Genomic DNA, 72089 nt, shown 5'->3' with positions numbered 1-72089 from the left:
GTGGTGATTTGTTTAGGTGACTGGCCAGATGTTCCACAGAGTAGGGATGCTTGAGGTATCACTTCTAAGGATTTCAGTTTATTGTACATTGTGTTCCTTTATGCTACTGCATCTGTTTCAGTGGCCCCTTGACACTTGCTTGTCTATGTGTATGTGCTCACACTTCAAACGTATTGGCGTTTGGAATGATGAGAAGGGATGTGGTCTCACTCTGATTCACTGGACTACACGCCTCAGATGTGGACTATGTCACCTGAACGAAGTGTAGCTGCAGTACCAATTTGGTTGGTTGTTATTGTGCAGCTGAGTGTGATCTAAGGGGAAGGCATGGACGAGGTGACTGTCCTGGATTTACCAGCCCTGCTTCCAAGTGATCATGTTGGAGGTGGATATCTGAAAGGTGTAGTTCACGGAAGTTACCGACCAGAGGTATTGAGGAAGGTATGTTCTCCACAGTGAACTGAGCCATCAGTGTTTAAGGTGCATCACTGGCAATTGTTGCTCTTATAACAATTGTAAGTCTAACACACCATTGTACAGAACAAGGCCCATATGTCTGTTTGTCACCTTGTAGGTATAGTGAATGGGTGTCAGTATCCACTACTGTTGGGTCTGGGACTCAGACCCTTTTCCCAGCAGGTCATGAGTGTGTGCCAGTATACTGTTTTGTCTGTTCAGCAGGCAGCACTATTTGTACATCTGTGGGAGTCTGAGTGTAGTGTCCCTACATGCAAGAGATATGAGGGGGACATCAGTGAGCTGTTGTCATGCAGGTCTTGTAGCCAAATGACATGGGAGTGTATATGGTCTAGTTAGGTCTGAGGCTTCATCATGGACCTCTGCAAGCAAGATGGTTCAATGGATAGTCAGACACTTTTCATTTCATCCAACTCCTGGTGTCAGTACTGTGCACAGAAAGAGTAATAGTGGGTGCTTGGGTGATGTGCATTTGGGGTGCGTTATTGTGATGTGGAACCTTGTTGGGGCATTACTGTGTGGATGAGGAGTTGGCATAGAGTGATGCAGATTTGAGGGACGCAGATTAGTGGGGGTAGAGGGACAAGGGTGGACTTGTGGGTACTGGCTTAATGTAGGGTTTGCAGATTAGTGGGGGTACTAGGACAAGAACCTGTCGGTCGAAGGAGAGGTGTGGAAGTAATGGTGATTACTTGTAAGTAATCTTTGATTACTTATTTCCCATGGGCTTGGAACAAAAGTTGTTCAACAGTGCTGTGTTCTCTTTTCAATGGAGGTATGTTGTGGGTGTGCCAGGTGCTACTAAGTTAATGGGCACTTTTGATTCCATCAATTGGCTCCCAGTACAGTATATTTGTTCCACACAATGCTCTTGATCGCGCTAACTACTTAGCGTGGACTTTTTTGTAAATGAGGTCAAGTTAGCGTGGTGCAAAGTGTACTGTTTCAGTGTAACGCCACTTTGTTCCGCACAAACCTTTTTGTAAATTAGGCCCATTTAGTTTGCTGCAAAGTGTAGTTTTGCAGTACAAAGCCCCTTTGCTCCACGCTAAACATTTTGTAATTTACGCCCTTATACCCTTAGAAGATAATTATCCAAGCTTATTAAGCCTAGAGTATGTTCGTAGATCTTGCTGTAAACAGTGCCTGACTGAAAATCCTACTTGTTCTGGTTAACAAATATGTACCATCACTCCCTGTTGACTAATTTTAGGAGGAATAATTTTCATTTCAATAGTAGCAAACTGGCATGGTGTTAACCGAGAGAAGGGGCTTTGCTCGTGACGTTGAGATCAGGATGATGACTTGCTGCATTTTATGGTCTTTTTTATTTAGGCTGTGCTTGGATCGCAAGTGTTAATTCCTCTTCTAAAGCATACTTATTTTAGTCAGTGTCGTTCTGCTCCGTTAAGTCTTCAGCTTTTTTCCGATCAGTTTGTACATAACGAAGGTTACATCATACTGGCAGTGGTATTTCTTAACTGGAAAGCCTCTGTGGATGATATAACCTTTTCTTCCAAGAGGTGTATGTGAAAAGCAGATTAATCCACAAATAATTTAAAGATAGGCCTTCTGGGATTTCCAGCATCCGGGAAGTGGAGGTAGGCAGAGTTGTATACTCTTAATATAAGTATTTGAAATGAAAATGCTGAATTAATACTCCCTCAAAATCTAGATCTATCCTTCTTACAGATTGGTGCCATCTCGCCTTTGAGAGCCTTCCTGAATCTGAAGTCATGTGTGAAGTACATTGGGAAAGAGGTTTTGTCTCTTGGAATTGCTCCTGAAGTCCCATCCAATAAGAGCGCCTTCAAGACTGGTGTGCCAAGGGGTCAAGTCCTGTTTGTGTCCTGAGGAGAGGCGTAAACCCTTATGAACAGCCTGTGCACTGTCCTTTTAGCATTTCTTTACACTACTGACTGGGGTGTTGCGGCATCATCATAAATTTCAACAAAGTCCCTGAATTAGCAAATGTATGTGTATGGCTAATCCATTGACTGTTGTTGTGCACCTCTTAAACTTCAGAATATGAGGACTCCATCTTGGTCCAAGAACAAGCTGAATTGGTGTTAAAATGGACTGCCTTGAATATCCTTAGTTTCCAAATTTACTAGACACTTTTTTGAGGATTCCAACTTCTTAGATTGTTCATGGTGATCAATTTAAAACCACTATTATTTGTTTGAGGTGATTGGAAGAATAAGATACTCTTGTATTTTTTGTAAACCAATTTTAATATATTTTAAGACTATACAAGTAGTGAAATTTTTACGCCTTTTCATTATCCTTGTTTTTGCTAAGGTCAGGTGTGTGATACATTTCAGTGAATAAAAGAATGAGAGAGAGATAATAATCTGCTGAGGCCCTATTTATTTATTTACATTGCATCTATCCACTATGCTGTAATCAGAGACTGCCCATCCACCTTCTACGGTATCAGGTAATAATGTCACCATACAGAATGTCCGAATACATAACATCGCCGGGAAAAGCCTTTGGGGACATCATATATGGTGACATTATGTATGGGGATGGGTCCCCCACATGTTTAATGCAATAATGTCTCTGCAAAAAACAGCGACTTTTTTTGTCGGAGACATTTTTTGCAGGGACATTATTACATGGAACCCCTTCTACACAGTACAGCATGCATGTGATGCCTCTCAACCAAATGGGGAACCAGGTGTCTTGAAAGCCAGTTAACATTAGAATAAGTGTTGGACATGGAGGAATTTTGGGAAGATTAAGGTGGACAACCTATGGGCATTCCCAAATCTCTCAGGGTCTTACAGACTGACATCCAGTCTAAAACATACATGACATTTCAGTTAAAGTCTATATTTAAATGCATTTAAACTGCATCAGATGGCATTGAGTAGGCTGCTGGTCACATGATCAGGCCCTGCCACTCAGTTGCTCTGACCACCTCCAGTATTGCGCCTTCCAAACCTCTACTTAAGGACTGCAGGCCAGCTCCAAACAGCATTTTGTAAGCTGCTGCTCACGTGACCAGGCCCTGCCACTCCGTTGCTCCACCCACCATCTGTTTAATCAGTTCTCCTTAGGCATCCTCATCACCGGCATCCTCAGGAAAGGATGTGCAATGACAAGGATCTCACCTGTTTGTGACTTTTCAGGCCTGATACGACCATGGGCCTGACCTGCTATCCTGCATTTCATCTGGAAACTAATTGTTACTACTGCGCCTTACCAAAAGACATCACCATGTGTCTTATCCCTCCACAGCCCATCCCCACTCTCACTAGGGTTTAAATTACCAATGCCCTGGGCCGCTCTGAAAATCTACCCCAGCAAACCTCATCAATATTGCCGTTGCCCCATCCGACACCCACAGACCACATGCACATGCCCTCTCATGTTGATCAATGCTCGCTCAGCAGTTGCTCATGGTACAGGGATCGCTGACCTCATCTCGTACAACCTTGATGCCCCGTTCATCACTGAAACATGGTTTACCCATCCTCCCCACATGTTTTCGATGTCCTCCTACCCCAAGGCTACTGCATCCAACATGCTGACTGGCCAGGAAGGGCAGAAGGTGGAGTGGCAATCATCCACAGGAGTGACTGGCTATGCTCCACCATCCCATCTCCCAAAACAAGCTCATTTGAATCACTCAAATGCTGGTTCCCTCTATCGCACAAGGAATCCATTACCTTCCACGTCATCAACATACCACCTCACAGGAATGACTCTTTCATTAGAGACATCTCCAAATAGCTCTCCTCTGCAAATTAGCACAATTGAAATAATGTATTTCTTGGTGATTTTAACACTATTGAGCCACAGGCTGACAACCACACTCAAAGCACGTTTTTCGATGGAATGCTTAGATGGAACCTCAAGTAAATTGTGCTCTCCCATATGCACAACAAAGGCATCACCCCAGACGTAGTCTTCATCCCCCTGCATCACCTGTACAGAACCTGTCACACTTGACTGGTCCAACCACACCGCCATCCCATTATAAGTCACCCAATTGACTACGGCTCACAAAGGCCAGGCTAAAGGCCCCGTCACTCAACGCTGCCCATTCAAATCCTTCACGGTCAATGAGCTGAAAGCAAGCTTTGCAGACTTCCCCAACAAAGAGAATGCCTCAGGCCTCCTGGAATTATTCAGCAACTCTGCTACGAAACTGGTGGACACTCATGCCCCCTAAAATCCCGCTGGGCTAAGACCAAACCACGTGCCTATGGTATACCCCCGATCTAGCCTTAATGCAGGATCATCAACCTCAAATCTCTGTGTGCAAATTGTAGGAACCTGATTACCAAATCCAAAGCTGCTTACTACTCCACCACCATTGTGGCAGCCTCAAACAGGAACAAGGCCCTCTTTGAATTAGTAAAACATTTTACCAAACCCTCACCCAACTCAGAGATACCAGCAACTCAGGAAATATGCAACAGAATCCACTCATTTTTTATTGAAAAAATAGAGAAAATCCGGTAGACCTTCGAATCAACCTCTCACAGCATTAGCATTCCCTGCACCACAGCAAGCACACTGCCCCCTAGACCAAATTCTCTCCTCTCTTTCCCCCAGACCACCAATGATTGCCTCCCTCAAATCTACTTCCTACTCTGACGATATAATTCCAGACTCCATCATTAAACAATTGATGGGCCCGGTGCTCAATGCGCTCAATGCGCTCCTCAGCATCATTAATGCCTCCCTCGCAGAATGATCATTTCTGGACACCCATCAAGTCTGGTCTCATACGACCTCTTTTGAAAAATACAACCCTAGATACAGACAACCTGGCCAACTACAGGCCCATTACGAACCTTCCATTTATTGGCAAAATCTTGGAAAAAGTGGTTGCTACACAACTACTCACCAGAATCGAACAACTCCACCTCCTGAATGATTCTCAGTCAGGGTTTTGTCCAAAGTGTAGCATCGAGACCGCCCCGATCCAGGTGATGGAGGATACCCTCTAAATCATGGGTAAGGATGACTCATGACTCCTCATTCTCCTTGACCTCTCACATTGGACACTGTCGACCATCACATACTTCTCTCCCTCCTTGCTGACAAGATGGGATTCTCTGGCACTGTCCTGAATTGGTTTACCTCCTACGTCTCAGGCAGACACCAAGCTGTCCAGATGAACTTGTTGCATTATAACTGTCCCCAGGTCTCCTGCGGAGTCCCCCAAGGCTATATCCTCTCACCAATCATTTTTAACAATTACATGAAGCCTCTGTGCATGCTATTCAAAGATCCCAAAATTGCTATCCACCAATATGCAGACCATACTAAGTTGTACATGAGAGTAAATGGCATGCAGGGCATCATTTGTTTCTGCATTTACATAGCCATCATCTAGTCCGGGATGTTGACTGCCTACATCAAACTAAACCCGTCCAAGACTGAATTCGTCCTCATCCATCTGCCCGTTACTTGTCCAACAATAGCTCAAAGATAGGCACCTAGAAGGATTTGATCCACAACTCTCATACTCAGCAAGATCTTTAGGCTTCAACATTGACAGCAATCTGTTCTTCCAGAAACACATAGCCAAGAAGGCCCAAATAGCCTAGCTCAGAATCTCTACCCTTCAAAAAATTAAACCTGTCATCCCGCTGCAGCACTTCCGGACCGTAGTGCAGGCCTTGGTGGTTTTGCACATCAATGGGGGAAATGCTCTCCTGACAGGGCTCCCAGCTGCTCACTTGGCTCCCCTAAAAGTAGTCCACCATGTTGCAGCACATCTTACTACGGGAGCATGTAAATTTGACTAAATCACCCCTATCCTACACAAACTACATTGGCTTTGACTCCAAGCCAGGATACTGTTCAAGACTGCATGTGCCATATACAAATCAGTCATGAGTAGCACACCAGCGTACCTGGTGTCTAACGCCACATATCTGGTGGCACATGCTTGTGCAGGAAATCCACCAACTAGCTTGAGTCACAACTCGTCCGCAAACAGAGGACCAGCAAACAATCTTTTTCTTGTCATGAACCCACCCTCTGGAACTAAATCCTGGTGTCGACTCAGAATGCCCCCACAATTCTCCAATTTCACATATCCCTAAAAACATGACTCTTTCAACAACACCTAAGGACTAATTCCAATGAAGGCACATACGGATGCACAGACCTCACAGTACTGAGCTACTGTTAAAAGATGCCAGTGCAAATTACGGCTACCCACACTCTGTACAGCGCCCGATGCTCTTGAGCTAGGTCTGTGCTATAAACAATAAAATAAAATAAACTGTGCTGTACCGTGAATATTTGTGAGAGTTTTCAAAATGAACACAGTATTTTGCCCCAGTATTTGCATTTGGAAGGTGTCATTTCAATTATCTCCTGGACTTGCAAAGACAGTCGGCCTTATTCTACGTTGGCTGCTCCATTAAAAAAGTGTCGGTGTTCGTGTATACCGGCACTTTACCAGACCGGCCGACTATGGGTTTGCCGGTGGGGCACCTGCCTTACCTCCATCTAAGGCAGGTGCCCTACTGGCAAAAAAGCATTTATTGACGGCATTGGATTTGCTGGTGCCGGTAATGATGCCAAATCCCCTCATGGAGTCCTATCAGACTCCATGAATGGGGATTTACACCGTCACTCTGGCACTCAGAAACCGGCATCTATGCCGCCGGACTGAGTCCCGGTAACCGTATCTACATTTGCCGGTATCCTGGCGGCTCTATCTCCAGGATACCGGCAAAGCCAGAATGAGGCCCATTGTCCAGTCCCATATGCAAAAGGCGACAAATCCAGTGAATTCCTGTGTAGTCTGAGAATTAATGTGTCCTTGAGCTGAATTTTCTTGGCTCTATAACCAATGGTCGATTTATGGTCTCTTTACATGCCAATTTTTGGCTTGTGGAATTTTGGAATAATGCGATGAGCCATGAACTCAATGCAGAATGTAAGAAGAAGTCACTAGCACTGCTCTATTAAAATCAGGTGATGTAATCCAATGTTCTGTGATTGGTGAATCAACCGCATCCTTGGCTTCAAGGTGTTGTCTTGTACATTAATGAGCAGAGCTTTCACTCGATCTATATGGGCTATTTCTTTGGCTTTTGGCCCTATGGATGAACTCTTGATGTTTTTCTAGCGTCATTTTGGGGACTCTCTGCTTTTGTTTGTAAATATTTATAAATTTTTGGGCTCCTGAATAAATACCATATTCTGGTAATCCCCCCTCCTCCATGTTGACTCGGTGCTCTTTGCTTGGTCCTAATCTTTTTTATGTCTATCTCATTTGGTGCCTTGTAGTCTTATTCTTAAGTATCCGATTTGCACACCCTTAATTTTTTCTTCCCTAAATCTTATCAGCTGCACCTTTCGAAAAGAATGGTCTGATTATGTTCTTGACTGCTCAGCTTGCAGTCCCTTATACCTGCCATTTTTTCATCTCCTGCTGTTACTTCTACTGCCTCTCACCATAATCTTGACATTCACTCAGAAGCCTCTTTCGAACAAACATTTCCTAAGTGGGATTTATGGAATTCGCAACAAAAGACCTCATTCCAAGTTTGGCAATAATTTGGTGGTAATTCAGTCGAAATGCCCGCCAAAAATGGTTAGTGTTACCGCTAATTGGTCCCGTGAGTTTACCATGGGATTAGAAGCAGCGGTAAGGCGGACTCCATGGGGATTTTAGAAGCAAATTAGCAAAAGAGGTGTTTTACCTCTAAAAAAAAAACACGGAGCTAACCGAATTACCACCACTTTTTTACAACGCCACTAAACTCGGAATAGGGCCTTAGTCTTTTCTCTCTTTCTCCTCCAATCGTTTAACTCAGCCCTTGATTTTACCATGCAATGATTATTGTTCCTCCCTTGTTTACGCCTAACCTCTTTAATCAATTTCGAGCCTGCTAGTGTTTCTGGTCCAGCTTTCCTTTGCCCGATTTATTAGGTTGCCCATCCTCCAGGCACCGACAGCATTTCGCCTGCACTTAAATCACTTTTTCTCACCGGAGACCTCTTTGGCCAGGAAATCTGCTCCCATCTAAGAATGGCTGGTTTTGGTTTTAGCTGAAGAAATCCCCCCTGGCCTTAGCCTGAGTGATTGTTTCTCCGTGATTATCCTAAATTCAATTGTTGAATTTTCGGTCTTTCTTCCTTGATTATGTTGCTGCCGTTTTTTGCAAACTATTCAGAGGTGCATTATCCGATAGTTCGATCGAGCTTTCATAAACTGATCAATAAGTGAACAAACACTCCAAGGAAAGCACGGATGTGATCACAGCAAGGCAGGCTCTTCACATCCTGGGGACATGCAAAGATTCATCCCGAACAGGCACACCCAGATGCCACTCTCGGGTATAATTTATTGACCAAAAATATAAACATTGTGAAGACGCTTCTTGCGTCTTGCCTTCTGCTCTCGGCATCCCAAGGCTGAATAGCAATCATAGAAATTACGCTGCTCTGAACTCGTGTAGGCAAAATAAGCACAGAACGTTTTCACATGGCTCAATGACAACAACATAACGAGTAAACACGCGATGTAATCCGGTGGTTTAGTTTAGTCACATTAGCAGCTCCTTCTCCCATCTCCTAACAACTGTATCTGTTGTGACACTCCCAGTTGTCGGAAAAACAGAGCGAGTGCGGCCAGCGAACGGTGTCATATACTGGTGCCCGCTAGATGGCAATAGCACCCCCTAAAACACCAATATAAAATCATATTATGTTTATACAATGGTGATACATTAGTTTACGTGTCACATAGAACTGAAAGCAGCGAGAAGGCCGCACGCCCAAACAAGCAGGGCATTTTCTAGGAAATGTGATGCCTAGGTCAAAGACGTACAGTGCAACACCCGAATCCCCCAACATGTTCGCAGCTCGCTCCCATTCTGCAAACTCGTCCCCTCCTGCAAGCCCTCTCCAGTGTCATGCCAGTCCCCACTTAGCTCAGCAATTTATTTTGTATTTTTTATTTTTTTATTGATTTGTGTTTGGTGCACAAGCACCTTTACAAATATGAAAGACTTCAATTATGTATATATCTGAACAAAGAAATACATACAAATTAAATCATAACCACTAAAAAAGTAGGAGAAATATATCAAGAACCACAATTTTAGGAAAAACAAACATTTATCTTGATTAAGATTCTTTAACATTTCCAAGTTCAGACTGTTAAGTGTTAACATTGTGTACAACATTACCTATGTCAACATATGGGAAGAAAAAATGTAAGGAAAAGGTTATGAAGCTGTTAATTAATCAAACACAATGGGGAACTACAACAAAAAGTTAAGATTGAAAACAACAAGTGACGGAAAGGACATTAAATGAATTGAAATTTACCATTAAAAATAATGATCACGTGTTGACTATGTTGAAAAACAAAGCAACAGAAAAGAAAAATCTCATCAGAAAAAAAACATGTTTGCAACAACATCAAGTAACCTTCAAAACCAATACATTCATGGAAAAGTAGAAGGAGGATGAGATGTAGATCAGTCCTCATCCTCTTTCAGTGGCGCAACAATGTGATATAATAGGCGTACTGTAGAAAAAATGATGGCATTGCTTCTACCCCACATACATCTCATCCAAGTGAGATGACGAGACAGAATCAAAGTGTCAGGCAAAACATCACTCATTGATTGCAGAAAAGAAAAAGATGTGTGAGTGTTTCCTGAACATCACTAATCCCACAGAAGCAACAGCACCCGTCTGACACATCAGGATACTGAGATCTAGTATGTAACAAATCCGTTCTGAATCTCATGTACAGGCTTCTGGCCTTATTGTATGGAAAGCAGATTATGTATGGCAGGCCTGGTAACTAACTGCCTGTGTCTGAATTTAGCGTATTCCTCAAAAGAAGAGTAGTCCTCAATATGATCAGAAGTTACAGACCAGTCGTTTTGGAAGTGCCTTTTTTTGACTAACGCAGGTCAAAGAAATAAGTCTTCAGACTTCATGTTTATTGCGGCTAAAAAGGAATTCATACGTTCATTGAATTGGGCGATCAAAACAGGATCGGATTTTTAAAGCATATCAGAGAGGTCCTCATGAAGTGACTTGGGAGGGGGGTTTGACATTTTGTTAAAATTGGATAACATCCTCCATGCAAATTTGGAGGCTAGGGAGTGAATACCAAGTTCATGTATGAGAATGACATTAGGCAACAACTTGGGAAGCCCAAGAACTGTTTTCAAAAAATGTCCATGAATTCTATTCATGATTGGACCAATCTCCAATAGACAGAGATCCAAATCGTAAAGAATGATGGCTTCTACTTTCATTAGATAGAAATCTATCAGTGGTAGAAGGGAAAATGTGCAATGCATGTATGAGATAAGTTTGATTTGGGCCGTGAGGTGGGCAACCTTAGTGGACAGAGAAATCTGCCACTTTTCCAGTGAATTGGTTTTGGATAGGGTATAACCCAAGTAGATTATTCCCTGAGGAAGGTTAATCGGATTTTGATTAATGGACCATTTAAATGTGCAGAGGTTTTTTTTTTGGTGGAAAAAATGAGAATGTTCTATTTGGAAGAATTTATGGTTAGGTTGTTCTCTTTGAAATTTGAGAGAAATAAGTAAGCTTGTTTTGTAAGCCATGCGGTCAAATAGGATGACGTCATCTGCCAACGTGAGCCAGTTTAGTCGCAAACCTCCCAATTTCACTGAAAAGATGTCAGTAGCATTCCAAATTGTATCAACGTCAGCAAGGTATAGATTGAAAAGAGCTGATGCAAGGTTGCAACCTTGCTTGACACCGACTTCAATAGGCATGGTGTCTGTGAGAAGCCCAGAGTGGTTGATGCAGACTTTGTAGTTGGCTTTATGGTGTAAACGTGCAATGATGGCACCAATATGCACAAGTCTGCCATAAGTCAGCATTTTATTCCACAATAGACCTCTTATGACACTGTCAAATGCAGATAACAGGTCAAGAGACGCCATATAAATGGGACCATTGGATTTTGATGCAAAGATACTAGGAGATGAGTTAGTATCGTGGCATTAATTTGCGTCCCCATTGGTTTTCTAAAGCCAACCTGGGCTCTTGACAGAGTACGATTGGAGTTCTTTGTCATTCATTAAGAACAAGTATAGCGAAAACCTTTACTGCAACTTCGATTAAAGCAATGGACCGAAAGTTGGCAGGATCGTTAATTGCGCCTTTTTTGTGTAAAGGAAATATAATCAATGTTAACCATGAAGTTGGAATGTTTTTTGTCTGAAAAATAATCTGAAATCTTAGCAACAGTATTTTGGCCCAGAAGAAAGGGTCATCTTTTGTGACACAACGCGGCAATCTGTCAGGGCCTGCCGATTTTGAGAATTTTCGCTTGTGAATGGCCCATAAATCATCTTCCAGTGATCAAGGGCATTTCGAAGGAATGCTTTTGACTAGAGTATATACATCAAAAGTGGTATAGGGTGGGAGTAGAGTATATTTAGTCTTAAAAAACTGGTGCCAAGTTACACCATCTATTGCTGAATCAAGGTGAGATGAAGTGTCAGCTCTTGGATTTCTCAAGATTGCCCATGTATATTTTATATCACGTTTTCACAGATGATGTATCATTTTTTTATTATCTTCAAGATGGCGTTCAAAGCAAATAGTCTTAATCTTCATTTTGTATCTGGATAGAATTTGCTTAATGGCCAAGGAATAGGAAAGAAAGTCTACTGAAGAAGATTTTACCCTTCTAAGCTCACGATTTTTCAAACTTTTGAGTAGAGTTATAGCATTGTGAAATTTATTTGGATGAAGGGATGTTGATGAGTTGAATTCTTGAAGAGATAACGTTTGAAGATGAAAGTTTATCATTTTTAGGTTCCAATCTGCCACCCTCTCCAAGAAGGCAGCCAGAGCTAAATAGTCAGTCATAACCCATACGTCCCGATTGACTATTGAAATGAGTTTCCTGCAAAGCCCAGGATTCCAGTGAATGGAAACCGCATATCTAGTCGATTGAAGCAAGGATAGAGAGGGCGATGTGTCAAAGCCTTTAGGTGGCAAATGAAGATTAGAAATCAGGATCTTGTGATCGCCCAGATGAGGATTGATGGTGACTATAGGGTCAATATAGCCTGACAGCAGCCGAGAGACTGCGATATAATATATGGCGGAGCTGGCTGTGCCTCTTTGCCAGGTTACATAAGATTGATGGGACAAAGGGGAACAATGTGAATGTCCCATTCCTCCAAGAAACATTGGCAAGTTTGCCCCCTGGCAAGAGATTGAACAAGATAAGTTGACTAATATGGCCTACCGTGGATGTAATCATCCATAAATAGGGTAGAATTGAAATCCCTACTGATGAATATTTCATAATGCTGATTGCAAGAAATAGCATCGGAAAGTACTGTGTTGAATTTTGCCATAATTGTGTGTAGGCATAAGACCAGAGGATTCCAATATAAGGAGCCAAGTAAGAGACTCATAGTTATGGAACCCTCAAGATTCAATTCAATGATCAAGAATGTATCTGACGAATTAAGACATTTAGCTATTAATCTAAGGTTATTGTGAATTAGAATGGCTAAACCACCAGATCTTCGTCCCGTAGGGCCACGTTAGGCAGGATGGGGGTAGGAGGTGAAGCCATCTAAATGAAAATCTGACATGCACATGGTTTCCTGTATTAGGATAAGTGAAGGAGCTTTCGAATTAGATAACAAATTGTACCATGAAAGGACATTTTTAAACCCACAGCAATTCTGGGAAAGAATGCAAAGAGGTGCAGGTTACGAGTTGGATACAACATCACCACCATGGGAGGCCAATTTAATAAAAGGTTCCAACCAAGCTAAGCCTTTTAAGTCATTGGCAAAAGTTGAGTTGCTCTAGCATCCCGATGTTAGATACTTTGGGTATTGAACCAACTGACCCTGGAGGAACCAGATCTTGTTTGGGAATGGGAAGAAAGTCAAGAAATAACCATGCGTCTTCCATTGCATGAAAGACCTGAAGCTCCAAGCCAAGAAGTGTTAGATCCAAACTATGATCCCATAACAACTAGGCAATGATTTGAGTTTGCAGCCTACAGAGCATGCGATTATTGTTGTGGGAAAAAAGCTTGACCCAATCAACGTCAGTGGAGACGACATTGCATAACGAAGGGATTTTGTATAGTGCATTCATGAGAAAAGAACGATTGATACGTGCTGACTCATTTAGAGAAACATCACTGGACCAACCCAGAATGAACTTCATTTCACAGTGAACTTCCATAAATGCCAAAGGTACTGCCCTCGGGCAGGAAAGTGGCATTTCAGAAGATCGAGGAAGTGGATCAACATTGATCTTATTTCGTTCTGTAGCCCTGGCTGTGTCTATAGGTATAGTGTGGTTAGCCTCAGATGATGGCCTTGTATGGATTCCATCATCAATAGATGTTATCTGAACAGAGTTGACAGAATGCGAGGCAGTTGTTGTCTGAGGAGTAGCCTCAGGAGCAGTAGAAATAGACGAGACTGATGGAATTTTGTTGATGAGAGGCACCTCAAACTGGACTGCAATCTAAGCTTTTTTATTATGCGTTGGAAGAAAATAGTTAGACAGTTGGGATTGAATAAGAGGTATATAAGGATCTAAGCTTCTTCAGGATAATGTGGCAGATGGAACTTTTTGTGTCAAAGTGCTTTGAGTGAGAGGTATTTGAGGATTAACAAGTTGTGAGATAGTATTAGAAACCAGTGGCATTTGGTTATGCTCCTCTACAATTTTTAGTTGTAGCACTAACTTGTTCTCATCGTTAAGTTGGTTGAGATCTACTGCTTGTTCATCAAGAGAAAGACTGCATAATTTTCTGATGCTTGAAATGTGGCCCTTGATTTTGGGAAGAGATTGATTTTTGGGTGTAGGTTGGCACGTACTCTTATTAGTGTTATTGTTTTTGGAATAGTTATCTTGAGTAGTGGGAATCTCTAAAAGAGAATTGTTTTCTTGAATAGTGTTCAGGTGTTGCACTAGTAAATCGGTGATAGCCATGAGGGCTATCTGGGGATTCTACTGAGGAAGAGGTCAAAACACATGAAGAAGCTGTATCTGGTGGACACCGAGTGACTAAATTGGCCCTGAACAAAGTATGTTCAATTTGCAACAGTTTGTCATGCTGCAATTTGGCAAATTCTACTTGATCAATCTGTTGGATCTCTTTTGAGCCATTTGGAGTATCATTGGAACCCTGATTTTAAATGTACATTTACCAATGAGATGTCATCGTTGGTTTGAGTGTACTGAGAGGATGTCATATAGCCTCTATCCTGATTTTGAAGAACAAGAGAGTCCTTTCTGGACAAGTGGCGTGAAAGGTGTGACAGGATTCTTGGGCTAGCATAAAGCCTTCCATTTCATTTAGTTTGGATAATGTGACTGAAAGTGATTCTTTAAGCTCTCTAAGGGCATAATGTGTAAACTCATGGCCACTGTTCAACAAGTTAAGGATCCGTGTCATGACAGGAAAGTTCGGTAGGTTTTGTGCATTTAAATCTATGAGCGAGTCATCAAGAGATGAAAAGGGCAAAGAGGGAGACGATTGTTCAACAATTGTCCTCGACCAGCTGTCTACTTACTGGACGACAGGAACAAAACTCTCAATGTACTCCTTGAATCAGTCTTTTACCAGATAAAATGTGATGCCTCTCTGACAAGAAGTAAACAACTAAAACCAGTATACTCTAGACGTCTCCGGAAAGTCTCATTTGGCATGTTCTCAGTCTACTTCAATAAGTCTAAATAAGCTCAACAACATGCACCAATTCTCAGTCGATGCCTCAAATCTGTCTTAAACCAGATGACATGATGAATTTCTTTCAGAATGAAACAATTTTTTTTTCTGATCAGCAACCTCTCAATCTGTCGGTTCTCAAGGTTCACTCTGAGAAACATTCACTTGAAATGTGATATCTCACAAAATTTCGTATAGTGCTGCATTGTTTCTCGTTTGATTTAGAAATGATCGTACATCTGTGTATCTATTCACAATCTGTGGGCATTCTTCAATCAGAAATAGAACACTAAACTGACCAGTCTGTGTGCATTATCAGTTGCATTTGCACTTTCCCCACTATACTCTGGTAGCTGCAAAACCTGCTAAATGATTGCTGTGAGCAATCTTCTTACAATCCGACCATTCTTAGGATTTTGCAGAAAAACTGGTAGTTCTCCCAACGATTGCCGGATAAGGGCGCAATAAAAACAAAAAAACTTCAAATATGATGCTTGAAACGTCATTGGGTAACACCATATGTGCTTCCAAACAAGAATTCAGTGAGAAATGAATCAGGGTATTGTACCCTCTTACAATTGTCAAAAATGAACTCAGGATCTGGCATATTTCTCTTCTTATCAAGGCTTAAGCATGCCTCAGTCCAAATTCAACAAACTCCTCTGGCTTTACGAACAAAGATCTTCCCTTAACCCTGAAATGACTGCACAGAGTGTTAAATGACTGAAAAGAGTGTCCCGAACCAAGCCACAGTCCAATGAACACTTTATCTTTACTCGACAGCTTCTGCGTCCTTCTTCCTCATCATAGACCTAGTCTGCACATGCTGAGGTTCTTCCCCAATGCTTGCTTTCGATGGGTGTGGCAGTAGAGGGGTTTCACCAACATAAATCTTTGTCTCCTAAAAAAGTCCAAGTAAGTCTGCCTTGCACCTTGACTGCAGATGGCTTGACATTCTCTATAATGAAAGGACCGTTGAAGCGAGGTTCGTCCCACTTCTTCCATGTATGATTGCGGATTAGGACCATATCTCCGGGGAATAGTTCGGAACACAAAGTTTTTTCAAATTCACTTGTTGAAGCATCTCCTTCTGTGTTCTGTACTGACCCACACCCTTTTCGACGTAGCTGACCTGAAATGACAAAGATACTTGAAGTCATACAAGTAAGATATTTACGTATCTCCATTCCTAACAGTTCTTCGGTTGGCTGGGCATCACTTCTAACTCTGGATGGAGGTGTTATGGGTGTTCCTATTCGCCTCCCTGTCACTATTTCATGGGGGTAAAATGGTGGTCCGAACCTGGTTGGTTCCTCAATGCATATAATGCCAGTGGTAGACAATGCAACCACCCTTTCTTCAAAGTAAGCTTCAACTTGGCTACTTTTCCTTTAAGCAAGCTGTTGAGCCTCTCAAAGATCCCATTCCCATGTGGATGATAATCCATAGAAGACTTGTGATTTATACCAAGCAACACGCTAATCTGTTCAAATGTTTGGTTTACAAAATGAAGACCATTATCAGATCTTAATATTTCACATATTCCCCATCTAGGAAACACTTCTCGTACTAGGAATTTTGCTGCACAAGTGTCTAGGTGTGTACACGGACCAGCCTCAATCCATCGTGAAAAGGGACAAACTACTACAATCATGTATATATCGCCAATACATACTTGCACCATATCGACATAGACAATATGCAAATGCTGAAAAGAGCCATTAGGTCTTGGGATAACTCCTCTAACTGTGCGCAGTGTGTGTCCAGCTGTGAATTTTTGACAAATGATGCAATTCTCTACATAGAACGCAACGTGTTCTAACAAATTTAGTATGAACCAATCCTCTGCAATAGTTGCAGCGTGGTTCTCTATAGTTGTGTGTGCAGACTAGTGTAGCAGTTCCAACGCCACCTTAATCAAGGCTAGAGGCATCTCCGGTTTACCAGTGCTGTCTTGTTGCCACAGCGCTTGTATATGAACTGTAGTAAAAAACCCATGATCTAACATAGTTTAAAGAACACCCTCTTCCCGTCCACAAATCTTTCTCATCTTGAGGTGCTTCCCCCTAGACCTCTATTAATGGTGTCTTCGAAAGATTGCTATAAGCCTCAGTCACACTAATCATCACTACCATTTTTTCATGTACATTAGGCGTGTCAAACGACATAAAATTTACTGAAGATGCACTGAGTTTGGCTTCATCATCTGCTGCTTGATTTCCATTTGAGATAAAATATGCCTTTTTGGTATGAGCTGCGAATTTAATGACTGCAATGGCTACTGGAAGTTGTAGTGCCGTAATAAGTATGTCCAATAGAGCTGCATGCTGTACTGGAGTGCCATCGCTTGGAGGTAGCCCCTCCTTTTATAACGTGATAGCCCTGCATGTTCTGTCAACATCACATAGGCAAAATCACTGTACACTGTTACTTCCTGGTCTGCATGAATCTCAAGCGTGACTATCAGTGCCAATAACTCTGCAGCCTGTGCTGAATAGTGAGACAGTAATCGTGCACTCACCAATTTTTGAAACTCTCCATTGGCCGTGTGCTTTATCACAGCGACACCTGTATATCTCTGTCCATCATTTTGATCGATTTGTGAAGAACCGTCAATAAAAAACAATCTCTCCACCTACCAAAGCATTTTCCTTTATCCTAATGATTTCATCATAGAACTCTTCATAGTTTGAACAGTCATGCACATGCTCATCCTCAGTCAGTGGTTCAGCTACAAACATGGCAGGATTTACTATCCTGCATCGGACTGTTTTAATCACTGGATTCGATATGACCACTTCATAGGCAGAAGCCCTTTGAGAAGTAAATGTGCCTTTCGGTTTCTCCAGAATGGCAAATAATGCATGCTTAAAATATAACATCATAGAGCATCCCATCACTATGCTTGCAGCTTTCTCAATGCCAAATGCAGCGGCAACCAAAGACTGTTCACATGGAAAATGACCTTGCATTACTGGATCTAAAATCCCACTGTAATATGCAAGGGGCTTGTACCCCAATGTGGTTCTCTGGGTAAGGACTGCTGTCATAACAGTACCATCTGTATGTGAAAATAAAAAGAATTCCTCAGCATAATTGTGAATCCCTAAAACTGGAGCTGTGCAGATTGCTTTTTTCAATTCCTCAAATCCTGTTTCCATTTCTTCAGTCCAGACAATGTTTTCCTGTGTTGCCTGTGCTTTCTTTAGAGCTTCCAATGAGGGCCTTGTATATGAGCTGTAGTAAAAAACCCATGCTCTAACATAGTGCACAGTCCCAAAAATCTTTGCATATGCTTTATCATTTGTGGCTTTACTGATTTTAAAATAGCCTCTGCTCTTTCAGGGGTAAACTTCTTTCCTACATGTGAAATCAACTGGCCTACATACAACACCTCTTGTTGACAATACTGTAACTTCTCTTTGTCAACTTTATATCTTTTGTCAGCAAGTGTAATCATCAGCTGAACAGAATCACGTCTGCACTCTTCCTCTGAAGTGCTGCAAACTAAAATGTCATCTACACTTTCTAAATCAATATTGCTTAAGTCCATCTGGAGGACTCTATTGGAAGTCGATGGAGACTCACAATACCCTTAAGGTAAATGATTGCTTTTCAGATGAGTTTGTCTGAAAGTAAACGATGTTAAATCCTCTGAGTCTTTGTGCAATGGGATTGAGAAAAAGGCCTTTTTCAAGTCAATCACATGAAATCTCATGCCTCAAGAGGTATATTACATAAAATTGTTGCAGGTTTAGGAACCAGAGGGAACTCAGCCACTACAATCTGGTTTATCAGCCTCAAATTAGCATCCACAACCCCCCTTTTCCTTTTTTCACAGGATAAAATGCCATATTACACGGTGACTCTGATACCACCAAGATGCCTTGATCCATCATGAAATACCTTCATTTGCCTCTCGAAACATGGGATACTGTCGTGCTCGGTGTAAAATTGCTCCTGGTCTCAATTTAATCATCACTTCTCCAACCCCCTTCAATAGGCCTACATCTACAATGAGAATGGCACCTTTGCCATATCGTCATCAAAATAATCAGGACGTCTTTGTGCTATCATCATTTTCTAGGGTACCACTACTTCGTTATCAGATGGATGATCTCTAAACAGGTCTTCGTCAGTGATGTCAGTTAATCTGTAACCTTCCCCGATGGTGATTTCTGAGCACCATCATCTGCCGTCATGATCATTTCCATCAAGCAAAGCCTTTTCACCTCGCACTATGGCTGCTTGTAATTCTAAGGGAAAAACTCGTCCCTCTTCCTCATCCTTAGGTATCTTTGGTCTAAATAGCAATTCCTCAGGTATTCTCACAGTTCTGTCTACTAAACCTGCTAACCATGTCAACAGAATGCAGACTCCATAATGAAAAACCTCAGGTTCCAATGGTCACTTGTCCTGCAAATGCCATAATATATTCGCTCACGTTTAAGTAATGCATTCCTGGTGTTGAACACACTATGCCTTCATCCGTAAACAAGATTGCCATGTTCAACTTGGTCATTAAATCTCGACCCAATATATTAACAGGTGTCTTCTTTGAATATAGCAATGGCACCGACATGTCACATTCTCCTATAGAGACTGGTATTTCTTCAGTAAAGGAACTCTGCTTGTTGCTCCTGTGAATCCTTGAGTATTCATGGCATTGCCAGACATCGAAAATGTCCCCTCTCGTATACTTGAGCATGTCGCACCTGTGTCTACTAAAAACGAAAAGCTTTTGCCTCCTATACTGACGTCTACCCTCGGTTCCTCGTGAGGATTCGGTGTCATGGATGGTATTGAACACATCAAGTCTCCCAGTGAGCTGTCCTATTGTGGATACAGCCTCATTCCTGTACCTGTAAAAGGGTTCCCTCCCTCTACAGTGACACCCCCTTTCCTAGGAGTCATTAACTGTCCTGTGCTTGTGCTTTGCTGTATCTGCATGGGTGAATGCTGTGACTGCCCTTGCAGCGGATTCACTGTTGCTTGCTGTGTTTACAAACTTTGCTGTAATGTCAGCGCTTGTGCCTGTTGCAATGTTTGATTCAAAGCAAACCCATCTCCACTCTGCTGTGAATAGGCAGGCGGGTTTGAAGTCCCCATCTCAAAAATTGGCCATCCTTGACTTCTACACGTGCGAGCCAAATGCCCTGTCATTCCACAGGTCCAACATATAGGAGGCAGGATTCTCCTACCCTGCCCATCCTGCATGTTTTGATTACCATTCTGCATGTTTTGAACCCTATCGAATTACTCTAAAAGTTTCCCTAATTTTTCTGTCAATTTCCTTGATTATTTTGAAAGCCTCTTCCTCGAAATCCTCCCCTTCCTCATAGAGCAAAATCATTATTACCCTGGTCAAACTGCCTTTGATTATTCATCTGCACCATGTTTGTCCCTTGCTGTAAGTTCAATCCATTTCAGCTAGTTATCATTGCCCCTTCAATGGCGTATTTGGACAACATCTTCTGCACTAACTTTGCCTCTTCGCCCTTCCGAATGTCATCTTTTTTGCGACTCTTGTCTTGCAAGAGTCTGCAATAGTGTGCAATGGTCAGCTGAATTTCCGACCGCAGTTTTGCTTCCATACCCACTAACTTCTTGAGCTGCTTCTGCACTTGATCTGGCAGCCCTTGGCATAATATGTGGTAGAAGACAGGTATAGATTTTCCCCAAGCTTTGCATATCTCCAAGGCCCATTGCTCTTGGAAAATCTGAATGTAAACAAGCGGGTCATCCCCTTCCTGCATCTTTTTGTCATTATAGCTCCCATATCAGACATGTCTGGATATAGTACTCTGAGCGCTTTCCAGACTGCCGCTCTAAAGTTATTGAACAGTGCTCCGTCATGAGCAGTGTTAATCGTAGTAATACCAGCATACCCTGCTCTGGACCAAATGTCATCAGCTCTCTCCCCAAGAATGGCAATCAGGAGACCCTTAATGTCCGCTATAGCCAATGTATTTCCTCTTGTCATCTTTTCTAAATCTTGTATCCATTTCCCAGCACCAGAAGTTAAACTCAGGAGTTTATGCCTTAAATTATCCTTTGTCCATCTGGGGCCAAGGTATATAGTGTGGTCTGGCTCCCCCTTTCTCTAGTAAGGGAAACTGTGAATCCCCAAACTCCTCCTCATTTCTCATTGTATGTCAGTCCAAAGCAGGGACATTATTCCCACATCGCCTTCTTCCTGGCAATGATCTTAATCTGCTCACATAAGGTGGCGACTCCCCCCTCTCACCATGGAGTTGCCCTTTAGGTTGATCTAACCGTGTCATTGGATCTGACGTCCAAGATATGGGTAGGCTTAGATCCGACCATTTTACTTACTTTTCCATTGAAAAACATCCCTCAGGACCACACTTGTCACCTTTCTCTCCCCCACAGAAGGTGTCTCTGTCTTCATCTGACATTTCCTGCACCCAACTCGTATAACTTCTTTCTGCTTCATCTCTATTTAGAGTCAGTCTATCTAAAGACAGCCCATTAGGCCTCTAACTACATGAGGCTCCCTCTATGTCATTCAGCTGTGTGCTCTCTAGTCGATCATTTTTGCCCTTCTCCTGGTATTCTTTCTGGGTTCTCATATCATGATAGAGCTTATTGGTCGCGTCCCCAATGCTTCTAGAGTTAAACTCATCTTCTAGATTTGCTCTAGCCGGACCTGGTAATGACTCGTATTCTGGAAAGAACTCTTCTATTTCTTCCCATGCTACTTCTGGATCGGGATTCCTTACTTCCTTCTACAGGCAATCAAGATTGTGTGCTCTTTGTCTTCTTTTTTGTTTTATGTCATCATTAAGCTGTCTTTGCTTTTTTGCTTCCTCTCTCACCCTGTCATCCTCTTTTTTCTTAATATCCCTTCTTTTGTTTGCCCTTCGTATCTCCTTATCCTTTCATCTTTGTATTCTCTTATCTCGTCATTTCCGTTCCTCCTCTTCTATTCTAGCCTTTCCTGCTCATCGATTGGCCTTAGTCTATTGTCTCGTTTTCGTTGCTGCTCTGCTCTTTCCTGTTTCTTCAATTAATCATTCTGATCTAACTGTTCCCGTCTTTGTCTATCTTTCCTTTTTGTCCCTTCTTCTTTCAATCATTCTTCTCTTTCCTTGTCCTTTTTATCTTGCTCATCTTGATCCTCCCTTCACCTTACATCCTCGATGCCTTTACCATCGAGTTTGAGCAAAATCTGACCGCCCATCCATTCATTCTGTAGAAGTGCTAAGTCATTAGTCTTATCTCTTTCTCCCTTCCATCTCTTTATTTCTCTTCCTATATCTAGGGATGTGCTGGCTCGATCACTTGTCTCCTTATTGCATCTCTCCTTGTCCCCCGGGACCTTAGAGATTACATCCTTCTCAGTATTATTCTCTGGAACCTCGTCACTGCTTTGCGCAGACGACCCATATGCTGGGTTGCTATACCCTGTTGCTGCCTTAAGCTCCCTTAATGGGTATAATCCATCATCTTTCTTGTTTTTGTTGTCTAGTTAGGGTCAGGTGGGTGGATCAGAGGGCTCCTCACCCCCCTCTTGGCATACATAGAGTATCCAGTCTACAGGAGGCAGCTCATCTTGTTCCGCTTGGTACATTTTCCAAAGCTCTACGCTCGCTATTTGCTTTTCTAGCTTTTTCGCTGTATATGCTGCATGAAAATATGTCATCGTATGTTGCAGGACTGCCTTCGATAGTGACCCTCCTTGTGGCCACGGCATAAACATTTTGTTTGCAGTTCCTTTGACCCATTCTGCAATGTACTGTCTGAGCTTGGGTGCATGTTTCACAATTGCTTGCAGAGGTGCACAAGTGGAGTAACAGCCTCCATTTTTTGACTGTCACTTTTGACCGTAACTACTTGCTTGCTTTTGTCACAGATTCAAAAAGTTACGTTTCAGAAAAATATTACAATAAGAGCATGCACCAATAGTTGCAGGCTCCAATCCTTTTAAATCATTCTTTTTACTTTAATCTTGCTAAAAGACAACACCATCAACTTTCATTTAATCAAACAATAAAGGTTTCCAACCTCGTGTTTCTCCTTTTTTCAATCTTATTCGTCTATAACATCATCATCAATACAAAAAACATGAAACTAAACAAACAAACAGACACACTCGACCAGTCACATATATTTTTCTCTACTATCTTTTCTCTTTAAGACCAGTCTTGCCCCCTAAATGAATACTCCATACGGAGTTTAAATCAACCTCTTTAAGTTACATCTTTAAGCAAACTCATTTTCTACTGCTTCCGCCATGGGAATTTAGGTTAAGATTTCTTCTGTGACGTTCTTTAAAACGCAGGCATGGAGTGTATCCTTTTATCGTGGCCTCTCTCACGATACCTCTTCCTTGCTTGGCTACACACAAGTCAAGTTCTATTCAATATTTAACACTCTTATTCTCACGTTACGTTTACCCCACCTCCCTCTGTTACTCACTTTCTCCCTTATCACTTCTTTTCATTCACTGCCCATAGATCGTTTTGCCACCTTCCTCATTTTTTTACTCACCATTTGCATGTTTATCTTCTGACTCTTGGGATCGTCCCCCTCTTTTATCGCCTCTTCAGCTTTCGTCCCTTCAGCTTCTCGTAGACCGTGGAAGGGGATTCTGTGGAAACCATGGGACCCGTCACACTGCGCTTGCAAGTCTAGCAAATTATACTAACCACTATCTACGGGGAGCTTCACATCCTCACAGCCGAATGGCAGAGGTCATTCAATATTGCCAGGACTCCAAAGTTTACTTTATGTCAATGGATATTTTAAACCATCCTCTCCACTACCAAGTGAACTGAATAACTCAGCCCTTTAAGATGAGTAGCAATTACCCTGGAGATGGATGGGGATGCAGATTCTTACTCATACATCAATAATCGAAATGACTCAAGTAGTTTGGCAAAAGGATAACTGTTTTAATATCAATTATCTAAAACAGGGAGTACAACGAACATAAACGAACCCGCTCGATCCTCTTACTCAATGCATCTTATAAAAAACAGAGTTTTTATACACAAAACTCATCATCATTGATGTTGACCTACATCACTACCAACGTCATCCTACGTGGCAAAGCTACAAAATTATGAGTAGCAGTGATAGGCTCTAAGTGAACATCTAAGTATATGTTCTATACTAGTCTAAGAGGGTGTAATTATGTGACTGGTTACTTAACATCAGGTGAGGCAACTAAGCCCTCCCCTTAGAAAGACCACTATGAACGTCACTAAATGTATGACGTCTCATTGGCTACCTAAATTATAGGACCCCTAATTATGTGGCCCTCTATGATTGGTCGGCACTCTAACCTTCGTCAGTACTTTTCCATCTACGTCTAGCAGCACACAGGGAGGCCATCCAGGTGCTGGTGAGTTCATCTTATCCATAGACTTCCCACCAATTAACATATGAAACCATCATCACGTCAGTGGTCTTCTTGTCAATTAAGCTTTGAAGCTCGGTGTTAGGGAGAATTCTCTGTTTAGGCTGAATTTCCTAACCTAGTGAGTCCCCCAGCAGCTTTGCTGGATTTCTGGAGTTTGTTTTTTCCATCCTGCCAAGAGTGTGACCCTTTTCCTCTCACTCTTGGACATGTATGTGTGTGATTCCTTTGAGTTGTCAATGTGTTCGATGGGCTATGGGGTCTTTTACTCCATAGGGTCTCATAAGTTTTTCTATGTGTGTCACTCCGCACCCTACGTGTCGTGACGCGGGGGCACCCTAGCTGGTCCCCCCACCATAGATTCCATACCCGGGGACTGACTACCGTCTCCCCGGGCATGTAAAGTCACCATTGGCTTTACTAGACCTAAATTTGCTAACAGAACTAGTACCAACCATCTTATTGTGGACGTGCTAGTAGGGGTAATTCGATTACTCCTGGATCTGTTACTCGAGGGGGCACTGTCCCGTCCCTCCTCGTCGAGTTTTGGCTGGTGGCAGTGGAAACTACTTGTTATGTTCGACCCCGAGCATAACCCTATGGGATTCGTCCCATTGTTGAAGATTGATACTGTTTTTCGTTAATCTCCAACGTACCACCGATCTACTTATCTTAAATAGGTTTATCGAGTGGTATTTTCTGCCAGAACTCGGGTTGTAAAATGGCGTCTGTGTTTTTCTCTGTGACTCCTAAACCAAAGGTTGAGCCCTTTGTTCCACTTTTGGCGGGCCTCTGGACAGAGACCCTCCAAGGTGGCGCCATTCTGTCTGGGTTACCTCAGGGGTGTGGGAGGGGGTTTAGGCACCCTGGACCGAGTTGCCTTGCCAACTCAGGTCGCACTCTGGAGTGATTGGCCCAGGTGGTGAGCCTTCCCGCTCACCACTTAGCATGTATTGATTGACAAGCTAGGCTGAATGAATGGGGGACGTCTGCATAAAAGCAGGGCTTTTGGGACTGGATCTTAGGAACGTCGCCACTGGACCTAAAAAATCCGACGAGGGTAACGCTGAGCCGACCTGCACGACGACACCTCCGGTGGAGCCCTGCGGAACCGTCTCACAATCTCCCGACGACAGAAGAGATCTCCCTGCCGGAGAGGCTCTTTCCCTGGCTGGTGGGAACAACCAGTCTTCTTCTTCTTTGTGCTTTTTGATCGCCCTGGACGCAGTGGTCGAATTGCCCGTGCAGAGCACCCGGCAACCGGATAGCCACTACTCCGGCATCGTGATCGAAAGGTGGTGCCTTGTGACGAAGCCCTCCGCGGCTGGTTTCTTCCCTGGTGGTGCACCGGACATCTTCTCTTCGACGACGAGAGCATCTCTTCTCTTGGCCAAGACCCGTCGTGCATCCACCACCAGGAACAACTGCCCCCGCTGGAGTGGTCTTCCACAACAAGGTACCGTAACCGCCTGGCTTCCCTTATCGATCGGTCCGTGTGAGGTATTTGATTCCTCTCCGTTCCGTTGGGTTGCCTCCAAGCTTTATTCACTCTTTGTTCTGAACTGGTTCAACCTGTCGCTAACCAAACTGCTAACTGAGACTTGAACGCATCACCCATAGAGACTTTCCAGGACATCGTGCCATACCTCTCACCGAGTGGGCCTGGCCGCCGAACTGTATGATCTAGTGTGATTAATGCCTTCTTGCCTTGCATTTTTACTTGCTTCAGTACGAACCGTGTTGACTTCATTACCTGCCTATCTCTTCTCTCCCTTCCTCACTAAATATTCGAGTGTCATCTGGGTTGAGGTATACACCTCTGTCTGAAAATAAGTGGTGCCGTAGGACCTAGAGTTGTCGATATTGTGTTGTCGGGGATTGAGCTTTATTCCCTTCTGCAGAGTAATTGTATTTTGATTTGTTTGCCGTGGTTCGCTTTAGTATTTTCCGTAGATGTTCTGTTATTAATAAATAACTTGCTATCTTTATACTAAAGCCTGGTTGCGTGTTTACTCGTTTTGCTGCGAAGAATTACCCTATCTTGTATGCTCCCTATACTGACCAACTTTTCTTGAGAGAAGTCTGACTGCTCAGCCACAGCTACCAATTGAATCTGTGTGGTACAGACTGCTACCAAGTGGGTTCATCGCAACACCTGTAGTCCTAAATCTTTTGCAGTGGTCCCAGAGGGAGCTGCACAGGTTTCCGCCTAACACTGGTGTACAGCGGTGGGATTAGTATCGAGCATACAGTTTAGAGTGTTTTTCGACGCTGTAGGACGACTAACCACAAAACGTTACAAAAGCAACTTTCAAAAAAACATGTCTACGATGGAAATTTACAGCCAAGAGTCTTTGTCAGATAAAAATACTGAGAGTCTGCGAGCTCTCTGTAGACAAGAGAATCTTCCTGTAAAAGGCAAGAAGTTAGAACTGATAGAGAGATTGCTGGCGAACCAAAGTCTGGGTACTGGTTCAGAGGAACCAAACTCTCCAGCAACTGTAGATAACAGTAATGGTGTTGATCTGAATCGTAATTCTGATGATAGCGATGAAGAGGCTGACGAGGACGGCGAGGCTAACGAAACTGTCTCACCTGTTCCTCTACCTGCCTTACCAACTGTGCCTACGGGGCCAATACCAGGTCCCACAAGTAATCCTGCTTATTTTGAACTTGAAAAAATGAAGCTCGAATTAGAATATAAACGGTTCTTGGTTCAATCTGAACGAAACCAAGAACTCGAGTTCAGACGAATGAATGCCCAGGCTGAGCAGAAACAAGCTGAGTTAAGACTCAGGGAAATAGAGCTTAATCATGAGTTACAAATGAAAAAGTTGTCTATGGAAAATGCTTCTCTCTCCTCTGGTTCCTCTAGGAGCTCCAGTCCCAAAAGACCCCGGATGCCGAAGGAATTAGTGGGTATGTACGAACCGAGATTGGATGTGTTGGATTGGTTGAAACTGTTTCAATACAATCATGGGCTCCAGGACATCACCGGGAATGCGTTGCTTCCCTGGTTGTTCTCTAGGCTTCCTCCTGTTGCGACTGATGTGGTAATGGAATTGGGGGAGGTGGATAAGACGGATTACGAAAGTGTGAAACTAGCATTGATAGCTAGATTCGGGAAGACCCCTTCCCAGTATCTTAAGAGGTTTAGAACCCTCAAAAAGCATGATGGTACCCCTTGGGCTACCTGGGTGAGTGAAGGGTTGAAAAACTTAGAGGGATGGATTAAGGGTTACAAAGTTAACACTTACGAGGGTATGCGAAATCTTTTTATGTTGGAGTCGATTTATGATGCCTGTTCTCCCGAGCTCAGACAGCACTTGGCTGACTCGAAGGAATTAGATTCCAGGGCTCTAGCTAAGGCTGCTGACTTGTGGGTTGCCAACAGGGCTACTCACAAGGATTCTGGGGCAACTCAGAAGAAGGACGAGGGAAAACAGCCTAAAAAAGACTCAAAGGAGAAATCGAATAACTCACATTCCAAAGAGGGCCCCAAACAAAACCAGAAGGGTAAGCCACCGGGAAAACCACAGCAGAATAGTATGTCTTCTGGTGCCAAACCGGAAGGAGGTCAGAACAAGCCACCATTCCAGAAAGCATTCGGGAAATGCTTTGTTTGTGGCTCGACTGATCACGTGAAAGGAGATCCCAGATGTAAGGGTAAACCTTCAGGGGTCCAGCTTGTCTCCTTAGCCTTCGCTCCAGAGGAGGAAGTCCAAATGGCAAGTGGAAACTTTCTACTGCTAGCTGACGAACCCATTGGAGTCTCAGCCAGCGTTTCTTTAGTATCTCTGGGGTTGTGGGAACAACAGAATTTAGATGTCTATAATTCTATCTCCGATAATACTAAAGAGTATTATAAGGACAGTGTCCAGGTGAATGGTCAGGAGACGCCTGCCATTAGGGACACTGGGGCCAGCATAACTGTGGTGGATAAATCGTTTTTTCAGGCTGAGGATGTTGCTAAGGCACCCAAACGCCTCACCAAGTTAGCTGGAGGGCCTGTGCAGATGCTTCCCCAATTACCAGTTCTCATCCAGTGTAACGACATGACTGTAAAGATACCTGTCAGCATACAGAGTGAGGTACCAGGACGCGTACTGTTGGGTAACGATTTGAAAACTCTCGGAGTTGTATCGCATACTCCCAGACCTCCTAGTAAACGGTTACAGGAGCTAACCAGACCTGCAAGAGAGAGGACCCTGCGCGGAACTCTCGGGGAGATGATGAAGAAAGAAATCACTCCTGCTCCATTGGAAATGGCGGCCGCTGTCTCTAGGAACACAGAAGTAAAAGGGAAACCTAAAACTTCTAAACCAAAACCAACAGCCCACATTCCAATGCAGCCGACACGGACTTCCCCGCGGTTGTCCAACGTCACACCCGTAACTCCACCTCCAGCTGAGGCTGAGGGGGAAATACAACCCTGTATGGTAGAATTAGACTCTGAAGAAGAGCTAATGGAAGGCCAAGAACTCATTGGAGATCTGGATCCTGTTGACCATCCTGAGCTGCAGTCGTTACTGGCAGAAGGTGGACCCAGCAGGGCGGACTTCAGTAAGGGACAGAGAGAATGTCCAACTCTGGAAGGTCTTCGCCGTCAGGCAGAAACTCAGGCTGAAGGGCAAGAGCCTGGGAAACATAGGTTGCACTGGGAAGATGGCCTCTTCTATAGTGAACCGACCGAGTCTGCACCTGGAGACTACAAACGCCTTGTAGTACCCCAAGAGAACAGACCACAGTTCTTGCAGTTAGCCCACGAGATTCCTTTGGCTGGTCACTTGAGTTTCAAGAAGACTAAGGAAGGGCTCTCGCTCTACTTCGATTGGCCAAAGATGGGGGCCGAAGTAGAAAAACACTGCAGAAGCTGCCATACCTGCCAGATCTCTGGTAAGGTTGGGTCCAAGAATGTGGCACCGTTAGTGCCTCTTCCCGTTGTGGGAGTCCCATTTGAGAGAGTAGGGATTGATATCGTTGGTCCCCTTGATCCTCCAACCTCCTCAGGCAACAGGTTTATACTTGTTGTAGTAGACCATGCTACTAGGTATCCTGAGGCAATTCCTATGAGGACTGTTACAGCTCCGGCTGTGGCTAAGGCCCTCCTTGGTATTTTTACTAGGGTCGGATTTCCTAAGGAAGTTATCTCTGACAGGGGGTCAAATTTTATGTCCCACTACATGAAAGCCATGTGGAAAACCTGCGGGGTAACTTACAAGTTCTCAACGGCTTACCACCCACAAACCAATGGGTTGGTAGAACGGTTCAACCGAACCATGAAGAGCATGATAGGTGCTCTAGAAGAACCCCTTAAACGTAAGTGGGACCTTCTATTGCCATGCCTTCTTTTTGCTTATAGAGAAGTCCCTCAGGAGGGAGTAGGCTACTCTCCCTTCGAACTGCTCTATGGTCATCCCGTCAGAGGTCCATTGGCCCTGATTAAGGAGGGGTTGGAGAGTGCTCCTTCCCCCAAGCCAGTCAGAGTGACTGACTACGTGATAGGTCTCCGGAGGAGAATGTCGCACCTGATGACAGAAGCAAGCGATAACTTGAAAGCTGGACAAGCATTGGTCAAGCACTTGCACGATCAAAAGGCTAACATGGTTGAGTTCGCTCAAAACCAGCTTGTTCTTGTTATGATCCCCACAAGGCAGAGGGCCTTGCAAGATAAATGGATGGGACCCTACCGAGTAGTGGGTAAGCTCGGCGAGGTTAACTATCTGGTGGACTTGGGCAACCCCAAGGAGGCTCCGACAGTCTTTCACACCAACCGACTTAAAGCGTGTGTCTCACGACCTGATGTAGGAGCGTTGCTTCTAGCATCAGCCGAGGAAGAAGAAGAGAGTGAAGCTCTTCCGGATCTCCTCAGAGGCTTACCTTTAGATGAAAAAATTGAAGGAGTAAATCTCTCCTCCAATCTGACACCCGAGCAACAAGAAGAGTGCAAGTCTATGTTGAATCAGTTTGCCTCTCTGTTCTCGCTCTCACCAGGCTTGACCCCTTGGGGCCAGCACGAGATACTCACTGGTGACTGTCTGCCTGTCAAAAGCAGAGGATATCGCATGTCAGAAAACGTAAGAACCCACATCAAAGGCGAGGTCAGCAAGATGCTTGATCTCGGGGTAATAGAGCCCTCTACTAGTCCATGGTCTAGCCCAGTTGTGTTAGTACCAAAGGCCGGATCTAAAGAACTTAGATTCTGCGTGGATTATAGAGCTCTTAACGCAGTCACCACGACTGATGCCCACCCTTTGCCAAGGACAGATGAGTTGGTGGATAAACTTTGCGCCGCCAAGTTCCTCAGCACATTTGACTTGACGTCAGGCTATTGGCAAATAGCCCTGACCAACCATGCCAAGGAGAAAACTGCATTTTCTACCCCCGTTGGTTTATACCAGTTTACGGTAATGCCTTTCGGACTAAAAAATGCACCTGCTACGTTTCAACGGATGGTAAACCAGGTTCTAACCGGGATGGAGGACTTCTGCATGGCATACTTGGATGACATAGCAGTGTTCAGCAATTCCTGGGACGAACATGTAACCCACCTGAGAGATGTTTTGCAGGCTCTTGGACGAGCCAATCTGACCATAAAGGCGAGTAAATGCCAAATTGGACAGAGTAAGGTAGTCTACCTTGGGCATGAGGTAGGCGGTGGAGAAATAAGGCCTTTGCTCAGTAAGATTGAAGCTGTGCAAAATTGGACAACACCGACTACTCAGACTCAGGTGAGAGCCTTCCTAGGCCTCACCGGGTATTACAGGAATTTCATAGAGAACTATGGGACCATAGCTTCTCCACTGAATGTCATCTCCTCGCCCAAATTCCCTAAAAAGGTTAAATGGAACGAGGAGTGCAATCAGGCTTTTGAAAACCTGAAAAAGGCTCTTTGCCAAGCCCCAGTACTCAGAGCTCCTGATTACCGCCAACACTTCATTGTGCAGACAGACGCTTCCAATGTAGGGATAGGTGCCGTACTCAGTCAACTGGATGGGAAAGGTAGGGAGCACCCCGTTTGCTACATCAGCCGCAAGCTGAAGGATCCTGAAACAAGGTGGGCAACAATCGAAAGAGAATGCTTTGCTATCGTGTGGGCTCTGAAGAAGTTTAGGCCGTACTTGTATGGTTCTACTTTTGTTATTCAGACTGACCACCAACCCTTGAGATGGTTAATGCAAATGAAAGGGGAAAACCCGAAACTACTGAGATGGTCGATCTGCCTGCAAGGGTTCGATTTCACCATTGAGCACAGGTCAGGGTGTCACCACCAAAATGCTGATGGTCTCTCTAGGATGTATATCATCGACTAGAGGTATGAGATTCATCCAGGAGTGGATTAAATCCTCCTGTCCCTTAGTCTGGGGGGGGCGAGTGTTAGGGAGAATTCTCTGTTTAGGCTGAATTTCCTAACCTAGTGAGTCCCCCAGCAGCTTTGCTGGATTTCTGGAGTTTGTTTTTTCCATCCTGCCAAGAGTGTGACCCTTTTCCTCTCACTCTTGGACATGTATGTGTGTGATTCCTTTGAGTTGTCAATGTGTTCGATGGGCTATGGGGTCTTTTACTCCATAGGGTCTCATAAGTTTTTCTATGTGTGTCACTCCGCACCCTACGTGTCGTGACGCGGGGGCACCCTAGCTGGTCCCCCCACCATAGACTCCATACCCGGGGACTGACTACCGTCTCCCCGGGCATGTAAAGTCACCATTGGCTTTACTAGACCTAAATTTGCTAACAGAACTAGTACCAACCATCTTATTGTGGACGTGCTAGTAGGGGTAATTCGATTACTCCTGGATCTGTTACTCGAGGGGGCACTGTCCCGTCCCTCCTCGTCGAGTTTTGGCTGGTGGCAGTGGAAACTACTTGTTATGTTCGACCCGAGCATAATCCTATGGGATTCGTCCCATTGTTGAAGATTGATACTGTTTTTCGTTAATCTCCAACGTACCACCGATCTACTTATCTTAAATAGGTTTATCGAGTGGTATTTTTTGCCAGAACTCGGGTTGTAAAATGGCGTCTGTGTTTTTCTCTGTGACTCCTAAACCAAAGGTTGAGCCCTTTGTTCCACTTTTGGCGGGCCTCTGGACAGAGACCCTCCAAGGTGGCGCCATTCTGTCTGGGTTACCTCAGGGGTGTGGGAGGGGGTTTAGGCACCCTGGACCGAGTTGCCTTGCCAACTCAGGTCGCACTCTGGAGTGATTGGCCCAGGTGGTGAGCCTTCCCGCTCACCACTTAGCATGTATTGATTGACAAGCTAGGCTGAATGAATGGGGGACGTCTGCATAAAAGCAGGGCTTTTGGGACTGGATCTTAGGAACGTCGCCACTGGACCTAAAAAATCCGACGAGGGTAACGCTGAGCCGACCTGCACGACGACACCTCCGGTGGAGCCCTGCGGAACCGTCTCACAATCTCCCGACGACAGAAGAGATCTCCCTGCCGGAGAGGCTCTTTCCCTGGCTGGTGGGAACAACCAGTCTTCTTCTTCTTTGTGCTTTTTGATCGCCCTGGACGCAGTGGTCGAATTGCCCGTGCAGAGCACCCGGCAACCGGATAGCCACTACTCCGGCATCGTGATCGAAAGGTGGTGCCTTGTGACGAAGCCCTCCGCGGCTGGTTTCTTCCCTGGTGGTGCACCGGACATCTTCTCTTCGACAACGAGAGCATCTCTTCTCTTGGCCAAGACCCGTCGTGCATCCACCACCAGGAACAACTGCCCCCGCTGGAGTGGTCTTCCACAACAAGGTACCGTAACCGCCTGGCTTCCCTTATCGATCGGTCCGTGTGAGGTATTTGATTCCTCTCCGTTCCGTTGGGTTGCCTCCAAGCTTTATTCACTCTTTGTTCTGAACTGGTTCAACCTGTCGCTAACCAAACTGCTAACTGAGACTTGAACGCATCACCCATAGAGACTTTCCAGGACATCGTGCCATACCTCTCACCGAGTGGGCCTGGCCGCCGAACTGTATGATCTAGTGTGATTAATGCCTTCTTGCCTTGCATTTTTACTTGCTTCAGTACGAACCGTGTTGACTTCATTACCTGCCTATCTCTTCTCTCCCTTCCTCACTAAATATTCGAGTGTCATCTGGGTTGAGGTATACACCTCTGTCTGAAAATAAGTGGTGCCGTAGGACCTAGAGTTGTCGATATTGTGTTGTCGGGGATTGAGCTTTATTCCCTTCTGCAGAGTAATTGTATTTTGATTTGTTTGCCGTGGTTCGCTTTAGTATTTTCCGTAGATGTTCTGTTATTAATAAATAACTTGCTATCTTTATACTAAAGCCTGGTTGCGTGTTTACTCGTTTTGCTGCAAAGAATTACCCTATCTTGTATGCTCCCTATACTGACCAACTTTTCTTGAGAGAAGTCTGACTGCTCAGCCACAGCTACCAATTGAATCTGTGTGGTACAGACTGCTACCAAGTGGGTTCATCGCAACACCTGTAGTCCTAAATCTTTTGCAGTGGTCCCAGAGGGAGCTGCACAGGTTTCCGCCTAACACTCGGCCTTGTGATTGTTCTTAGCTCTGGGAAATTCAGGGAGTGAAGGCACGCTTTGCCCTGATGTGTAGGTGTGCACAACTTGTTCATCCAACTTCATCCTTCCACGTGACTGGAGACCATAAAATCAAGCTTCTAGTGTCTTTGAAACACAATTTTTTAATAGACCTCTGTCGTCTTCTTTGTTCTGCTCACGCCTTCTGAATAGGAGTTTTGTTCTTTCACACGATTTGTATCTATTTCAGCATACTTCATTCGGATAAGACCTTGGCTTCCTTGGCTCATCCAACCTTGCTTTTCCGAGATTCACTTTGCAATTTTGACTTTTGTTAGCTGCAACAGACTCAAAATGAGGACTTTCTCTGAAGTCCAGCACTGCTATAACACGTAGTGGAAACATCCATCCTATACTTGTCCATATACATACATAAAGGTTGGCACTTGTCGCAATCTATTCTCTGTAAAGCTAACCGCAAGAATACTTTGTCTGCTTGCATTTCTTTTGCATCTGTACACGTGTAAAATAACTTGATATCTTCATCAGTTCTGTAACATAATATTCTTCACCTTGATTCCAAGATGTCACTTATCTTCAATTCTTTCTTGATGCCTTATAGACTATCTTCATTCTCTTGTCTCTCTTATTTATTAGAATTCATAGAGCGCACACCAGGCCTGTGGCATCGTGGCGCTGTTACAGAGACAATACAACATTGCTGGTTACAGAAAAAGCATACTTAGTTACATAGCATGTAATCTGAATATACATACTTGGTTACATGGCATTATCTAATGTGTTAGTTGAAGAGTGTGGTTTTGAGATTTTTACAGAATGCTGCGGTGGAGGTCTCGGCTCTTAGTGCGTTGGGCAGGGCGTTCCATAATTTGGGTGCTATGTGTGGGAAACCAAGCCCACCTGATTTGGCCCTTTTGAAAGGAGGGATGTGCAGTTGGTTGGCGTGGCAGGTTCTCTTGGGGCGAGAGGAAGTATCTCTGGCTATTGTTTCGGATAAGTAAGGCGGGGCAGAGAGGTTTAGGCATTTATGTGTAAGTGTAAGGGTCTTGAAGGTGTTTCTCTCTTTTACCGGGAGACAGTGAGTAGCCCGTCTAGCCTGGGAGATGTGGTCTCTCTTTGGGATATTGAGGGTTGCTCTAAATGCATGGTTTTGGACTGTTTGGAGATTTTTGGTTGACACGCCTGCTAGGAGAGTATTGCAATAATCTAGTTTAGCTCCGATGGTGGCTCAGGCTATGGATAAGCAGTTCTGGTGGTTAGGAAAGGTAGTATGGCATTTATTAGTTTAGTAGTTTAGGCCAAGGCAGAGGCAATGGCGCTGACTTGTCATGTCATTGACAGGGTGGAATCTAGATAGACACCAAGGGTCTTCACAGAGGGGGAAACAGGGATGGAGGTGTCATCGATAGAGAAGTTGCAATATATTTGGTTTAGTTCAGACAGGATTACTTTGGGGCCTAGGATGATAATCTCTGTTTTTTCTCTGTTAAATTGCAGTCCATTAGCTGCCATCCAGGCTTGGATGATGGTGTATATTTGGAGGAGGGCTTTAGAGTCGTGGTCATATGAATAGTGAGGGGGAGAAGTATTTATGTATCATTGGCATAGTTGCTGTAGGCTATGCCCAACGAGTCCAGTTTATCGAAGAGTGGTTTAGTGAACAGGTTGTATAAGGTGGGTGCTGTGCAGGAGCCCAGGGGAACTCCGTATTGGATGGTAGCGGGAGCTGAGTTTACCTGGTCAGAGAAAATCTTCATGGCTCTGCCTTCTAAGAAGGAGGTTATCCATGTGGAGGCTTGTTTAGTGAAGTGGGCTGCATGGGTGAGATGGGCGGTGAGAATCTATGATTGATGAGATCAAAGGCCGCTGATAGGTCCAGGAGCAGGAGTAGCGCTGGTTTGCCTCTGTCCATTATCTCGGTTATTTGTTTTTTAAGGTCCAAGAGGGCGGTTTTATTGCCATGGCTTTTGCCAAATCCAGTTTGCCTTTTACCTAGGATGGAGTTGGATTCTAGGAAATGTTGGATCTGGTTGTGGGCTGTATTGTTCAGGATTATTAGGAGAAATGGGACAGTGGTGATGGGGTGGTAGTTGTTATGGTATGAGGGATCTAGAGAGTTTTTTTTTAGGAGGGGGCGTTCCCAGGCTTCTTTTAAATTGGATGGGATGGTACCTGTCGTAAACGAAACATTGATGAATGCAGTAATGAGCAATGCCAGGGTGTCTGCGCAATCTTTGATCAACTTGGGTGGACATATGTCTCCTTTGCACATGGATGGTTTGATATGTAAGAGGAGATCTTTGACTTCTGTTTCAGAGACATCTCTGAAGGAGAAGAGCGGGGTGGAAGGCTTATGGGGGAAAGCACTTGGCACACTATGAGGGTCCGATTTCTGGAGTGCTTTGCTTTGTGCTTCTATTTTGTCCTGAAGAAGTTTTATTTTGTTGAGCATGGCTACCTGTATAACGGAACACCAGGCTTTGTCTCTGTATCCTCTATATACGTTAATTCGAATCTGTTGTGACATCACTATTCATATTTGCCATTTATCTGCTCTATTTCCTCAGGAATCTTGTTCAAATGGCCATCATATTCTGTTGTATACAAATATGGTTTTCTCAATGGGAACTTTGCCTTCAGAATTCTCTTAGGTATCGGTGTACCCAATGGTACTGCAAAGTTTTCATACTCTGGCTCCCAACAGACAGTCAATATGGGTGACATGGTTCAGGTGGGGGTACTTGGCTCCTACTCTATACCTGTGTCTAAGAAGACCATGGTCTTGTCCTGTGAGGGCTTTGCCGCAGATGTTCCGATCCTCTGCTCTTAAAGTTTTAGAGGCCTGGATATAGCTCAACATGCTACGTATCGAAGGGCAGTGTCTCCTGCACTCCTGCATCAGACAACACTGCAGCCTTATCCTGCGAGGGCTTTGCAGCAGAGGGTCTGATCCTCATCTCTTAAAGGTTCAGAAGTGTGAATGTTGCGCAATGTGCTCCGTATTGATGGGCAGCATCTCCAGTGGTCCCGCGTCACACAACGTAGCAGCCTTGCACTGCGAGGTGCATTCATATTCAGCCGACAATGTTCACCTTGTTAATGTAGGGGCTCACTCCACCTTTCCATGCACTCTGCATTCAATATTAGCACTCTGCTAATGCTGTGAACTCATTAGCTCCTTTGTACCATGTGTAATCCTCACCGTATTTATGTTTTCAGCTTTTATCACGTGTTACATTCACAAATATTGATCTGCAGCCTTTCCGTGATATGCAGCACTCAGGGGTTACACACATTCACCCTTTCTGGATGATCGACATTCAAAACTCAAGCATTCCTCTTGACATTATCCTCTTGCGGTATGCCTTTTGGTGAGCATCGGGCTTAACAGCCCCTCGCAGTGAGTCCCAGAGACCTGCATTCAGGGTCGGACTGGGACAAGAAATAGGCCCGGACACCCAAAAAAAAGTGGCCCACCCCCTTGCCTCAAGAAAGTGACCCACCCCTTGCCTCACGACCTTTGACCTCTGATGACATCACCGGAAGTGATGTCATTTGACCCCTACCCCAAATTGACACCCCGGGAAGCAATGAAACACATTTCAACCCTTGACAAAACAGGAAGTGGCATCAAATAGCATTGTTCCTAAGTACACTAAATTACTGTGAATCCAAGCAGACGTCCAAGGCCAAATGATAATGTTATAGTATAGCACTTACGCTTGAGCTCTTTTTTTATAGAACAAATATGCATACAATATCACCCAACCTGTGTTGGTACTCATTTATCGACCTAAGAAGGATGAAAGGCTTTTTGAGAGAAAGAAAATGTTGAAAATTTCATTTTATTTTCTATTTGTTTTTCCAAACCGGCCTAGGCATGGCCAGAAACCGGCCCCCACTCCGCAGGGACGATTTTGGCCCGGCCACGGGCCAAAATACTGAGGGACCAATCCGACCCTGCCTGCATTGCTACATACGCTTAACAGACAATCACTCTGCGTTGCTGGGTGCTTTCTGCAGCACTCCCTGGGCCTCTGTGCTGTCATGCTTCCCCACAAGGGCTTTCCAGTCTGGCACTGCTTCCCTGACTCTTTACTGTACTCCGCCTCTGCTTCCACCACAGAGGTTGTGCTTTGCCTCTTCCCCACAAGGGCTTTCCAGACTAGCACTGCTCCCCCAGCTGTAATCCCAGGAACTCTGTTGGCATCTCAATGCCTCCGCTTCTTGCTCCTCTGCACATCTCACTTCACATTCTATGCTCCACCAGCAGCTTCTCTTTCGCACCCCTCTACTTCCTTGTGAGAACATCACTTTTTTATATGTTCCTTGATTGTCAAGGGATTTCAGATGCACCCAATTATTCTCAATTGCCTGACTTTGCAAATCCTTATTAGTGGAATATGCCTGATCCTCATACCTACATGGCTCTACACCTTTCTTCTTTGTCCCAATAACAAATTGTTTTTTACCATAGGTAATCTGCATTGCTCCTAGTCACCTCTTCTTCTTCACTTTATTCCCAGGGAAGTTACAGGGGTTAAGGAAACAAGACTGACAATAGCCCATAACGGTTATGGGAGGGTACCCTCTTTTCAATCCCAAATGACCCTGTACTTAGGCTGTCCTTGTCTGCTCCTAGGGTCGGGATTCAAAAGTGATGGCCAATCCCTGGCCACCTGAACAGAGGATCCCAGGGAGAGGATATGAGCATACCCTCAGTTTTCTCACACCACCAAGTAAATCAGAATGACCAGGGGACTCATCAGAAACCGGAAAACAATTGCAAATATCACACCCATAAACATTTGTTAGCTGAGGCCTTAGCAGTGTGGTTCCCAGCAGCGCAGTAATCCCCATGTGGTTGCTGGAGTTCTGACCCATAGCAAATGCAGTTCAGAATGGTTTGGGGTTCATAGGGATGTGGGGATAAACTAATTAGGAGGGCCCTCCTTGTTAGGCCAATCCCTTTCGGGTACAGGATGCAAATCCAACTTTTCAATTGGAGAAAGAGACTACCAGTATCCCCTCTCAGAGAGTTTAATAGTCTTGATGGTTATTAAGAAATATGCTCAAGAGTTGCTGTATGAATCCAGTGAATACTCGGCAGTACCTGTCCAGTGTGTTAGTCAATAGTCATAGAATATCCAGGCTTAGGGAAACGTGGGCGATAATTGTGGTAGTAGGCCAGACACTGATCCAACTGAGTGATATGTTACAGGCTTACCTCCCTGAGTTCACTAGTCTAGTTAATGAGCCTGAGGCAATTTCTGACTGCCATTGTCATTTTTTTGATTGAGGATGGCTTTGCTGGGCTCCTTGGGAGCATTCAAGGCAATAGGCCTCAATACGAGTTCAGAGGTACAGCAAAAAATTCCTGGTTTTTGCATTACCAGCACTTATCTTGGCATTAATGGAATTACCACCACATTTACCACACCAACATACCTATTTACTAACACATTATGCTGGTGGTAAATAATAATAATAATAATAATAATAATAATAATAATAATAATAATAATAATAATAATAATAATAATAATAATAATAATGTATTTCTTATATAGCACTACACACCCATAGGTCTTAGAGCATTCAAAATTACAGAAGATATTATTATCCCACAGAGTGGTACTCATTTTATCGACCTCAGAAGGATGAAAGGCTGAGTTGAGCCTGCCTGGATTCGAACCTGGCACAACAGGCTGCACACAGATACCAGGGGGAACGCTTAGCTCACTATGCTATCTGACCTCCACTTTAAGGTAAAAAAATCAGTGGATTTACTATAATATGATATGATATGGCATTTATAATGCGCCTATCCACAAGTGTCTCAAAGCGTGATGAGCCAAGGGAGGGGGAACCGAGGGAAGACAGAGAAAACGATCCTACTGGGCCAGGTGACATTCAGATCGTGCAGTATTACCACTCACAGTAAATCCACCAAAAATCCCCATGGAGTCATAACTTACCACAACTCATACTCCCATGTTAATGACACAGGACTGAGTGGTGGTAACAGGAAACAATTTTGGTGGAAAATTGGTGTGTTTTCTACTAATTTACTGCCAAACTTGCAATGACATCCCATGTTCCCTCAAAGGATTTGCTTAGTAATTGACTGATGTCTACAGATCCAAAACCAGTGGGGCCTGCACTCATCATCTCACAGTTCTAGAAGAGCAGGCCTGCACAGGAGTATTTAATATAATTTAAGTGCAGAGGATTTTTGGATACCTTAACAGAAGGGAAGGTTTGTCCACTGCCCTGCAGTAAAGGTCTGTACCTGTGAACAGTCCTCCATGGGTTGGTGGTACTCCTCGTGAGTAAAGTATGTCAGAGGTTTGTTACTCACCTCTAATAGGTTTAAGGTGCTGCCCTACGTCTTGACCCACTGCATTTGAGTGAAAGCCAGGGAAAATGCCCACAAAGAGTGACAACACCCATGGAATGGGTGTCTGACAAATGTTTTAATGGATGCAATACTGTGACTAGGTCTCTCAGCTCCTGGTTTCTTTGTAGCTCAATGATCTGAACACGTTCCTTTTTAATCATGGAGTTGAGTACTGGAGATTATGTAAGAGGTCACCTTATGAACAGTGCAAAGGATTATTATCCAAACTGTGTCCTTTCACAATTGCTTCTGATGCTAAGCACTGCCTGTGCATATCATCACCAGACTACTTCACCTTAAAAAAAGAGAAGTCATGCATAACAGAATCTTCCCATTACTTGGTTGGCAGAGCCGAGACCTTGGCTCAAAGAGGCTTGCTGTTGCCCCAGTGTCGAGTCGATCTTGCACATAGAGGTTGAGGAATTGCAAGTGTAAGATCTGGTAACTACCAAAGCCTGTTATTAAAAAAGAGCTGAATTGCTCTGCACTAAATATAGACGTATTGGTCATTCTGGAAGCCTTACTTATATGCACCACTATGCTGGCCATGGTGATGATGGAGTGAGCACACCAAAATAAAAGACAGCTGTTAATTGTACGGGTCTAGAGATGGCAGTGTGGGCACATCCAGGGTAGGAAAGTCAAATTCACTGTGTGGTGTACTCAACTCCCCTCCAGAATATATTTGGGTCACATCAAGTACCCCACACTGGCCCCTCAGAGAGCGGTACCCATTTGGTTAATGTGTGAAAGGTACTCCGCGGCTTTGCATCTAATCACATGGAATCTCTGTATGGGCCTCATTACGAGTTTTCACGCACTGCCAAATGACACGTTTTGGTGGAATTACCACTGGTGGAATTACATCACAAGTGCTAATTCTGCTGATTTTTGGAGGGAAAGTGGAGGATGCAGCTCCAGCATAATGCATCCTCCACTTTCCCTCCAGAAATAGCCGCAGAATTACCACTCGTGATTCCATTGGTGGTAATTCTGCCATAAATCCCCAATGGAGTACTAATACCACCTGTAATCCAGTGGTAAATCAATGGGACCAAGTGGTGGTAACTGTAAATCCGTTTGGTGTTATCTCTGAGGATTTAGTTCCGAAATACCTCCAAACTCAAAATGAGGCCCTAAACCTTTTGTAACATTGCTCTGCGGGCCATCTGTTAATCTAAGCAACCTTTTATTACAGTGTAGTGGTGTACGCCACCCACCCTGATATGAGTTGACCATGATTACACCACCACAGCTACCAGCAGGTGAGAAAAAAAGCTTGCAGGAGGCCCTGTTTCCTAGAATAATACAAGTTGTCATACACTTAACACAGAGCTAACATTGATTGTACTAAAACAAAACAGTACTGTCACCACAAAAATACTCTGCCAATGAACAAAAGATGCATTAATGAAAACAAATACAAAATTAGCAAAAGTAAAGAGATATCAAGCCTTTCCTTACCTTGGAGGTACAAATTAATCAGTTACTGATGATAAAATACATGCAAGACAAATACCACAAAAAGGTAAGCATGAAAAAATGATTATGACTGTGAGTATGAGGTTCCGGTGACACTATCAGGGAAGGGGGGTGGAGCAGCCATCCTTAATTTATTAGGTCAGAAATGTCATAATTTAAAAGCTAGTATTGAACACGCCTCTTTCCTATCTGATTTTGTCTTGGAAGGTTGAGATGATTGCCGCCAGATCTAAGTATTTTCTTCTGCTTCCTATTTGGACATTGTCCAAGAAGTTAAGACGATGATTATAATAATTACTAGAAGAGATAACATTATGATTTACTTGAAACATATTGTTCAATTGGCAGCAAACCAACGCAATTCTTGTTTCGTTGAAGAAACATGATCTCACTGATTTGCTTCAGACAATGCAATTTGGGCAGAGGCCTGGATGGTACATGAACAATCCTTGTAGTCACATAAGCACTGAATCAAAGGAAACATTGCTTGAGTTGCCCTGGTTGCCAATTATATCCTTTTATTATAGACTGCATTTAGCAGCGCTTATTGGCGACCAATGCTAACCCAATGATTGCATTGTATTCTTGGGTCTGAAACTACTGCTGTGCCAAGCTCTGATGATAGACCACCAGTGCATTTTAATTCTGAAACACTATCTTCACTGGATAGTGGTGATACTGGTGATTTTTGAAAAGGGAATGGCATACATTTATTTCTGCCAAATTGGTCCGAGCAACCAAACAAACTGAGAACGGCCAAACCGGCCCTGGGTGATGCGAAGGTGTAGTCCTCCTGAGAAAAAGTTTCAAATAATGGGTTGATATAATACATTTTACAGAAACAAATGTAAAAAGATGAACAACATATTTACAATATGGCACAATTGCCTTTGTAAAACACACTTTTAGGATGTATTTGCCCAAAATATCTGCCCGCATTGTCACTATGCAGCACACCTTTCCAATCCTCATGCTCCAGTACATGCCAGCGTTACCACTGTAAAATTTTCTTTATGCCTTTGTCCACAATATATACAACAGCATTGCCACTGTAAGCACATTTTCATCATGATTTTGTCCACACTATATCCAACTATTGCCCTGTAATACACCCATTCATGCTGAAAGTGCCCAATTAAGTCTGCATGACCCAGAAAAGCCAGTTTGCATGCTCAAAGTCCACATACAGACTCATAAACAAATTCTATACACTAAGTACTTGCATGTACTGCTGGGCGTCTTTTCATCTCTCCAACTCACAGCATGGTAGCATAAGGCAGGCAAAGCAGGACATGCTGTTTTCTAGGCCTCTCTCCTTCTGAGCTAGACTAGAATACCATACTTCAACAAGGGACGTTGTCTGGTACGGGATGTACCATTTCTGCCCTCCCCCTCTCTGCCTCCACAAATGGTGGTGGGGGTCCACATTCTGACATTGCTTGCATCTGTGGAGATAGCCTTGGGAAGGGGTCAATAGCTTGTTTTTCCAAACAGGGGTGCTTCACTTTTAGCAGCCCATTCTATTGTTTGTTACCAGCTTAAGGAGCATTTTCCTAAAAGCTGTTGGCCCATTTGTACTGCACATAAAAGCAAAGACATTGGCTCAGCCAGCCACCCAGTACACATCCTCAGTACAGACAAGTAATGTCCATGAGGGCGGGATGCTTTGTGCGGAAAACCTGAGGTAAGTAAATATTCAAATGGTCTTTGAACTGATGGGGAATCATGACTTGGACATCACCCACATCAACTATATACATGGTTAGATTCAAGACTGGAGGGCCATACATTCCCTAGTGCTTAATAATAACAATACAGAGCCTCCTGGGTTTGGCTCCACGTTTGCGCAACTTGGACGATAACTACAACCAGTTTAGAATAGCCAATTGTGTGATTACATTTGCCCAATTTGTGAAAACATTGGGAGTCTATCTTGACTCTTGTCTTACCATGAAAAAAATAGGTTGCACATGCCAATGCCTCTTGTGCCTATACTACCAAGTTGCTCTGACAAATCAAGCCATATCTGACTAAAATCAATATGTGCCTTGTGACATGTGCCCTAATTAATTCTAAACCCAACTATTGTAACAGCCTTTTAGTGGGCACCTCAAAAGGCAACTTAAAAATCATGCAGGTCACACAAAATGGAGCGATTAGAGCTATTTGTGGGCTTTGGAGGAGCGATTATGTCTTCGTGACTTGAAAATCCCTCCACTGGCTGCCGGTTCATAATCGGATATCCCATGAAATTCTATCCCTTACGCGCAAGTGCCTTCTTGGAAGAGCTCCTGATTATCTGGTGAAACGGCTGCACAAGGCTAACAATTTAAGATCTCTTAGTTATAATGGTAGCAACAAACATCTCCACCTTCGGTTCAAACAAAAACATTTTGATGCCACACGCTTTGGTACTTGCATGCTAGGTTTATGGAACACCCTTCTGTCTAATATACGGGTCATCCCATGCCCCCTCAGTTTCAAAAAAGCCATAAAAACCTACTTCTTTCATTCCATGGATTAGTCTTCTTTTTTATGTATGTTTTCCTGGTTCTGGACTCTTCCTCTCTTCCATGATTGTTTGTTTCCGTGTGGCTTACGGGCGTGTTGCGCATTGAAATTACAATAATAATCATGGCACCTGAGATTGTGAAAAAACATTTTACTCTTTTTTGAAAGGTGTGCAACAATTCTATGCTAAAGCATGCAGGGAAATTCATTTTGAAGGATGAAAGTCTGCCCTCATTGCTGTAAGAATGACTATGAAGTAAAGCAGAAAACATATTTTAAAGGACCCAATTCAACATGGTAGCGAATTCCTTTTGTAAAAATAACACCTACACATACATAAGACACTTTCATGACAGGTCGTTCCATGATCCTGCTTCTGTCATTTTCTAAAGACCCTGTTTATTAAAAGCTGCAGTTGAATATTTGAGGAGTTATGGTTAAGTTGCTCAACTCATAGAAAGAGCACTTTTTGTGTGGCTTATAACTTTGCCTCCCACCGGGACTAATCTTCATGAAACTTTGCAATAAAAGTATATGGCCCCCTTGGAATGATTCTACAAAGTTTGGTGTGGTAATTTTTAAGACAACGTGCGAAAAGTAGATCAAAGAATTTAGTGATTTCTGGGTCCCGTCCATAGACTCATTTCCTCATCTGTGGTTTACAGACCAGGCACATCTAGGCTAATCAGGGGGCGGCGTGATTTCTGTAGACATCATAAGCGCCCGTAAATTGGATGCTCAAAAGCATGAGGTGCATCATATTTTTTGAAACATTCACCATGTTGGATCCGCGGATAGTGGCCGGTGTCTGCGGATAGTGCCGTGGGCAAAACATCTGGAAAACACATTTGTGGTTATTTGGTGGCCAAACGAGGGGTTGCAAAGGGTCGGGGATTGCAATAAAGTTGACATGGAGCTGTTTTTATAGGTGAAAAAAGGGTTTGCGTGTCCCGCCGAGTCCCCAGACTTAGCCGCTGACCACAGACGTTTGGAAAACACATTTGGTGGCTTAAGAGGGTTCGGAAAGGGTGGAAGAGTGCAATAAAGTTGACATGGAGATGTGTTTTTGGTGAAAAAGGTGTGCAGGTGCAGCCAAGTTCGCGGCCACTTTTGGTGTAGACGGACATCATTTGAATTGTAGGGGGTTCAGGGTAAGTTTTGTTATTTGAAGGTGTAGTATTTCATTTCCCCAAGAATCTGGCCACTGGCCACACATACTATATCAATATATGTATAGTAATTATAGCTAATGTAGTGGGAGTATACAGTATTTGTAATATGGTGGAATGATATCATTAAAGTGTATATGGCATTTATGATTGTAGTACAATTGAGGACAGTGCTTATGGAATATGTATTTGTTTATACTTGGTATGGTTACTTAGTTGCATACAGTAATAAAGCTAGAATCTCTGGTTCTTTTTCTGTGACAAAAACAGTATCATCTGTTAAGCAGGATAGTTTAAAAGCTTTAATTGCATTCAATTTTACATACACATTTACTTTATTTTACCCTCATAAACAGTACATTCTGTGTACTATGTATTGAGAATCTTATTAACCCTGTACTATATATTTGTAAAAGAGTTGAAACAATACTTACACAATATAAACACACCTGTACTATGTCATGTTAGATGCAGATTTTGTTGAATCTGCAAATAGAAACTTTGGAGAGTTTTACAGTATTTTGTGATTCAGGTGACTGTGAGTAACAGGAGACCTGTACTCTGAGAGTTCAAGAGTGCATCTGAAGTGTTTAACTAAAATAACAGGGTTACATGTAGAGCTTTTCGATGTGATTGGTGGAAGGATGTGTGACTGTTTGAAAGCAGCCAATGAGGGAACTGTTTGAAACATGAACATAGAAAGGGTAAAAGGGCTGCCCTGTGCTACAGTGCCCACAGTCACCACGGTAGTCTGCAGACACTACACTTTCCATCTGGGTCTTTTAAGGATGCTAGCATGAAAATAGGACTGCCCAGCCCACGGACAGTTGTGGTGGCCGTTGACATCAGGGGATCAGCCAATCAGGTTTCCTCGGTGTGGAAGAGAGGGTATCAGGAGTTTCTTGGTGAGTGCACCGAAGATGGTTATGGCCTGGTGTTTGAGGAAGAAGAGTGTATGGATTCTGGGAGACTCTTGGATCCATTGGCTGAAGGTGTATTCTGAGCACTGTGGAGTGTCTGAGAATTGTAGATTCAATTAATTTCAAGGTTCATGGTATGGAGTTTGAGGAATGAAGTCGACGGAATTCCTCCCCTTTTGTGAGAATATGCTTCACTTGAAGCATCCCAACATCATTGTAGTTCAACAGTTTGGGCTATGTTACTGGAAGATTTGCAATGAAGGATACATTTGGAAAGTTGATGTAACTGTTACCACCTTAAAACATTATTTGTTCTCAAATAGCTCAGAGACAACTTTGGATGCATTTGAATTTATTTTGCCCACAAATTGAGAAAGCACAGCACAATGTGAACAAAGTTGTATGTGCCTTTTTGCGGGATCTTAGCATGACATCTTTTTATAATGAAAATATCAAATTTGATATTGTCATCATTTTTCGAAGAGATGTAGTGCATGATGTGGGCCATCAGACTTTTCTTGAAAGCGTTCAAAATGCATTGAAGCAGTTCTTTTTTTAACACATAACATATGGATTCAAGTATTCTTTAGAAGTGCAATTAAACAAAAAGGAAAAAGAGAAAATAAAATGGAAGCACTTTTTGTGAAAGTTACAAAAAATTATTAAGTTCTGTACATTTGTTAGTTTAGTACATAACACGAAATAATAAAAAAAATATATATAAAAGTCAAAAAGAGAAAATTAAGGTTCATTTAAGAGCCACCACTTTTGAACAAAACACAATTAAAATGATTTTCACCCCACACCTGGAAATTTCCAAGTGTCTGCGTAACTACTGCACTGTCCACAGAACATGTAGGCTGAAAAGGGGCCTGTGATTTATTTTCAGTTCTATTTTTTACCTGTTAAAGGTAGCTCCTAAATGAACCCTTTTTTTTGTGTTTTGTGTTATTGTATTTTTTGGGCTTTTTTCATTTTTTATCCACAAAGGCAAGGTAAGGTGGGGGAGAGAAGGAAAAGTAGGGATGGAAGCGGCACCAACCACAGAGATGGAGGGGCAGGTGTACAGAGGAAGATGTTGAGCAGGCCTAAAATCAAGGTAGGTGGCAGTATTTCTTGTGCACCTTGACTGTCACCGAGAAAGCACTTTGAAATTGCTCTCTCCTGCAGATCGGTGCTTTGCAGTACAAATATAGTACTGTGATCCTCAAAAGGTAAGGGTCAACCACATTCTGAATGGCCTGCAAGGCTCCCACCAGGATCCTCTGCCCCAGAGGAGTTTTTTGTGTCATGGCAGGAGTGGTTGAGGAAGATGGGCTGTCAACCTGCTTCTCCCTAAGAAAGGAACAGCCTTTCTCAGGGCACCTGAGTGGCTGGATCTGGTGTGGCGGTGCATGGGGGTAGTACCATAGGAGCACAGCTCAAGTTTTCTGCAACTTAGTACATCCCCGCATTCACTGCATCTGACTTTGGCTGCCCGAGCCTTGGGTACACCCCTAATCGTGGTAAAAAACCACCACACCCAGGACTAATTTTGGGCACTGGAAGTATGTACTTCCTGTACCTCATCTTCGTCTTCCCCTTCATCCTCTTCTGCATCCTTGCATCCTGTTCCTCTTTGCAGGCCCTCCAGATGGTGATGGTGGTGGTGGAGGGGGTGGCTGGTGAGGAGGGATGGTCATAGCAGATGCCACTGCTGCAAATATAGCTAGCTGTTCTGCAAAGCAGATGCTGTTAACTCCTCTCTCCTGAATAGCCAGATTTAGAATACTGGAAGTAATGGGTGGGTCCCTGCATAGGAAATGTCTTTGGACCGCGTGCCTGTCCGCGGACTACAAAGTCAAACATAGGCCTGGAAAGTTGTAAAAAGTTGCCAGATCAACTAAGATTGGGTCTAGGACCTCTGGAAGGATAAACCTACAACTTGGAACACCTTAGATAGGCTGAAAATGCAGTTTTAAACTGTTCACGGAGCACGTACACTGTTCGCGAGCATGCCATCATGCTGCATGCGTGTGGTCACATGATGGCGTCCGGTGACGTCAGCGGTGCTGATGGCTGTCCGCAGACACCATTGAGTGGGAGGCTGCAAGGCACATGAGCATGGATGTCTGCAAACGTAGGCGCTGTCCATGGACTAACAGTGTGTAATGCGAGAATGGACATGTCCAGACACAGCGCACTGTCCGCGGACATCCTATTTCATAAACCCGACATCCCGAACAGTCATACAGTTCACAGACTATAAATTGAGGTTTTAAAATAAAATTATGACAGACTAATATACAAGATGTTTATAGTATAAAACATGAATTTATTCGTGAATGGGATGGGGTATTGGAATGGGAAACATAAATGGGAGAATTTGGAATTTCTATACAATGATGATCAGTGGAGGGAGGGAGTAAAGTTTCATCAAAGCGTCTTCCATTTATATTTTGGGAATTTGATGGGGATGACTGCTGGGACAAGGGGGATAGATACAAGAAGGACAATGATAATGAACATTTCTAATAACATGATTTTTAATATAATTTAAAAGTTCCTTAAAGTTGTTACTAAGTCCATCCAAATCGTCATAATTTCATTATGCACAGTTGGGGATAAAGAGTGCCTTAGTGATTCTTGGGATTCTCCATAATTAAATTGGGGTGTTGTTTATTCATGTAAAGTATGTACTATAAGTAAAGAAGACATTATTATTTCACTTAGATTTGTAGAAATTACTTTATTAGTTTATATTAAAAGACCTATTGTTTACCATTTGAGACGTTATTATCACTCATTTCTTTTTGTGGAAAGTTTGCTTCCAGCCACTCAAGTGTGCATGCAATTTCTGTTAAAGTAAACAAAATGTGATATTTGCTTATAAAGAAATGTTCACATAATGAATGGTAATAATGGAGAAATAAATACAGTGTACTTACTATTATTGGGAGATTGTTTTGGAATGAGTGCCTGGTGTATGTGAGTCTGTATGAAGAGGTGTATTGAAGTGATAATATGAGGTGTACAGTTATGGTTTGTGCTAGGTGCATTCCATTATATTGTGGGATACATTAAAAAATAATTTGTACATTTTGAAGTGATGATTTCTATAAGAAAGTTACATTTGGGTGCAGTAAATATAAGTAATGTTGTTTTATGTATATATGTCTGTTGGCTGATAGGTAGAACATTTTCTGTTCTCCCCTGTGCTTCGGGGCTTTGTAAATGCTAATGTATGTCCATGGACTATCGCACTGTCCGCAGACTCCACAGCTCCTACATTGGGGTGAGTATAATAAAAGGAACTTTTAGTAAATTAACGGTGCACTGGTAAAAACCTATGAAATAAAGACAGAAAATGTTGATAAAGGGAGAATATGGTTAAGTTGCACTAATAAAAACCTATGAAATTCAGTGAAAAAACTTTGTTAAATGGATTTTATGGTTAAATTGCTCTAATAAAAACCTATGAAATTCAGTGAAAAAACTTTGTTAAAGGGACGTTATGGTTACAAGTAAAACCAAAACCCCTCAGAAATGTGCGAGTTTTATTGTAAGCTAAGCAACCATAGCTCGCATCACCACTGTGCACTCTTAAGACTAACACTCAGGATGGATATCAAAAATGGCATCACAAACGTCATTGATGACATCACATATGTACAGAAGCACATTCACTGATGAAATATTCCTAACTTATCAGGCTACACAATCAATGTATATATCCCCAACCCTCCGTACCGACAAATACCAGGGACAGGATTTAATCTAATTCCCTTTATAGTATCACTCCCCTCAGGATTATTTCCCCTTTATATTATAATCTCAAATGAATTTCTTTTGGCTGTCTCACAAACAGGTGGGCACCCTCTTATGGACTGGTTCAATTCTCTAACTCTAGGAACAGGAGGTCATCTTTAATCAAGATGGGATCATCTTAGCAAAAATATTTATTTGATTGACTAGATCCAATGGTGTATCTACAGCGAGATCCCTTCACTCTCTGTGTGAAAACGTCTAGCTCAGAAGAATTATCGGGGAGTTAAATGGTGGTGCATCGCTCAAGTGCATTTGATGAGTGCTGTCTGGCTGTGAAGGTCGCTAGTCTGCACCTGCTCACCCGACGTTTTCCTACTGTGAATTGGATGATGGGTTATGCTCTGCCCTGAGGCTGAAGAGGATATTTAAACTGTTGTAATGCGCATCACGCACATTGCTTAAGTATATTGGATAAGTGCTGTCGGGCTGTCAGGGGTTCTGATCTGTACCTGCTCTCCTTAATTTTTCCCTGCTGTGAATTGGATGATGTGATTCGCTTTGCCCTGAGACTGAAGAGGATATTTAGGTGTCGATTCATGGAATTAATGTGCACCGAAAATTCCCGCGCAGAGGTGCCAAAACGTGCGAATTGCAATAAAAGTGCGAAAATCGCAGTGCAAGTGCGAAAATCGCAGGGAAACCAGCGCACATCGATTCATGGAAGTCCGTGCGCGAGAAAAACATTGGATGTGCGCTGAAAAAGTGCGCCGCGCACGCCGGCGCACAGGTCATCCAACAGCGTGCGCCACGGCCACTGCGAAATCGCACATAGCGCGGCGCACATCACAAAAGTAGGCGGAACATGGGGCGTAACACTCGGAATGGGGAACAACACGTGAAAATATGGGCGTCACGGGGGAAGTACAGGAGGCAAGTGTGCGGAACGCCCACACGCTCGCCTACAACCCGTATTCATGGAATCGAATGGGGCAAACCAGCACACGGTGAAAGACGCGCACAGGGCCAAACAAGTACGCCACAAGAAAGCAGGCGGTGGCGTCCCTGCGCCTGAAATAAATGTGCGCCAAAATGTGCGCTAACAAAAAGCACTCATATACAGCCATGATGAATGGTCCATACAGTGGCCCTCTAGGACAAATGAGGTGCAAAGGGGTACTGACAAACACGGACACCCGCTGTGTGGAAAATAGCGTGTGCGTGTGTTTCTAGGTGCGCGGGAAGTTCCACATGCGATTGGCCTGGGTACGTGTGTTTTGGGGTGCGTGGGAAGTTCCACACGCGATTGGCCTGGGTACGTGTACTTCGGGATGCGCGGGAAGTTCCACATGCGATTGGCCTGGGTACATGTACTTCGGGTGTGCAGGAAGTTCCACACGCGATTGGCCTGGGTACGTGTGTTTCGGGATGCGCGTTCCACACGCGATTGGCCTGAGTACGTGTACTTCTGGGTGCTCGGGAAGTCCCACACGCGATTTCAGCAGGGTACGTGTATTTCGGTAGTACCGGGTAATGCTACACGTGATTTGGCCGTGTGGGTCCTCCCAGGTGTTCCCTCTACACCCTCCACGGCCCCTGCAGGCAGCCCACACCACTGGGGACTACCCTGCACCCCTGCTCATGTCCCACAGGCAACCCATCCACCATGGCCATGCCCCCCAGCCAACCCACATGTCACCTTGCACTACTGATCACCAACACATGTCTCCCAGCACCTCCACCCCCCAGCACTTTGGGTCACCCTCCACCAGGCCCCCACTCATGTCCAACTCATGTGTCCCATCACCCCCACCCACCAACATCCAGGGGCACCCTCCACCAGGCCCCCACTCATGTCTCCCATCACCCCCACCCCCCAGCAGTGCAGGGCACCCTCCACCAGGCCCCCACTCATGTCTCCCTGCACCCCCACCCCCAACAAGACAGGGGCACCCTCCACCAGGCCCCCACTCATGTCTCCCATCACCCCCACCCCGCAGCAGTGCAGGGCACCCTCCACCAGGCAACCTCTCATGTCCAACTCATGTCTCCCATCACCCCCACCCCCCAGCATCCAGGGGCACCCTCCACCAGGCCCCCACTCATGTCTCCCACCACCCACAATCCCCAGCAGTGCAGGGGCAGCCTCCACCAGGCCCCCACTCATGTCTCCCACCACCCCACCCCCCAGCAGTGCAGGGGCACCCTCCACCAGGCCCCCACTCATGTCTCCCACCACCCCACCCCCCCAGCAGTGCAGGGCACCCTCCACCAGGCCCCCACTCATGTCCAACTCATGTATACAAGCACCCCCACCCCCCAGTTTCCAGGTGCACCCTCCACCAGGCCCCCACTCATGTCTCCCATCACCCCCACCCCCAGCATCTAGGGGCACCCTCCACCAGGCCCCCACTCATGTCTCCCATCACCCCCACCCCCCAGCAGTGCAGGGCACCCTCCACTAGGCCCCCACTCATGTCCAACTCATGTCTCCCATCACCCCCACCCCCAGCATGTAGGGGCACCCTCCACCAGGCCCTCATTCATGTCTCCCATCACCCCCACCCCCCAGCAGTGCAGGGCACCCTCCACCAGGCACCCACACATGTCTCCCTGGCGCTCCCACCCCCCATCAGTGCAGGGCACCCTCCACCAGGCCCCCACTCATGTCCAACTCATGTGTCCCATCACCCCCACCCCCCAGCATCCAGGGGCACCTTCCACCAGGCCCCCACTCATGTCTCCCATCACCCCCTCCCCCCAGCAGTGCAGGACACCCTCACCAGGCCCCCACACATGTCCCCCTATACCCACACCCCCCAGCATCTAGGGGCACCCTCCACCAGGCCCCCACTCATGTCTCCCATCACCCCCACCCCCCAGCAGTGCAGGGCACCCTCCACCAGGCCCCCACTCATGTCCAACTCATGTCTCCCATCACCCTCACCCCCCAGCATCTAGGGGCACCCTCCACCAGGTCCCCACTCATGTCCCCCTGCACCCCCACCCCCCAGCAGTGCAGGGGCACCCTCCACCAGGCCCCCACTCATGTCTCCCATCACCCCCACCCCCCAGCAGTGCAGGGCACCCTCCACCAGGCCCCCACTCATGTCTCCCTGCACCCCCAACAAGACAGGGGCACCCTCCACCAGGTCTCCATTCATGTCTCCCATCACCCCCACCCGCCAGCAGTGCAGGGCACCCTCCACCAGGCAACCTCTCATGTCCAACTCATGTCTCCCATCACCCCCACCCCCCAGCATCCAGGGGCACCCTCCGCCAGGCCCCCACTCATGTCTCCCACCACCCACAATCCCCAGCAGTGCAGGGGCAGCCTCCACCAGGCCCCCACTCATGTCTCCCACCACCCCCACCCCCCAGCAGTGCAGGGGCACCCTCCACCAGGCCCCCACTCATGTCTCCCACCACCCCCACCCCCCAGCAGTTCAGGGGCAGCCTCCACCAGGCCCCCACTCATGTCTCCCATCACCCCACCCCCCAGCAGTGCAGGGCACCCTCCACCAGGCCCCCACTCATGTCCAACTCATGTATCCCAGCACCCCCACCCCTCAGCATCCAGGGGCACCCTCCACCAGGCCCCCACTCATGTCTCCCATCACCCCCACCCCCCAGCATCTAGGGGCACCCTCCACCAGGCCCCCACTCATGTCTCCCATCACCCCCAGCCCCCAGCATGTAGGGGCACCCTCCACCAGGCCCTCATTCATGTCTCCCATCACCCCCACCCCCCAGCAGTGCAGGGCACCCTCCACCAGGCCCCCACACATGTCTCCCAGCGCCCCCACCCCCCAGCAGTGCAGGTCACCCTCCACCAGGCCCCCAATCATGTCCAACTCATGTGTCCCATCACCCCCACCCCCCAGCATCCAGGGGCAGCCTCCACCAGGCCCCCACTCATGTCTCCCATCACCCCCCCCCCCCAGCAGTGCAGGACACCCTCCACCAGGCCCCCACACATGTCCCCCTACACCCCCACCCCCCAGCATCTAGGGGCACCCTCCACCAGGCCCCCACTCATGTCTCCCATCACCCCACCCCCCAGCAGTGCAGGGCACCCTCCACCAGGCCCCCACTCATGTCCAACTCCTGTATCCCAGCACCCCCACCCCCCAGCATCTAGGGGCACCCTCCACCAGGTCCCCACTCATGTCCCCCATCACCCCCACCCCCCAGCAGTGCAGGGCACCCTCCACCAGGCCCCCACTCATGTCCAACTCATGTATCCCAGCACCCCCACCCCCCAGCATCCAGGGGCACCCTCCACCAGGCCCCCACTCATGTCTCCCATCACCCCCACCCCCAGCATCTAGGGGCACCCTCCACTAGGCCCCCACTCATGTCCAACTCATGTCTCCCATCACCCCCACCCCCAGCATGTAGGGGCACCCTCCACCAGGCCCTCATTCATGTCTCCCATCACCCCCACCCCCCAGCAGTGCAGGGCACCCTCCACCAGGCCCCCACACATGTCTCCCAGCGCCCCCACCCCCCAGCAGTGCAGGGCACCCTCCACCAGGCCCCCACTCATGTCCAACGCATGTGTCCCATCACCTCCACCCCCCAGCATCCAGGGGCACCTTCCACCATGCCCCCACTCATGTCTCCCATCTCCCCCTCCCCCCAGCAGTGCAGGACACCCTCCACCAGGCCCCCACACATGTCCCCCTACACCCCCACCCCCCAGCATCTAGGGGCACCCTCCACCAGGCCCCCACTCATGTCTCCCATCACCCCCACCCCCCAGCAGTGCAGGGCACCCTCCACCAGGCCCCCACTCATGTCCAACTCATGTCTCCCATCACCCCCACCCCCCAGCATCTAGGGGCACCCTCCACCAGGTCCCCACTCATGTCCCCCTGCACCCCCACCCCCCAGCAGTGCAGGGGCACCCTCCACCAGGCCCCCACTCATGTCTCCCATCACCCCCACCCCCCAGCAGTGCAGGGCACCCTCCACCAGGCCCCCACTCATGTCTCCCTGCACCCCCAACAAGACAGGGGCACCCTCCACCAGGTCCCCACTCATGTCTCCCATCACCCCCACCCCCCAGCAGTGCAGGGCACCCTCCACCAGGCAACCTCTCATGTCCAACTCATGTCTCCCATCACCCCCACCCCCCAGCATCCAGGGGCACCCTCCGCCAGGCCCCCACTCATGTCTCCCACCACCCACAATCCCAAGCAGTGCAGGGGCAGTCTCCACCAGGCCCCCACTCATGTCTCCCACCACCCCCACCCCCCAGCAGTGCAGGGGCACCCTCCACCAGGCCCCCACTCATGTCTCCCACCACCCCCACCCCCCAGAAGTTCAGGGGCAGCCTCCACCAGGCCCCCACTCATGTCTCCCATTACCCCACCCCCCAGCAGTGCAGGGCACCCTCCACCAGGCCCCCACTCATGTCCAACTCATGTATCCCAGCACCCCCACCCCTCAGCATCCAGGGGCACCCTCCACCAGGCCCCCACTCATGTCTCCCATCACCCCCACCCCCCAGTATCTAGGGGCACCCTCCACCAGGCCCCCACTCATGTCTCCCATCACCCCCAGCCCCCAGCAGTGCAGGGCACCCTCCACTAGGCCCCCACTCATGTCTCCCATCACCCCCAGCCCCCAGCAGTGCAGGGCACACTCCACCAGGCCCTCATTCATGTCTCCCATCACCCCCACCCTCCAGCAGTGCAGGGCACCCTCCACCAGGCCCCCACACATGTCTCCCAGCGCCCCCATCCCCCAGCAGTGCAGGGCACCCTCCACCAGGCCCCCAATCATGTCCAACTCATGTGTCCCATCACCCCCACCCCCCAGCATCCAGGGGCACCCTCCACCAGGCCCCCACTCATGTCTCCCATCACCCCCTCCCCCCAGCAGTGCAGGACACCCTCCACCAGGCCCCCACACATGTCCCCCTAAACCCCCACCCCCCAGCATCTAGGGGCACCCTCCACCAGGCCCCCACTCATGTCTCCCATCACCCCCACCCCCCAGCAGTGCAGGGCACCCTCCACCAGGCCCCCACTCATGTCCAACTCATGTCTCCCATCACCCCCACCCCCCAGCATCTAGGGGCACCCTCCACCAGGTCCCCACTCATGTCCCCCTGCACCCCCACCCCCCAGCAGTGCAGGGGCACCCTCCACCAGGCCCCCACACATGTCCCCCTGCACTCCCACCCCCCAGCATCTAGGGGCACCCTCCACCAGGCCCCCACTCATGTCTCCCATCACCCCCACCCCCCAGCAGTGCAGGGCACCCTCCACCAGGCCCCCACTCATGTCCAACTCATGTCTCCCATCACCCCCACCCCCCCAGCATCTAGGGGCACCCTCCACCAGGCCCCCACTCATGTCCCCCTGCACCTCCACCCCCCAGCAGTGCAGGGCACCCTCCACCAGGCCCCCACACATGTCTCCCAGCACCCCCACCCCCCAGCAGTGCAGGGCACCCTCCACCAGGCCCCCACTCATGTCCAACTCATGTGTCCCATCACCCCCAACCCCCAGCATCCAGGGGCACCCTCCACCAGGCCCCCACTCATGTCTCCCATCCCCCCACCCCCAGCAGTGCAGGGCACCCTCCACCAGGCCCCCACACATGTCCCCTTGCACCTCGAACCCCCAGCATCTAGGGGCACCCTCCACCAGGCCCCCACTCATGTCTCCCATCACCCCCACCCCCCAGCAGTGCAGGGCACCCTCCACCAGGCCCCCACTCATGTCCAACTCATGTCTCCCATCACCCCCACCCCCCAGCATCTAGGGGCACCCTCCACCAGGCCCCCAATCATGTCCCCCTGCTCCCCCACCCCCCAGCTGTGCAGGGCACCCTCCACCAGGCCCCCACACATGTCTCCCAGCACCCCCACCCCCCAGCAGTGCAGGGCACCCTCCACCAGGCCCCCACACATGTCTCCCAGCACCCCCACCCCCCAGCAGTGCAGGGCACCCTCCACCAGGCCCCCACTCATGTCCCCCTGTACCCCCACCCCCCAGCTGTATAGGGCACCCTCCACCAGGCCCCCAGACATGTCTCCCAGCACCCCCACCCCCCAGCAGTCCAGGGCACCCTCCACCAGGCCCCCACACATGTCTCCCAGCACCCCCACCCCCCGGCTGTGCAGGGCACCCTCCACCAGGCCCCCACACATGTCTCCCAGCACCCCCACCCCCCAGCAGTGCAGGGCACCCTCCACCAGGCCCCCACTCATGTCCAACTCATGTGTCCCATCACCCCCACCCACCAGCATCCAGGGGCACCCTCCACCAGGCCCCCACTCATGTCTCCCATCACCCCCACCCCCCAGCAGTGCAGGGCACCCTCCACGAGGCCCCCACTCATGTCTCCCATCACCCCCACCCCCAGCAGTGCAAGGCACCCTCCACCAGGCCCCCACTCATGTCCAACTCATGTCTCCCATCAACCCCACCCCCCAGCATCCAGGGGAACCCTCCACCAGCCCCCCACTCATGTCCCCCTGCACCCTCACCCCCCAGCACTGCAGGGGCACCCTCCACCAGGCCCCCACTCATGTCTCCCACCACCCTACCCCCCAGCATCCAGGGGCACCCTCCACCAGGCCCCCACTCATGTCTCCCAGCACCCCCACCTCCCGGCAGTGCAGGGGCACCCTCCACCAGGCCCCCACTCATGTCTCCCAGTGCCCCCACCCCCCAGCATCCAGGGGCACCCTCCACCAGGCCCCCACTCATGTCTCCCATCACCCCCACCCCCCAGCATCCAGGGGGACCCTCAACCAGGCCCCCACTCATGTCCCCCTGCACCCCCAACCCCCAGCATCCAGGGGCACCCTCCACCAGGCCCCCACTCATGTCTCCCATCACCCCCACCCCCCAGCATCTAGGGGCTCCCTCCACCAGGCCCCCACTCATGTCCCCCTGCACCCCCACCCCCCAGCATCCAGGAGCACCCTCCACCAGGCCCCCACTCATGTCTCCCAGCACCCCCACCTCCCAGCAGTGCAGGGGCACCCTCCACCAGGCCCCGACTCATGTCTTCCAGCGCCCCCACCCCCCAGCATCCAGGGGCACCCTCCACCAGGCCCCCACTCATGTCTCCCACCACCCCCACCCCCCAGCAGTGCAGGGGCAGCCTCCACCCGGCCCCCACACATGTCTCCCACCGCCCCCACCCCCCAGCAGTGCAGGGGCACCCTCCACCAGGCCCCCACTCATGTCTCCCACCACCCCACCCCCCAGCATCCAGGGGCACCCTCCACCAGGCCCCCACTCATGTCTACCGGAACCCCCACCCCCCAGCAGTGCAGGGGCACCCTCCACCAGGCCCCCACTCATGTCCAACTTATGTCTCCCATCACCCCCACCCCCCAGCATCTAGAGGCACCCTCCACCAGGCCCCCACTCATGTCTCCCATCACCCCCACCCCCCAGCAGTGCAGGGCACCCTCCACCAGGCCCACACTCATGTCCAACTCATGTCTCCCATCAGCCCCACCCCCCAGCATCTAGTGGCACCCTCCACCAGGTCCCCACTCATGTCCTCCTGTACCCCCACCCCCAGTAGTGCAGGGGCACCCTCCACCAGGCCCCCACTCATGTCTCCCAGCACCCCCACCCCCCAGCATCCAGGGGCACCCTCCACCAGGCCCCCACTCATGTCTCCCACCACCCCCACCCCCCAGCAGTGCAGGGCACCCTCCACCAGGCCCCCACTCATGTCTCCCACCACCCCCCAGCAGTGCAGGGCACCCTCCACCAGGCCCCCACTCATGTCTCCCAGCACCCCCACCCCCCAGCATCCAGGGGCACCCTCCACCAGGCCCCCACTCATGTCTCCCACCACCCCCACCCCCCAGCAGTGCAGGGGCACCCTCCACCAGGCCCCCACTCATGTCTCCCACCACCCCCACCCCCAGCAGTGCAGGGCACCCTCCACCAGGCCCCCACTCATGTCTCCCATCACCCCCACCCCCCAGCAGTGCAGGGCACCCTCCAGTAGGCCCCACTCATGTCTCCCACCACTCCCACCCCCCAGCAGTGCAGGGCACCCTCCACCAGGCCCCCACTCATGTCTCCCACAACCCCCACCCCCCAGCAACCAGGGGCACCCTCAACCAGGCCCCCACAAATGTCTCCCACCACCCCCACCCCCAAGCAGTGCAGGGGCACCCTCCACCTGCCCCCCACTCATGTCTCCCACCACCCCACCCCCCTGCAGTGCAGGGCACCCTCCACCAGGCCTCCACTCATGTCTCCCATCACCCCCACCCCCCAGCAGTGCAGGGCACCCTCCACCAGGCCCCCACTCATGTCTCCCAGCACCCCCACCCCCCAGCATCCAGGGGCACCCTCCACCAGGCCCCCACTCATGTCTCCCAGCACCCCCAACCCCCAGCATCCAGGGGCACCCTCACCAGGCACCCACTCATGCCCAACTCATGTGTCCCATAACCCCCACCCACCAGCATCCAGGGGCACCCTCCACCAGGCCCCCACTCATGCACCCCCACCCCTCAGCATCAAGGGGCACCCTCCACCAGGCCCCCACTCATGTCTCTCATCACCCGCACCCCCCAGCAGTGCAGGGCACCCTCCACCAGGCCCCCACACATGTCCCCCTGCACCCCCACCCCCCAGCATCCAGGGGCATCCTCCACCAGGCCCCCCCTCATGTCCAACTCATGTGTCCCATTACCCCCACCCACCAGCATCCACGGGCACCCTCCACCAGGCCCCCACTCATGTCCCCCTGCACCCCCACCCCCCAGCATCCAGGGGCACCCTCCACCAGGCCCCCACTCATGTCTCCCATAACCCCCACCCCCCAGCGTCCAGGGGGACCCTCAACCAGGCCCCCACTCGTGTCCCCCTGCACTCCCACCCCCCAGCATCCAGGGGCACCCTCCACCAGGCCCCCACTCATGTCTCCCATCACCCCCACCCCCCAGCATCTAGGGGCACCCTCCACCAGGCCCCCACTCATGTCCCCCTGCACCCCCACCCCCCAGCATCCAGGAGCACCCTCCACCAGGCCCCCACTCATGTCTCGCAGCACCCCCACCCCCCAGCAGTGCAGGGGCACCCTCCACCAGGCCCCCACTCATGTCTCCCAGCACCCTCATCCCCCAGCATCCAAGGGCACCCTCCACCAGGCCCCCACTCATGTCTCCCACAACCCCCACCCCCCAGCAGTGCAGCGGCACCCTCCACCAGGCCCCCACTCATGTCTCCCACCACCCCCACCTCCCAGCAGTGCAGGGCGCCCTCCACCAGGCCCCCACTCATGTCACCCATCACCCCCACCCCCCAGCAGTGCAGGGCACCCTCCACCAGGCCCCCACTCATGTCTCCCACCACCCCCACCCCACAGCAGTGCAGGGCGCCCTCCACCAGGCCCCCACTCATGTCTCCCACCACCCCCACCCCCCAGCAGTGCAGGGGCACCCTCCACCAGGCCCCCACTCATGTCTCCCACCACCCCCACCCCCAGCAGTGCAGGGCACCCTCCACCAGGCCCCCACTCATGTCTCCCATCACCCCCACCCCCCAGCAGTGCAGGGCACCCTCCAGTAGGCCCCACTCATGTCTCCCACCACTCCCACCCCCCAGCAGTGCAGGGCACCCTCCACCAGGCCCCCACTCATGTCTCCCACAACCCCCACCCCCCAGCATCCAGGGGCACCCTCAACCAGGCCCCCACAAATGTCTCCCACCACCCCCACCCCCAAGCAGTGCAGGGGCACCCTCCACCTGCCCCCCACTCATGTCTCCCACCACCCCACCCCCAGCAGTGCAGGGCACCCTCCACCAGGCCTCCACTCATGTCTCCCATCACCCCCACCCCCCAGCAGTGCAGGGCACCCTCCACCAGGCCCCCACTCATGTCTCCCAGCACCCCACCCCCAGCATCCAGGGGCACCCTCCACCAGGCCCCCACTCATGTCTCCCAGCACCCCCAACCCCCAGCATCCAGGGGCACCCTCACCAGGCACCCACTCATGTCCAACTCATGTGTCCCATCACCCCCACCCACCAGCATCCAGGGGCACCCTCCACCAGGCCCCCACTCATGCACCCCCACCCCTCAGCATCAAGGGGCACCCTCCACCAGGCCCCCACTCATGTCTCTCATCACCCCCACCCCCCAGCAGTGCAGGGCACCCTCCACCAGGCCCCCACACATGTTCCCCCTGCACCCCCACCCCCCAGCATCCAGGGGCATCCTCCACCAGGCCCCCCCTCATGTCCAACTCATGTGTCCCATTACCCCCACCCACCAGCATCCACGGGCACCCTCCACCAGGCCCCCACTCATGTCCCCCTGCACCCCCACCCCCCAGCATCCAGGGGCACCCTCCACCAGGCCCCCACTCGTGTCCCCCTGCACTCCCACCCCCCAGCATCCAGGGGCACCCTCCACCAGGCCCCCACTCATGTCTCCCATCACCCCCACCCCCCAGCATCTAAGGGCACCCTCCACCAGGCCCCCACTCATGTCCCCCTGCACCCCCACCCCCCAGCATCCAGGAGCACCCTCCACCAGGCCCCCACTCATGTCTCGCAGCACCCCCACCCCCCAGCAGTGCAGGGGCACCCTCCACCAGGCCCCCACTCATGTCTCCCAGCACCCTCATCCCCCAGCATCCAAGGGCACCCTCCACCAGGCCCCCACTCATGTCTCCCACAACCCCCACCCCCCAGCAGTGCAGCGGCACCCTCCACCAGGCCCCCACTCATGTCTCCCACCACCCCCACCTCCCAGCAGTGCAGGGCGCCCTCCACCAGGCCCCCACTCATGTCTCCCATCACCCCCACCCCCCAGCAGTGCAGGGCGCCCTCCACCAGGCCCCCACTCATGTCTCCCACCACCCCCACCCCACAGCAGTGCAGGGCGCCCTCCACCAGGCCCCCACTCATGTCTCCCACCACCCCCACCCCCCAGCAGTGCAGGGGCACCCTCCACCAGGCCCCCACTCATGTCTCCCACCACCCCCACCCCCCAGCAGTGCAGGGGCAGCCTCCACCAGGCCCCCACTCATGTCTCCCACCACCCCCACCCCCCAGCAGTGCAGGGCACCCTCCACCAGGCCCCCACTCATGTCTCCCATCACCCCCACCCCCCAGCAGTGCAGGGCACCCTCCACCAGGCCCCCACTCATGTCTCCCAGCACCCCCACCCCCCAGCATCCAGGGGCACCCTCCACCAGGCCCCCACACATGTCTCCCACCACCCCAGCAGTGCAGGGCACCCTCCACCAGGCCCCCACTCATGTCTCCCAGCACCCCCACCCCCCAGCATCCAGGGGCACCCTCCACCAGCCCCCCACTCATGTCTCCCAGCACCCCCAACCCCCAGCATCCAGGGGCACCCTCCACCAGGCCCCCACTCATGTCCAACTCATGTGTCCCATCACCCCCACCCACCAGCATCCAGGGGCACCCTCCACCAGGCCCCCACTCATGCACCCCCACCCCCAGCATCCAGGGGCACCCTCCACCAGGCCCCCACTCATGTCTCCCATCACCCCCACCCCCCAGCAGTGCAGGGCACCCTCCACCAGGCCCCCACACATGTCCCCCTGCACCCCCACCCCCCCAGCATCCAGGGGCATCCTCCACCAGGCCCCCACTCATGTCCAACTCATGTGTCCCATTACCCCCACCCACCAGCATCCAGAGGCACCCTCCACCAGGCCCCCACCCATGTCCCCCTGCACCCCCACCCCCCAGCATCCACGGGCACCCTCCACCAGGCCCCCACTCATGTCTCCCATCACCCCCACCCCCCAGCATCCAGGGGCACCCTTCACCAGGCCCCCACTCATGTCCCCCTGCACCCCCACCCCCCAGCATCCAGGAGCACCCTCCACCAGGCCCCCACTCATGTCTCCCATCACCCCCACCCACCAGCATCTAGAGGCACCCTCCACCAGGCCCCCACTCATGTCCCCCTGCACCCCCACCCCCCAGCATCCAGGAGCACCCTCCACCAGGCCCCCACTCATGTCTCCCATCACCCCCACCCACCAGCATCTAGAGGCACCCTCCACCAGGCCCCCACTCATGTCTCCCATCACCCCCAGCCCCCAGCATCTAGGGTCACCCTCCACTAGGCCCCCACTCATGTCTCCCATCACCCCCACCCCCCAGCAGTGCAGGGGCACCCTCCACCAGGCCCCCACTCATGTCTCCCAGCACCCCCACCCCCCAGCAGTGCAGGGCACCCTCCACCAGGCCCCCAAACATGTCCCCCTGCACCCCCACCCCCCAGCATCCAGGGGCACCCTCCACCAGGCCCCCACTCATGTCTCCCATCACCCCCACCCCCCAGCATCTAGAGGCACCCTCCACCAGGCCCCCACTCATGTCCCCCTGCACCCCCACCCCCCAGCATCCAGGGGCACCCTCCACCAGGCCCCCACTCATGTGTCCGAGCACCCCCACCCCCCAGCAGTGCAGGGCACCCTCCACCAGGCCCCCACACATGTCCCCCTGCACCCCCACCCCCCAGCATCCAGGGGCACCCTCCACCAGGCCCCCACTCATGTCCACCTTATCTGTCCCATCACCCCCACCCACCAGCATCCAGGGGCACCCTCCACCAGGCCCCCACTAATGTCCCCCTGCACCCCCACCCCCCAACATCCAGGGGCACCCTCCACCAGGCCCCCACTCATGTCTCCCATCACCCCCACCCCCCAGCATCCAGGAGCACCCTCCACCAGGCCCCCACTCATGTCCCCCTGCACCCCCACCCTCCAGCATCCAGGGGCACCCTTCACCAGGCCCCCACTCATGTCTCCCATCACCCCCAGCCCCCAGCATCTAGGGTCACCCTCCACTAGGCCCCCACTCATGTCTCCCATCACCCCCACCCCCCAGCAGTGCAGGGCAACCTCCACCAGGCCCCCACTCATGTCCAACTCATGTCTCCCATCACCCCCACCCCCCAGCATCTAGGGGCACCCTCCACCAGGCCCCCACACATGTCCCCCTGCACCCCCACCCCCCAGCATCCAGGGGCACCCTCCACCAGGCCCCCACTGATTTCTCCCATCACCCCCACCCACCAGCATCCAGGGGCACCCTCCACCAGCCCCCACTCAGGTCCCCCTGCACCCCCACCCCCCAGCAACCAGGGGCACCCTCCACCAGGCCCCCACTCATGTCCCCCTGCACCCCCACCCACCAGCATCCAGGGGCACCATCCACCAGGCCCCCATTCATGTCTCCCATCACCCCCACCCCCCAGCAGTGCAGGGCACCCTCCACCAGGCCCCCACTCATGTCTCCCACCACCCCCACCCCCCAGCAGTGCAGGGGCACCATCCACCAGTCCCCCACTCTTGTCTCCCACCACCCCCACCCCCCAGCAGTGCAGGGCACCCTCCACCAGGCCCCCACTCATGTCTCCCATCACCCCCACCCCCCAGCAGTGCAGGGCACCCTCCACCAGGCCCCCACTCATGTCTCCCAGCACCCCCACCCCCCAGCATCCAGGGGCACCCTCCACCAGGCCCCCAATCATGTCTCCCACCACCCCAACAGTGCAGGGCACCCTCCACCAGGACCCCACTCATGTCTCCCACCACCCCCACCCTCCAGCATCCAGGGGCACCCTCCACCAGGCCCCCACTCATGTCTCCCATCACCCCCACCCCCCAGCAGTGCAGGGCACCCTCCACCAGGCCGCCACTCATGTCCAACTCATGTCTCCCATCACCCCCACCCCCCAGCATCTAGGGGCACCCTCCACCAGGCCCCCACACATGTCCCCCTGCACCCCCACCCCCCAGCATCCAGGGGCACTCTCCACCAGGCCCCTACTGATTTCTCCCATCACAACCACCCACCAGCATCCAGGGGCACCCTCCACCAGGCCCCCACTGCGCTTGAACTTCCACACACGACTGGGCCTGTGAGAGTGGGGTACGTGTATTCCAGGGGTGGGCGGGAATATTTACTCGTGACTGGGCCTGGGAGAGCGTGTTACGTGTATTCCTGGGGTGGGCGGGAAGATTCACACGGTTGCCTACAACGCGCCGAAAAATAAATGGTCCAATCCTGAAACACGTACGCCAGCATGAAGCAGGCGTACGTCGACCCGTGCAGCATAAAAGTGCGTGCAAGCAACAAACAAGCTCAGATGCCAGGATGAATATACCGTTCCTAGCAGCAGTGGCCATGGGTTACCAAAGGAGGAGGAGGAGGATAGTGAGGGCCCGAATTTTCACTTCCAGAACCAGCCTTTTTGGGATGCCTGATGACCAGGTGTATGGGAGGTACAGGTTTCCAGCACACATAATACTGGACCTGGTCAGTGAGTGGGAGGATGACCTCACATCACCCACCCTGTGCTCCCAAGCACTCAGACCCCTGGAGAAGGTCCTTAATGTACTGCACTTCTTGGCCACTGGATCATTTCAGCGGACATGTGCCATAGTGGGTGGGGCGTCACAGGCCATGCAGTCACGCTGCCTACACCAGGTCTTGAACATCATAACTGCACGCCCATCAGTCCGCAGGCACATATACCTGCCCAGGACACCTGCAGAAAGGCAGGCTGCCGCCCTGGATTTCTACGGTGTGGCACAATTCCCCAAAGTGCTAGGTGCCATTGACTGCACCCATGTGGCACTACGTCCCCGCAGGGCATCTGAGCACATCTATAGGAACCGCAAGCCCTGGCATTCCATCATCGTGCAGGTAGTATGTAATGCCAAGGGAATCATCACCTCAGTATATGCCAACTATCCAGGGTCCACCCACGACAGCTTCATTTACCGAATGTCTACCCTAAGCCGGGACTTAGAAGCTGGGCGGCATGACGATACATGGCTGCTTGGTGAGTATGAATGCCACTGCACATGCATGCATGTCAGATGCAGAGTTATGTCACTACCCCACTAATGATACCCATCACCTCCTCACCAGGGGGCAGTGCCTACCCTCTGAGCACCCACATGATGATGCCAATTCAGAACCACATCACGCCTCCCGAGGTAAGATACAACACAGCCCATATTGCAACCCGGGGCATAGTGGAGCGCACATTCGGAGTGCTCAAGTCACGCTTTCGCTCCCTTGACCGTTCTGCCGGGCAGCTGTTATATGCGCCCCCAGTAGTGTGCAGGATCATAGTGGCAGCATGTGTCCTGTACAATGTTGCAACACGCCGGGGCCTGGCTGTGGACATGGTGGTGCCCCCACATCCCCAACCACATGCATGCCCGCTGCACATGGGAGTGGAAAGGGCACGGGGTGAGGCGGCCCGTACGCAGCTGGTGGCTAATTACTTCACATAGAAATCACACCCCTGTGGAGTGCACACAGCCCTGGCACATACCATCTGATAAGCAATGATGACTCGACCTGACAATTATGACGAACAAAGGGACAGTCAACTGTCAGAACCATAGCAGCCTGAGATTGTTCATGTGGAAGTGTCACAATGTGTGCATCCCTACCTACACAAACACCACAAATGCAGTGTCATCAAAAGACACACTTCCATGCTGCAGAAATGAATACCCACTTGCAAAATACTACATGAGAACAGTGCCATGTCACCCAACCCCTCCCCGGCACGGCCACACAACACAACATGGCATGTCATGCAATGTGAGAGCAAACAAATTAATCCCCACAACATGCCCCAAGTGTCACCAACTACAGTGTCCCTAATGGAAACTGGCCACACATAAAATGCTCACAGTAATGCAGGACCTACAACACACATTACCAAATACTTACCAAGAATACCAATCACCTACACAACCTCCAACCTACCTTAAACATGACATTACAGACTTAAAAAATTGGTAGCCTCACTACCTGATAATGCCAGCACTTCGAACACTTCCAAGTATACAGTGTTAGCGCCACGCAAGAGTGTAGGTGCACTGCTTACAACATGGACTCCAGTTTCAAGGTAGACCGCCTTGTGAAGACATGAGAAATGGACTTGCAAATTAGGAGGATGAGATGGATGCAGAGGCACATATCAATACACCATGCAGTGTACAATACAACAACAATATGCACTATGAATGGATACACAGTATTGACTACAGACTGCCCACACATCAAATGGGAGTCCAACGTCACCATGTACGTCAATGTCACTTGGGCACACCCTTTGCAAGCCCATGGAAACGGGAAGCAGGAGGGGTGTGTGTCACACAAACCCAAGCATCTGAACCAAATTCATGACAAGCCTGCATGTGCCCAGCCACAATACAGCGTATGCCCACGGGAGCCACACAAGGCAACACACTGTCCAAAAAACAAAAAAAATAAAAAAAATGGCCATAAATGGGCCCGGAGGGGTGGGGGAGGCCACCCAGGAGGTCCGAGGACAGGGTGCACACCAAAACCCACCTGTGTGGATATTGTGAAAAAAAACACCTCCATGGGCTCATGGCCTGCACGGCTACCCTATTGTGAGAGAATCACTGCTGTCGCTCTCCTCACCCTCTGCAGCTGCATCAGGAGGTGGTGGCACTATGGGAGGCAGCCCACGCAAAGCCCTAGTCTGGTCCTCCATGGCAGCAAGCATGCGGGTGTGGAAGGTCTCGTTCTGGAGGATAATTGTGCGTAGGTCCCCATGCAACAACTCACGGGATGCCCGGACCTCCACCCTAGTTGCCTGCATTTCAGCTGAGAGCGTACGTGTGAGACGCTCCAGCTGCTGTTCTGTCCTTCTGTTTGTTGAAGCCTCAAGCTCAACAAGAGTCGTCCTGAGGTGAAGGAGTTCCACCCTCAGGGCTTCCCTGTGGCCCTGGGACTCTATGGAAATGGCTTCCCGCAGAGTCGCCAGTGCCGCCCGCCTGTCCCTGTCAGACGCCAACATGTCCTCCCTGTGTGACTGGCAGATGGAGTCTGTTGCCTGCTGTAGTCGCTCCATCAGCCTTTCGGGGGGGACAATGGAAGTGGCCACCCTATCCATGGCCTGAGCCATCATCTCTGATGATGCTGCCTGTTGGGTTGCCATACCGTATATGGATTGCTCCCATGCGGTATTGCCAGGTGGCGTACGGCCACCACGTCGGCAGGCACCACACCTGTCTGGGGCAAGGCGAACTGCGCCTTGCTGTGCCGGCACTGCCTGAGGCTGCAGGACTGCATTCCCCCTCTGATCTGCTGGCCCAGGAACAGGATCAGATGTTGCGGAGTATGACCCTGCATCCATAACCGCCAAAGGCGTACCTGCCAACACTGACATCCCCATTGAGGGTTCTAACCCTGGTGCAGGTGGGTCGGACAGAACAGAATCCCTCCCAGGAACACTCACCTGCGATGGCACATAGGTCTCATCATCCGAATCGACACCTGAATACAGCTCGGGGGAGGTGCAGCCAGAGACACCCCTTGAGAGCACGACCTGCAGCAGTTGTGGGTTCTCACCCACCACCACACCACGTCCCTCACTGGTGGTCGGTCGGGCCTGAGACCCCTCCTGGGTCTGCACCATCTCCACAACCCCAGCAGTATCAAGTGCGTCATCCCCTGCAAAGACATGAAAGAAAACAAATGGAAACAGGCATTAGCACTATGGCACACAATTAGGGCTGAGAAGCTACAGAAACAGTACTTGATTGACACAATGTCCCACATTGACTAAAACCCTCCTATGCATGCACCGTCACTGCGTGTGAAGGGGAGGCAGATGGCACACATTGATGACACCAAGATGGAAGATGAACACATTTGCTGCATGCTGCCTAGCAGTGGCATCACACATTGGCCTGTGATTGGCAGGTCAAATACACATGCCATCACACAGATGGCATGTCCCCTAGCCATAAAGTGAAGAGGGAGAGGAGGGCACCAATTGTTCATTCAGTCTAGTTTGCTCATGAAATTGATTTTTTCATTGAAATGGTTCAAATGTTTAACCTGGAGCTGCCAGTCCAAAATGGTCCTATAGCACAGGGACATGTCTAAACAAATCATGTCCAGGAAATAAAGCCAGTCCACTGTACCATAGTCATGTCAGACATGTGACAATAGGACTGAGAAATGCCTAGTAAAAGTGATGGTATGCAAACAATCTGCCTGAATAAACAGAGGAAAATAACAATGTTGTGGCAAGATGATACTTCAAGGGCATCTGGCGTGGTGTTGGGCTGGATGTCTAATGTTGGCAGAAGGGATACTGCTATACCCAAATGCTGGTGCGCAGAATGTATTGGATGAGGCACATGGGTGACCCAAACCACTCAGGCACACACACCCTCACCTGGCACCCAAACAGAAGCCCTCACACACACACCATGCACATGGATGACACACACATGCATGTGCACTCACCGGACAATGCCTCGTAATCTGCCAGTTCTCCCACGCCTTGGATCTGTTCCTCCGTGACGTAGGTCCCAGCAACCTGCTCATGTGGAGTGAGTTTTATGTCCTCTGCTGGAGACCCACCTCCAGTCACTAGAGTAGCGGCATGACTTGAGTTCAGCTTATTCTTTGCCCTGCGCTTCAGGTAATTCCAGCGCCTCTAGCATTCAGTAGCTGTGCGCCTCAAGATTCCAAGGGCACTTATGATGTCCGCGATGGTCTGCCAGTGTGCCTGACGTTGTACAGGTGTGGTCTTGGATCCTGCAACAATCACCATTTCGCGGTCATGAGCGGACACATACTCTACAAGTGCATTCATTTCAGCCTCATTGAAGCTGGGCTTCCTTGACGGGCCGGACTGTGTAGCCGTGTCTGGGGCATCAGCCTCTACTGGACGAGCACTCTTCCTCTTCCGCTTGGAAGGTGGTGGGGATCCTGAGTGTCCTACGCCGCTCTGGACACTTGGGGCAGGAGCCCGGGTGGACTCTGTACTAGGAGTGTGGGATTGCACACTCAGCATGGGAGTTGGTGCAGGCATTAGCTCAAGCGTGATGGTGTCAGGGGGAATGTCAGCAGGATGGACTTGGACCGACACTGTCCTGGCTGGGTGTGTGAGAGGTGGGGTGGATGGAGCCGCAGCTGCCCCTGCAGCCTCCCCAGCCTGCCTACGCGGGACAGCAGATGACCTAGCTGCCCCTGATCCACGTGGCCTGATGACACCAACGTGCACTGGCGCACGTGGCCTAGACCTGCTGACCTGGAAGTCAGCCATGGAGTCACCCTGTGCCAGGTCTGGTTCCACAGTGGGCTGGTCCAACAAGGGCTGAGCATGGATGGTGTCAGCCACGTTACCCTCAACCGGGGGGGGCATGGGTGTCCCTGACTGCTCCTCCACACATGGGGGGCTAGGGGCACCCTGCAAGTCACGGCCACGTCCCCTACCGGATCCACCACGGCCACCAATTGGGGCTCGGCCACCTTTGCCACCCTTACGGCTTGTTCGCCTCCCAGCCATGGCACTGATGTTATTGTGCATATGGGAGTCGCTGTGAACTATTGTCCTGGGCAATTGGGGGTCAAAGGGGTTGGGTACCAGATGGTAATCGTACCCTAGTGCTCTAGCAAGGCTGTATGTCACCCCTGGGGAAAGATGACGGGTCACGCAATGCACAGGCACCCCAAAAAAGGGAAGTAAGGTGCACGCAACCCCTCCTAGACCACGTGTGTGGAAAAATAAACCTGCACTACGCTGTGGCACCCAGAAACACAAGAATGAACGTATGCGTGTCACACGCAGCCTAGAATGACCTCTGAAGGGGTATGCAACACACGGGGCAAGCACAAATGTTAAATACGTGCGCGACTCACCCTCTGCCAGGAACAAAAGCATGAAAAATATGCGCGTGTGCGCGTTGACAACACCCCCGCCAAAAGAAGAATTGTACGCTGTCTGAGGAGACAGGACAACAGTAGAAGGGAACGCTGTTTGAGGAAACAGGCCCAGGAAAAAGAGGAAAAGAGAAAAAGCTGTCAGAGGTAACAGGGAGTACGAACTTGAAACGCCGTGAAGTAAATCGCGTGTGAACCGACAAGAAGTACAGATTTCACCCACTCGCTCTCCACGAAAAGCACGTACAAGGAAATGGCGTTCTACACGTACCTTTTATACACACGTCACAGATGCGCATACGCGATGAGGCCATTTCCACCAATTACACGCTTTGACACTCGGACGTGTATCTTTTTTTTTACACGCGCCATTCTCTACGGCCATGCATGTTACGTCATAGCTGCGCATGGGGGCCTTTGGGCCAATGAAATCACGTATGCGTGCAGACGCGCTTATGCGCTAAGGGCCTTTCCTCGAATTACACGCAGACGTGCAGGATTTTCACATGCCAAATCACTCCGTATCAAGCTGGCCACGCGTAAGCACACGGAAGACCACGCTCCTGCCCAGAGAGCCGATTTACTGCCCCCCAGAACCCCCAGCATGCTCCCATCTGCTGCTGCCTGACTGCCTGCTGCCCACGTGCCCAGTCATTTGCTGCCTGCACATCAGCCAGGGGTGCTGTTGCTGTGACCACCCCTGCTGGAACCGAAGACTCCTGACTGGGATTCCATCGCTCCACAGCCCAGCCCCAGGACCCAGTTGCCCACTCCATCCTGCCTCTGGGGTTGTCATGTCGGGCACTGCAACATCTGGCACCACTGACAACCCCCGGCCAGAGAGGCAGAGAGGCACCAGCTTCAGTGCCAGGGAAGTCCTGGTGGAGCAAGTCCTGGGGCAGTATGATGCCCTCTTCGGAAGTGTGCGCGCCGACAAGGAAGGACAGACTCGGATCTGGACGGACATCGTGACTGCCATCAACGCGGAGGGGGTGGCAGTCCGCGACTTCCAACATGTCAAGAAGCGCTGGGAGGACTTC

Source organism: Ambystoma mexicanum, chromosome 6q (assembly GCF_040938575.1).
Source record: "Ambystoma mexicanum isolate Mex_15411 chromosome 6q, UKY_AmexF1_1, whole genome shotgun sequence".
NCBI lineage: Eukaryota > Metazoa > Chordata > Amphibia > Caudata > Ambystomatidae > Ambystoma > Ambystoma mexicanum.
This window is presented reverse-complemented; position numbering follows the sequence as displayed.